This window comes from Spermophilus citellus, assembly GCF_964194105.1.
Source record: "Spermophilus citellus genome assembly, chromosome: 2".
Taxonomy (NCBI): Eukaryota; Metazoa; Chordata; class Mammalia; order Rodentia; family Sciuridae; genus Spermophilus; species Spermophilus citellus.
Window position 1 is genome coordinate 243300185 of NC_138183.1, and position 72089 is coordinate 243372273.

General features: G+C 38.7%; 4 protein-coding genes across 4 annotated transcripts; 1 reads left to right on the forward strand and 3 right to left on the reverse strand.

Moving 5' to 3' along the window:
- Positions 1-9448: 9448 nt before the first annotated feature.
- On the forward strand, positions 9449-10393 carry LOC308641165 (olfactory receptor 9Q2; the record flags this gene model as incomplete). The annotated part of the gene is made up of 1 exon (XM_081279475.1): positions 9449-10393. One exon carries the CDS (start codon positions 9449-9451, stop codon positions 10391-10393), a length of 945 nt encoding a protein of 314 aa, XP_081135601.1.
- A 7798-nt stretch (positions 10394-18191) lies between these two features.
- LOC308634987 (olfactory receptor 1S1-like) lies at positions 18192-19115 on the reverse strand (the record flags this gene model as incomplete). The annotated part of the gene is given in 3 exon segments (XM_081269236.1): positions 18192-18221; positions 18223-18674; positions 18677-19115. Coding segments are annotated over 3 exon segments (921 nt in total).
- A 17226-nt stretch (positions 19116-36341) lies between these two features.
- Positions 36342-37301, reverse strand: OR10Q1 (olfactory receptor family 10 subfamily Q member 1; the record flags this gene model as incomplete). The annotated part of the gene is made up of 1 exon (XM_081279465.1): positions 36342-37301. The coding sequence occupies one exon, from the start codon at positions 37299-37301 to the stop codon at positions 36342-36344; it is 960 nt and encodes a 319-aa protein (XP_081135591.1).
- A 17557-nt stretch (positions 37302-54858) lies between these two features.
- LOC308634991 (olfactory receptor 10W1-like) lies at positions 54859-55799 on the reverse strand (the record flags this gene model as incomplete). The annotated part of the gene is given in 2 exon segments (XM_081269246.1): positions 54859-55385; positions 55388-55799. Coding segments are annotated over 2 exon segments (939 nt in total).
- Between the last annotated feature and the right edge of the window lie 16290 nt (positions 55800-72089).

Below are 72089 nucleotides of genomic sequence, written 5' to 3' on the forward strand. Positions count from 1 at the left end.
CCAGTCATGTTGCAGACCTGAGAAGCCACTTGGTGAATTTTTACTATTCCCACTGCCCATAATGGTATCACATGCATGGGCTCTGTGTTCTCAGAGCTTCGGTTCACAGGGAGGCAGAGCATTGCTGCATTCCCTGGAGGGGTGGTGGGGAGGCATCCCAGCCTGTCCTGCTTCTCTGTATGCTGCACCACCTCAGGCTGCACCCAAAGCCTCCTAAAGGGTATTGGTTCTTGATCTTCACTTCTCCAACCACAGGTACCTTGCCTCAGTCAGTTTCCAGTTGCACGGGAAACTGACTCAGTCCCATCTACTCATTTTTTGCTCATTTTCTTTGATTGTTCATTTCCCAAACTCAAACTCCTTCTCTCCCTGCCACCTGGAATACCGAATAAACAAGATCCCGGTTGAACAAACGATGTGCAGAATTCTGGGAGGTGGAGGATGATGGTATCTGAGAAACAGATGATTCAAAACTCAGCTCCACAGAATAGTAACAGGATTTCAAAGTGGAAGAAGCAGATTTTATGAAAGGTGGAAGATTCAGAGAACACAGCCCCAGGGATACTCAATTTGAGATCACATAGTAAAATAAAACACATAGAAATCTTCGAAGACATTATGTTTCTCTTTAGAGGAAAGAATATTTTAAAACAAATATTATAATTTTTATAAGAAACATTTTAAATTTTAATAGAGTTTTGTCTGAGTATTGATGCTTAGGCTGCAAATGCATAGCTCCATTAAAGGGCGTGATTAATATATAATTCAAGTGTCCGTGTGTTACAGTGGTAGACAACCTTAAGCAAGAAGTTGGAGATCTTGAGTTAGTCATAGGAATTTCCCTTCTTGTTATGGTTTTTCATGAAATGTCCCCAAGAAGCTCATGTGTGAGACAATGCAAGAAAACTTAGAGGTGAAATTATTGGGTTAGGAGAGCGTTAACCTCATCAAAGTGATAATCCTGATAGGAATTAACGTGGTGGTGACTGCAGGCAGGTAGGGTGTGGCTGGAGGGGGTGGGTCACTGGGGATGTGCCCTTTGGTGTTTATATTTTGTCTGTGGTGAGGAGAGCTCTTTCTCCTCGTTGGTGGCGATGTCCTGAGCTGCTTTCTTATGCCACGTTCATCCGCCATTATGTTCTGCCTCACCTTGGGCCCAGAGCAAATGAAACTGGCGGTCTATGGACTGAGAACTCTGATGCTGTGAGCATCAAAACAAACATTTCCTCCTTTAATTGTTCTCGTCAGGTCTTTTGGTCACAGCAGTGTAAAAGTTGACCCAAACACTCTTGCTTTAAAAAGGCAATATTGAGTCTGGAAAAAAAGCAGTACACTGAAGAGTTATTTGCTCCCTTAGAATCTACCAGAAGGCAGGGGGTACATGATGAATGGAAAGGGAGTACCAAGAGAATGACTTGTCAGGTCCAAGGATACATTTCACTGCCTCCTTCTGGTTAAATTATAAGCAGGAACTTGAAGACTTCTATTCAAGATCAAAGGGTTAAGTGAGAAGGTTGTAGGAACTTATGAAACTCCAAGTTGTAGGTAAGACTCCATTTACTTTTTTTTTTTTACTACGAAAAGAGCTTAGCAAAAGTTGAAAAATGCATTCTATTTATGTATGAAAGGGGACATGAGGCTCAGTTAGGAATAAATTAAGAGTAGTTGATAATAGGGAGGTCAGTGGGTTGTTGCTTCTGTATGGTGTTAGTATTTCTGTCCAACTTTCTGCACATTGTGATGAATTTATTTAAACAATCTGTGATTTTTTTTATTCAGTTATTTTGATTCTAAAAGTTCTGCTTTAATAGAAAACGCATGATTTCTGATAACTCATTAAAAACCTGCTTTTGGATTACAAATAGAATCATAACAGGGTCCAGCAATACCAGTTCTGGGTATACATTTAATAGAATTGAAATCATCATCTCCAACATCTTTCCACCCCTGTCCCCATGTTCATTGCAGCCAAGAGGTAGAGGCAATACAAATGTCCATTGATAGATGAATGGATAAAGAAAAGGTGATATATATGTACAAGGGATACTATTCAGCCCATGAAAAAAGGAAATCCTACCATTTGTGACAACATGGATGAACATAGAGGACAATATGCTCAATGATTTAAGCAAGCCACGGAAAGACAAATACTGCAGAACTCTGCTTACGTGAAGTATTGAACCTGGTCACACTCATAGAAGAAGAGAGTAGGATGGTGGTTCCTAGGGTCAGGAGGAAAGGGGGAATTATTTTATGGGTATAATTACAGTAAGACAAATAAGCAAGACAAATAAGTTCTAGAGATCTGTTGTACAACATAGTACCTACAGCTAACGATATGATAGTTATATTAAGAAGAAAGAAGAAAGGTCTTATCTTAAATGTTCTTAACACAAGAAATCAACCACTCAACCAGCAAAAACAAAACAAAATACAACACAACAATAACAATAACAACAAACAACCCAGAATACAACAAAAAAAGAAAATCCAAAAAAGAACATGAGAAAAAATTTGCACCTTGATTGTAGTATTATGAGTATATTTATATGTCCAAACTCAGTAAAATGTTTACATCAAGTAAATGCAATGTTTTTGTGTACCTGTTATAACTCAATAAAGTTTAAATTCTGCTTTTGGATATACATGCTTAGGGAAAACTAGGCCATTCAGATCAGGAAACACCATCTACTGGGAAGTTTTGAATGTGGCTATAATATCTAAAAGGAGACGAAAAAGATCATCTGATGTGAAAGCATGGAAATCCAGCTCAATGAGGGGATGAGGGACATGGTGCCGCACCTGCACCCTGCCTGTCTCATGCCTGGCCCTCGTGTGGCTCCTCACACCACCTTCCTCAGGTATTTGCCAAGGAGAGCTTCACTTTTAGGTTACGGTCCTTTGGAAGCTGTCAAAGAAGGGGTTTGTTGGTGTCAGGTAGGGTCTTAGAAGACCCTCCCACCATTTTTCACCCACACATGAATGAGATGTTCTGAGGACCGCAGTGGAAGAAAAAAGGCCACGGTCCTTGAAGGGAAGTGCAAATCAGCAGATTTTATTTTATTTTGGTGGCAGAAGATGTGAGCAATGTGACATGATTCTGAGGTGCCAAGAAAGGGCCTAGTTCCTTTTTAAATTCCTTTTTTTTCCCCCAAATCCTTTGCTTGAAATTTGCCTGTTTGACCTTTCCTGGAGAACGCAGGATATGGTGGAAAGAGGGCTGAGTGATGACCGCTACCAACCAGCTGTGTGTCCTTCCACAAAGGAATCCGCTAGTTCTGTATTTAATTTTCTCCGTCTGCAAAATAAGGCAGAAAGTTGAATAAGGGAATTCTAAGGATCCTTCTGTGGCCTGAGAGTTCATATATCTATTGGGGATTTTTATTTCACCAGCACTGGGGCTCAGACCTATGTGATAGGCAAACACTCCCACTGAGCTACATCCCCAGCCCTCTGTTTGGGCTTTAACTTTGATGACATTTAAGTTACTTGAGAAGGGACCCTTTTGCCAGCCACAAAAGGACTGTCTCAGAACTCTTTCCAGGGATGGGTTTGGATGGGGAGAGAACATTTGAGAACCAGGCAATTAAGTCCAGGAATGGGGGCCAAGTCTCAGGAAGGAATGTCCAGAGACAAAATTTCTACACGCTTTATTCACTCTAGAAGGTCAAGCAGAAAACTTAAAGAAACCCCCAAGCAGCAGCGGTCTTTCCAATGCCTTGTTGATGGCAGATAGGATGTGAATGTGAACTTTTAAAGCACCTTCAGTTCTGCCACCTGTCGCCTCTCTCAATCTCTGTGGGATTCCTAAAGTACAGGGCAGTGGCAATTGCTCTGACCCTCCCTGCCATTTTGTGGCGAAGATCTATTCTTTTGAGTTCTCAGAGCAGCATCTTTCTAATCTTGGAAATGCCCCTTCCTTAATTCTAACCAAGTGGTTCACAGGAGTACTTCCATCTCCCTGTAAATACCATCCTTCTAGTCTTCACTGACTGGCCAACATGGGCCAATCCCTGTCTTCCATTTCTTGGCCTTCTGCCATCCGAAAGGATTTTTTTTTTTTGGTTTTAATTTTGCACTATAACAACTGGTTTTCATCTTCTTTGTGGTATGTAAAGTATGGGAACAACCAGAGGGATTTTCCCCCTCCCTAATTTGTGCAAGAAGTAGGTTTAGGAAGAAAATAAAGCTGATATTCAAGAGAAAATCACAGACAAAAGAGAAATTGCTCAATTCAGGAGTTGCTGGTCTCAGTTGTACCCCAGGCTTAGCTGCATCCTGGCCCATCCTCTAAATGATGTTGAGAAATTTCTGGTGTACACTTGAAGAATTCAGGATATTCCGGTAAATTCTGTGTGTTCAAGTTATACTAGGTTCTGGGCTTCTGTCATTTGCAACTAAGATCTCATTAAGAAACCCAAGGGCTATAGGTCATTCTCCCTCATGGTCTCATTCTCCAGGCCCATAAAGTGAAGGTTTGGACTGGATTCCTGAGTTCCTTCTGACTCCACCCTTCTGTGAGGTTCAGATGTGGAGACTCTGAGAAAACTTTGAGAAACCTTATAATGAAACAATTGAAGAAACTCCTCTTGGGACTATTTGCCTCTGGGAGTGTTTTGGGGCTAGGGGGCAGATATGCATAGAATTGCATCAAGATGAATTAACATGATTATCTGGTCATCTTTATTTGGGACATCTTCTTTGTTTGTGAGCAATAAGGGCCCATTGGGTAAAGTGCTGGATTATCAGTCATGGATGACAATCAACTTAATTGAGCCAACCACTAACAATCTTCCTATTTGGTGGCCTGGAACAGTTTGCCTGTGAATGGGAAAGCCTGGGTCATTTGACCTCTAATATTCCTATTAGTTCTAATAGCTGTGAGAGACTATAAAAATCCTGCAGTTCTAGAATATGTAAAGCTAAAGCAGGAATACCAATAATGAATTGAGAGAGAAGTTTTTGTGACAGGATAAGTCCTTCCAAAATCCTTCCAATGCAAATTTATTGGTACTAGGTGTTCCTCAGCCTTAAATTGGCATGAGATCCACCCAAGTGTGGATGGGGCAAGATAGTGACCATGGATCAGAGAGTGAGAATTGAAGATATATCCTTCTTATATCCTTCCTAGTATCCCCTCCAAGTCACAAGTCACAACTTCTGGGCTCCAGGGAACAGATATCCACTTGGAGCAAATCTTCTTTTTGGAAGAAGAGAGGGTTATTCTTTGCAACCAACTCAGATCAGGTCTTGGCCTTGTCTGATCTACTATGTCTAGCAAGGTGAGATTGCATGTGAATAGGTGGGTCTGAGTCCTTGCCATCAGCAGTGGCTGTGGTGATAGTCTGCAGAATAGAGCAGGGACCCAGGAAAGTACCCAAGAATTTCCTATCACTATCTACTCACCTGTAGCTTCATGCCATCTCTAAGCCAAGACCCTTTCTTTCCAAAAGTCTAGAAGGAAAATACAGACATGCAAGAATCCCTCAACCATTTCCAATTGTGGAATTTAGAGACCATTTTGTGAGTGTTTGCAGTATGGTATAGGAGTTAAGAGTGCTCATTCTGAGCCGGACTGCAGGATTCAAACCTTTGCCTCTTTCTGTGGGAATATTGCGTATCCACTTAAGCACTCATCTCTTATAAATGGGAGTAATAATAGTATGCAAGTCATGGGATCACTGTGTGGATTAAATGAGCTAGTGTATCAACCAATCAATCCATCCATCAATCATCTATTTTAGAAGAGTGAAGAGGCGTGCTATATAGATAGTAAGCAGTTAAAATAGTCTTTGCTATTATTATCTTGTTGGATTTTCCTTCAAAATTTGGTTCAGAGTTGTAGGTTTTAGGAAAAAATAATCTAAACTTCTTTTACTTTACTTTTATGGGTCCTAATACAATGTGTGAAAATATGACGAGAACTCATTTTGGAGGTTCATTTTCTAGAGCCGGCCACAGGGTGGCTGAATCAGCTTAATAATCATTTTAGTTTGCTTTTATATTAAGCCATTTAAGTTCATTTCATTTAACAGACAAATGATAAGTGCATTTGTTTATGTGTATGATGTGATGTTTTGATCAAAATGAACATTGTGGAAAGATGCAATCTACCTAATTAAGTAAGTTGAATTCATTCAACTTAATTCAATGCTTCCCGAAAGCAGGGTTTCAATGGCCTCTGCAGCCTGGGGAAGGGTTGTTCATGAAGTAGAACTGAGGGACTTAGCCATGGGACCCACTTCCTGATGGAAGAGAACACCTTTCTTAAAGGGCAAGGTGGTGTCACTTCCATAGCTCCTGGGGGATCTGTCTGGAAAAGTGTTCTTCCCCCAGACGCTGTTTCTTAGAATAATTGCTGCTTTGCTGCTTGGCATTGGGACAGTTTCTGAGCTTCTTTAGAGCTTTACTAAAGAGCATCCGTCCTTAGGAACTCTGGTTTTGTGGGATGCTAATAAAAAAGAAGTTCTGTGACTAAATAATATAGAGAAATCATGGTTTAGATAAAGTTGATGAGGTTTCTTAATTATAGGACTTTACCTATCTTCAAATGTGCTGTAATTCAATGACTCTCCATATAGGAATATAGCATAATGCGGTTTCCAAGCTCCAGATGTCCCAAGACACCTGGTGGTATGCAGGAGCCTTCTGTTAGTAGTTCTAAACCTTGCTTCACATTGCAATCACCAGGGAATGATGTCGGGCTCTTATACTCAGATACTCTGATTTAATTATTCAGGGGTACAACTGGGGCCTTGGGATTTTATTATTATTTTTAATTAAAAAGAATTTTTTTGGTACCAGGGATTGAACCCACAGGCACCTAACTACTGAGCCAGATCCCCAGCCCTTTCTATTTTTTATTTTGAGACAGGGTCTCACTAAGTTGCTGAGGGCCTCCCTAAATTGCTGAGGCTGGCTTTGAGTTTCAATCCTCCTGCCTCAGACTCCTGAGCTGCTGGGATTACAGGAACATGCCACTGCACCTGGCTGTGCCTTGGGATTTTAGAAACTCCCCAGGAGATTCTTATATGCAGCATAGCTTGAGAATTACTTCCCTGAAGTCGTCTTGTGTTGAGCAACTTCCGGATGGGCTTAGTTGACAGAGTGTTGGCCTGCTTTGAATTATTGTTTTGCCACCAAGAACCTCCTGGTTATCTCTGTATCTAGGTTTTAAAATTTTTTCATAAGACAGAAAAACATCAAAACTCTCTCAGTTCTCCTACAAGGAAGGAAGACATCACTGGGACTTTGGAGCAATCAGGCTCTTCAAGAACATGTCTTTATTATTTTCATTTGGTTTATGGCACAGGGTTCCTTTGCAGCCTGGGGAAGGGGTAGCAGAAGGTCAAGTGGGGCAAGAGCTCCCCAAAATGCTCCTCTAGGCACTGTCTCTAGATAGAGTTTTTGAGGATTAATTCTATCAGGTCGCCTGGGGTGCCCATTAACAATGTAGCTTCCTGCTCCCCATGAAAGATGCACTGTCCCCAAACCCATCATGTGGGACACTGGTGCTCACATGGTGGACAGATTCCCTGGGTAGCTCTTATGCATCCTGAGGTTTCAGAACCAGAGCCCTGATGCAGAACGTGGTCACCATCAAGTGTGTTCTGTTTCTCTGAAGGAAGTCTGTTCACAGCTCACTCGCACCTGCCTCTGTCACCTGCCATCTTGTGACGACCCACTTGCACCATCCTCTGCTTCTGCCACATATCAATGTTCAGTCACCAGTTCCAGCTGGTCCCGGTGATGGAGAGCAAAAGTGCATGCTACTGAGATATAGGAAGGCTCTAAGGACAAAGCAGGAAGGAGGCAAGACTAGAAATGAGCCCCATCAGACCCTGCTGAGGGATGGCAAGACACGGGAGGGGGCTTTGGGAGTTTGAAATGAAAGAGAAATCTTCAAAGGTGTTAGAGCCCTTGTTAGGAAGTCACGAAATCACCTTCCCCTGGAGAGTCACCTCAGGAACCAATTAGAGGTACCATGCTGGGGCGGTGAATATAAGAAGCGCCAGCAGCAGGGGTGAGGGCTGGAGAGGAAGCAGGGGGAGAAAGGCTGGTCTCCTAGCTCTGCTGACTTGGGATTGGTCTGCAAAACCTCCCAAGAAATGCTAGTGTCAGAGATGTATTGCTTTGTCAAGGGTGAGAAGAGAGATTCCAAGAAGTGAGAACAGGGGATAGAGGTACTAGAAATGACCCCATGTCTATCAGGTTCCTGTGACTGTGGACACAGGCTGCACCATTGCTTACTGAAAGGGAACACAGGCAAGGTAATTAAGCCCAGGGGGGAAATGTGACTTGCCCAGGGTTTCACACTTGATGTGGATGAACCAGAACCCAAGTGTCCTCTGGATTCCCAGGTTACAGGCAGAGGAAACAGCAAACAGAGGATGAAGACACCTGCAAAGTGGAATTTGGGTAAGGACAGTTCAAGCCCAGTTGATGGCCTATAGGGCCAACTTCTTGTCTTTGTTATATCCCTTTTGGGTGAGCTCAGCATTGCCCTGACTGCTGGTGCCCAAGCTATTCAAACATGACCAAGGTGCTCCTGACAGCCTTGTGCTAGAACTCCATCAAGGACCTCCAAATCTATTAACCCAGACTCCCATCCAGTAGCACTCCGACAACATCAGACTGCAAAAGCATTTCTGCTTCCTCCTGATTTCAAATTTGTATGCTGTTTATTATCAAGTTTCTTCCTTTATTAGAGTCTTTGGGAATAACTGAAAAATGCGTCTGGAGCTTTTTTAGGTGCCTAAAGGAGTTCATGTTTGCTGTTGTTTCCAGGGTTAATGCTATGTGTGTATATATTTATATAAAGCCTCAGTAAACCAGCCAGCTCTAATGAGGATAACAGCTGTTTGTTAAACATTCATGTTTGTAAACTGAGAATAGATTTATCCCTATAAGCAGAGCCCGTTGCTGATTGCTAATGAATGTTTTTTTTTTTTTTTTGGTTTGTGCTCTTTTGTTCATAGAATATTAATTTTCCTTCCTTAAAGTTTTCACTTAAAATTGTAAATAGCCAACATATATCCATAGAATGCTTTTCACTTTTCAATGTGCATTTACATCTGTTTTAATTTATGCATTAGCTCCTAAGCAGGGCAGATACTACCATCACCTTTTGGCAGAGGAAGAAATTGAGGTCGAGAGAGGTTAAGTGCCTTGATAACATCAAACAGCTAATTGGAAAGCGAGTTGCAAATACAAGATCTGACTTGTAACCTAGAGAATCACTTGCTTTCCATTCCCACTATAACAGAACCATTCATCACTTGTTATATTACCGCAAATTCTAAACTTGCTCCTATCACCCTGAGATGGCAAAGCGTGTTGAAGTCAAATGACGACATGTCAGACACTCAATTTAAGCTTTATTACTTGAAATGACTTGAACTTCTCTGGAGGGGTCCCCTCCTCTGGCTCCTGGTGAAGCGATACATGGATGGCTGAGGTGAATCACACCTTGGTGACTGAGTTCTTCCTCGTGGCCTTCACTGAGCACCCCGAGTGGGGGCTTCCCCTCTACCTGGTATTTTTGAGCTTCTATCTCACCACTCTGCTGGGGAACGCTGGGATGATCCTCCTGATCCGCAAAGACCGCCGACTCCACACTCCCATGTACTTCTTCCTCAGCCACCTTGCCTTCGTGGACATCTGCTACTCCTCTGTCATCGTCCCTCAGATGCTGGCGGTGCTGTGGGAACACGGCCTGGCCATCTCCCAAGCTCGCTGTGCCGCTCAGTTCTTCCTCTTCACCTTCTTTGCTTCCATTGACTGTTACCTCCTGGCCATCATGGCCTACGACCGCTATGTGGCCGTGTGCCAACCGCTGCTCTACGTCACCATCATGACCGAGAAGGCACGCGTGGGCTTGGTAGCCGGGGCTTATGTGGCCGGTTTTGCCAGTGGCTTCATTCGAACAGTGACAGCCTTCACTCTCTCCTTCTGCGGGAACAATGAGATTGACTTCATTTTCTGTGACCTCCCTCCTCTGCTAAAACTCACTTGTGGGGACAGCTACACCCAGGAAGTGGTGATTGTCGTGTTCGCCGTTTTCGTGATGCCTGCCTGCATCCTGGTCATCTTGGTGTCCTACCTGTTTATCATCGTGGCCGTCATGAGGATGCGCTCGGCTGGAGGCCGGGCCAAGACCTTCTCCACCTGCACCTCCCACCTCACTGCTGTCGCTCTCTTCTTTGGAACCCTCATCTTCATGTATCTGAGGGATAATTCAGGCCAGTCCTCAGAGGGCGACAGGGTGGTGTCTGTGCTCTACACGGTGGTCACTCCAATGCTGAACCCCCTCATCTATAGCCTGAGGAATAAGGAGGTCAAGGAGGCAGTTATGAAATTCTTGAGCAGATCAAAGGTTTCCAGAAGGCCCTAGCCAGACCCCTGTGAAATATGTCATTTCTCAAATGTCACCTTCTCAGGAAGGCTTTCCTGCACTATTCTAGTAGAAATCGCACCTAATTACACTCTGACTTATTATTCTATGTAATGTTTGTCATAATTGGACATACTAGATGTTTTATGTGTTTGATATTGTCTGACACTCACCACTGGAAAGTAATTGACATGAGACAAACATGTTTTCATACCCAGGGCTTAGCAAAGAATGGAGCACATAAAAAGCCCTCAATAAATATTTGTTGAATGAATGAAGCTTCAGTGTCTACCTTCAAATTCCATCTTCTTCAGTCCTTAGTTTCTTATCTGCCCCATGGGTTTACTTACTTAATAAGTCTTTGTTTTTTTTGAGCATCTTATGCATGAATGGGTAGGGACCATGTTTGTCTTTATTCACTAATATCTGCTGGCCCCAGTACATTCCCTGGGACAGAAGTACATAATGAATTAGGAGAAAATATTTGGAAAAATCATGAAGCTGTCTACAAAGGAAACTTCTGTTTTATTCAAAGGGATTTTCCAAATCCCATTATTTCTTCTCCTTTTGTTTTCCTTCTTTCTCTGTGGCTTGAAATGATAATAATAAAAACTGTAATAATATTAATATATAGCAACTAACGTTTATTCGATATTACCTTCCAGAAATAATAGGAGATTTGCTACAGGAATTACCTTATTTAATTTGTAAGATACCCTTATAAGGCACACTCTCTTATTATTCCTGCTTTACAGGTGGACGGAGCACTTAAGCTTACAGAGGTTGAGCTGTTTTCCCAAGGTCAGCAAGCAAATGTTAGAGTGCCACTTTCACCCAGCCAGAGTCCGAGCTCTTAATTGCCATACCTCCTGTCTCTAGCTGTGATCTACTACCTGCTCTAAATCACTCAGCCCAGAATTTATTGTTATTGTACTTTTCTTTTTCCTTTTATCTGGTGGAGAAAAGGTAAAAGTCCAATCTCTGGAAGTAGAAGGAGGTTGGCATCATTCATTTTATAGCCCAAGTGCTAGTGCTGTGTAATGTGACTGAGTGTGTGTGTGTGTGTGTGCACGCTCGCACGTGCACATATAGTTGTGCATGAGAAAGTGAGGTGCACAGATTAAACAAATGGCAGCTTTCAAACTCTAAAAGGTAAAGATATAGGGGGAAAAAACTGTGCAGGTGGCCACAACATTGGAGTTCACCTGTCAGCTTTCGTGTCTTTGCATCAAACACCTAAAAACTGCTGAATGGGGTGAAAACAATCCAACTTTTGGCCTTGTTTCAAATATCAACTGCTATGTAAGTGTTCCCTCAACACACTGGCTTCCTGTGAGTGTTAGATGTGTTTATGTTGTAGAAAAGTCTTTGAATTTGGCATCATTGTATCCAGTTTATTACTTCTTAGCTGTAAGGCTTCAGATTAGTTTTTGCCTTTCAACCTGCTTCTCATCTGTGAAATTCTACTTACAGAGCACTTACCCTGCGTGGGCTTTCCATATATCATTTATTCTTAAAACCAACTGGGTGCTTGTGGAGTAGGAGTGTGCTGATTAAGCTCTATAACCATCCATACATGTTACTAAAATGTTTGTCCAGGTTCCAGAACACAAAGAGCTGATCTGTGAGGCTTTTTATTTCAGAACTGTCTGGGATAGTCCCTCCTGGTCCCTTGAGCTTTGGAGGTAGACACTTCTACAAGTAGAGAGTTCACTAATAATTTTTAAACTTAACTCTTAAGTTAATGCATCCTAAGCACATGCAAGGCACTATGCTAAAAGCTTTACATGAATCATTGATTTTAGTCCTAGCAACTGTAATGGAAAATAATTATTATTGACTCCACTTAGCAAAAGAAAAAAAACCCCACTAAGACCAGAAAGGTAATGTGACTGAACTGACTGAACTGAAAGTATGTAGCAAGAAAGTGGCAGACAATGAAGGTTCTGCTCTGAGGCCTTTTACTCCAAAGTGCCTCCTCTTAACTGATATCTGCCTGCCCTGCCCTTTCTTTCTCCAAGGCCCCACATTCTTGAGATTTTCTTCAGAGTTGTCCGGGTTTCAGTTGCACTCTTGTTCTCAATGTTCTGTCACTGTGGGCTGCAGTGGGGACATTTTTGAGACTGACATAAATGCAAAGTTCATGAAACTTACCTAGACACCTCCCATGGGACAATGTGGAAGGTCTGGGGGTATTTTCAGCTCCCTCAGAAAGAGCAGGATTGGTTCAGCTGAACTATGCCTACCAAAGCCTTCCCAGAAAGACCTGTTCTGTCAAAGCTTTTTTCCAATAAACAGCTAATCAATATGGTGCCACCATGCAGTCACCAACCTTGCCTTCAAATCTTCTTTTTTGGGCTTAAGGAATCATTGAAGGAATTGAGATTACTTTCCAAATATGATCATTGCTATTTCTTAGTATTTAATACTATGTACAAATATGGAATTGAATATTTATGTATATATAATTCATTATTTTTGGTTCTATGATCATCAACATAAGATATATTTGAAGGATGTGTCTAAAATCCTTTCTGATTTGCTGACTTAAAAAATGACTTTGTTGAGGTTTAATTGACATGCAATAAATTGTATATTTAAACAATTTACCATTTGATATGTTTTAACAAATGAATATGTTCATAAAACTCTCACCATAATCAAGATAATGAATGTATACATCACCCTTAAAAGTTTTCTTATGCCCTACTGTACTTCATCCCTTGTGGCCTTTCCTACTACTCTTTCTTCACATCCCAGAAAAACACTCATCTGCTTTTTGCCATAATACATGAATTTGAATTTCTTAGAAAATTGTGTAAATTTTGTAGAAAAGGAATAATGTATGTTTTTTTCAACTAGCATGATTATTTCAAGAATCATTAACATTGTTGCATATGTCAACAATTTACTTCTTATTGCTCAGTATTATTACATCATACGCTATACCATGTTTGTTTATCTATATATCTGTTTATGGACTTTTGGGTCATTTCCGGTTTTTGGCTATTATAAATTGTCAATGGAAAACCTTTGACTAGAGATTTACTTTCCCCTCTCTTAAGTATATACCTAGGGGTAGAACGGTTGGGTCATAAAGTAGATGCATGTATAACTTTCTAGGAATCTGCTGAAATTGTTTTCCAAAGTAGTCGTATCGCTTAACATTTGCATCAACAATGCTCACAGTGCATAAGAATTCCACTTACTCCAAATTCTCATGGACACTTGGCATGCCTAGACCTTTCTTAAAAATCATATTAAGAAAAGATAACAGAAAATCTACCCCTAAATCAATTTTAGAAAAAAAGGGGGGGGAGGGGAACCAAAAAGTGGGGGAGGAGAATTCCATGAAAATAGAAGGGTGATCAGTGGAGCAGAGAAAGGGGATTGATAGGGGAGAAGGAGGGATGGGAAAAGTTCCCTCATGGGATCAAGGACCCCACCAAAGAAGACAGTGGAAGCGAATTGCTGGGATAATTCAGGTCCCCAAAGCAGAGCTCTCTGAACTGGCTCCTGGGCACATTGCAAGCTGTCTCCTTCCTCTATGGTAGTGAGTGCACATTTTCCTTTCATCAACCGTCTTTTGGATGGTGGAGTCATTGAATAAGAGGTTAAGTGTCTTTTCATACCTGTTGGGCATTTGTGATCTTCTTTGGAGAAATGTCTGTTGCCCACTTATAAACATTTGATGTAAATATTTAAGTGACAAAGATGGTATGCATTCAAGGTGACAGTGGGATGACTTTCACTGAGTTCTCTTTGCATATCTGCCCCAAATTAGTTGTTCATGTATGTGGAGACCTATTTCTGGACTCTATATACCATTCCAATTATCTCTCTGTTTTTGTACCATACCACATGTTGAATACTAATGTATCTCAATTTCAATTAGTGCTAGTCCTTAAACTTCACTATTCTCATGGTCATTTCAGGTATTCTATGCCCTTTGAACTTTCGTATAAATTTTAAAACCAGTCTTTCAATCTTTACAAAAAATGGGCTGGGGATGTGGCTTAAGCGGTAATGCGCTCTCCTGGCATGCCCGGGGCCCTGGGTTCGATCCTCAGCACTACATAAAAAATAAAATAAAGATGTTGTGTCCACCAAAAACTGAAAAATAAATATTAAAAAATTCTATCTCTCTTTTTTCTCTCTCTCTCTCAAAAAATCTTTACAAAAAATAAGTTTATTGAAATTTTGATTGGAATTGCAATGTTGAATAGAAGTGTGTATGTGTGTGTGGGGGGGCGGGTATAAATTCCTGTTCCTGATCTTAGAGGAAAACTTTCAGTTTTTCAGCATTCATTATGAGGATTTCTCATCAGGTTAAGGGAGTTATGTTTGATTTCTAGTTTGTTGAGAGTTTTTTTTTTTGAATATCAGAAATGGATTTTTGGATTTTTTTCATAAGATTTTATGCATCCATGAGATATCCTTTTGTTTTTTAAATTTTTGTTTGTTAATATATTGAATACACTGTTTGCTTTTGGAATGTATATTCATTCATGTATTTCTGGATAATCTATACTTGGTCAATAGTGTATTATTCTCTTTATTATGAGAGAAAAATAGAAGATATTTTCTATCATTCTTGAGTAGTTAAAAAGGCCATACATAATATTGCCTAAAGCTGTATGCTAATTTAATTCCATTTATTTATTTAAAAAAATTCTGATTGACACATTATTGCACACATTTGTACAGTGTGATATTTCCATGGATGTATACAATATGTATATCAAATCAAGGTAATTAAATTTTCTATTTCCTTATCACTACTTTGTGTTTTGAGACTGCAAGCTCCTCTCTTCTGGTAATTCATAAAATATATAATAGGTTATTGTCAATTATAAAAGAGGTTTGTGTTCTGAGTTATTGACAGTCCTTTGTTAAAAGGAGAATAGAGCAAATGCAAGGAAGACATGTGAGATGTTTGTATCTCCTTACAAATCTGTCTGCAGAAGTCAGTGTCATTTTGATTTCAATGCTGAGGTTGAAAGATAGCTAGGGATGATGGCAAATTAGAAAGTATTTGTAACAGTGGATCTGAAACAGTTTTTCTCTTCTTGGAAAAATTCATTTGTCTTTCTGGGCATTATGTTATTCTGTTCTTAAAGATCAGAGTCTTCCAGGGCTTTATCAGAATCTTTCTTTCTAGTCACAGGTGATTTCATTCAGCCGTATGTACCAAGCAGTCCTTCTATAAATATTTAATATAAAATTCCTTGCCATGCCATGACCTACAAGACTCCACCTGGATGGGTTCCTAGCCACCTGCATGGCTGTCTCTACTCCCTTCTCCTCCTCATTCTGCCCTAGGGCTATCTGCTGCCTGTCCCTTGAGAAGCAACCCTGTCCCTATGTAGGTATCTTTTAAATTCACTCTTCCCTTGTCTTGAAAGTGTCTCCAGATCTTCTCTTGGCTCACTCCTTTGTTTTATTCAGTTTTCTGCTCAAATGCCTAGTGGAGGTGTCCCCCAACTCCTAATCCTCCCTACCTAAAACATGCCTTCCACCCTATTTCATTATCTTCCCCCAACCCTGCTTACTTCTTTCTGCCTTGTTTTATAGTCATCATTTATTCATTTACAAGCTCACTGTCTCCTGAACTATGAGGTAAGAGTCAAGAAAGCAGAGACACTGCCCCCATTTCCTTCTGACTCCCACAAGTACTCAAAAATTTTTCTTAGTGAGTATATGTAAGCTTTTTATACATTAGATTTTAGAGATCACTCAATATCCAAATATATAGATTTTTTTGGTCTTTATAGGCATCCATCTTACATTTTCATTACAGTTAGATGGCAGAGGTTTCTCTTAATTTATTGATCAAATCACAAATTGGCTATTCTCAGGCATGGCTAGAGCAAGAATACTATACCATTCATTTGACTGTGATGTGCAAAAATCTTATGCTTCCTTAATGACATGAATTACTGGCCAAACATTGCCTTTGCTTAGCAATGTAAAATTATTTTTAATCTTTCTCTGGTTTGGTAGTGCTTGAGGTCATGCATGGTGAGACATTTATTCTCTTAGTCCTGAGGTTAGACTCAGAGACTGGTAAACAGAAGGTTCTCAATAGATGTTTGTTGACGATGACAAATTGGGGTCTAAGGATTATGCAAGCATCTAGATACAAATATAGACTTCTCCTCTGTGAAGATTTGTCAAGGTCCTCATAAGAGTTTGTGACTCTCTCTTCTTTCCCAGTTATCTTCTATGTTCTAATCCTAATTCTAATTCATGTTCTTGAGCAAGCTCCCAATTTGCATGAGTCTATATCTGGCCAAATCAGCTTTCCTGTTCCTTACTCCCTGCCTTCCAGTCTCCTGTGGAACCTCAAATCCAAAGGCAATAGACAGAACAGGTCATAGGGACAGAGACCAATTTAACCCAAATCTCTTGGGGGTAGCCCTCTGTGTTTTCCAAACATGAGTGCCTGATTCCTTCTCTAGAGAGGCTGGGTCAGCATGTGCAGGGTGGGTTTTGGGATGAAAGTAGTAAAACATGGCTGGTAGCATTTCTTTTAACATTGGAGAAGACTGAACGTTTGAACCTTGGTCAAAGCCTTCTTGCAACTAATCTTTATAATTGATGAGTAATCTGTATTTGCTGAGATGCAGTTGCACCAGCAAATGAGCATCAGTCACACACCTCTGAGGGTTTTTTGTGATTAACAGAGTATAATGCCTAAGGAGCTCTAGGCTTAATATTTTCCAGAACTGTGATGGCTCATATCAGTGCTCTCTCTTGACCGTTCATGGAACAACTGGGATATTTAAAAAGCATGCCTAGGGGTCAGGAGATCTCCACTGAACTGCTTTATGTGACTGTCCTGATTATTTTCTTAAAATTCAGTAAAATTGACTCAGGGGGAGTTAAAAAGCCTGAATCCACACTACTGCATCTGGACCAAGGAAAAAAGGCATTGTAGGATCTAAAGATGTGAATTTTGGAAAAAATTTTCCCCAGTAACTCTGATGCACAAGCAGCCTAGACCAATCACCTTATTTTGTAGATAAGAAAATAGGCTCAAGAAGGTGAACTGGCATGCTTTAAGGTTAATAGCAACTTGGGGACAGAGTCAGGACCATCACTGATAACTTCTGTATATACACTTCCATGGTTTTCTATGGAAATAATTGAAGTCATCTGGAATCACATTTTTCAAAATGTATTCTGTGCAACACTAGTTCCACAAACCACCCTGAGATGAATTAGTTTCTGTATTATGAATCAGTTCAGTTTTGAGAAGTGCTGCATACCACTTTACCCTTTAAATTAATATTAGTTGAAAACTCAGAGAAGTTCGCTAGTTCATAACATTTTGCCTCACTTAACTCAGAGTTGCCCCAAATTATTTGAAAGTGGGAATATTCCTTTTTTACAACTATTAAACACCTCACGGAATAGAACTTTGGCAAACACACTTTGGGGAAAAACTACCTAGAGAACACATTAAATAAATGATTAATAGTAACTGGCTTCAAAGCTGCAAAAACTAGACTCTAGGCATTACATGTACCAACTAGTGTCTAAGTTATTAAAATTTTACACTAGAGTTTGTAGATTGCAATCAAGATGTGTGTTGTTGTTGGGACAACAATCTGTATGTGGGGGTGAAGGATCTTGTTTTCAAGATCAGAACTATGTGGGAAATCACCAACCCTTCAGAGTTTGGAATAGGAGGCAGCTATCTGGAAGTTCATCAAAAGTTGAACCATCCCATCTCTGTCACAAACTCTGGGCTCAATCATCCATCTGGCCATGAAGATCAAAGGAATTTAGATGCTCATGGTATCAAAGGAAGTAACCTTTTTTTAATGGATGAGCTTCCTCAGAGTTCCTTTCATATCCTTGTTCCTCAGGCTATAGATGAAGGGGTTCATCATGGGTATCACCACAGTGAACAGGACTGCCCCAATCTTGTCTGTGTCCTCAGGGTGAGTGGACGAAGGGAAAAAGTAAACCCCCACAATGGTCCCATAGAAGAGCAGTACCACGGTCAGGTGAGAGCTGCAGGTGGAGAAGGCTTTCCACTTCCCCCCTGCGGATGAGATTCTCAGGACAGCCCTGACGATGCAGGCGTAGGAAAAGAAGATGAGGGCAAAGGGGAAGCTGATAACCGATAAGCCCACGATAAATAACACAAGCTCGTTGATCATGGTGTCTGTGCAGGACAGTTTGAGCAGAGGGGCCAAGTCACAGAAGAAGTGTGGGAGAGCGTTGCTGTCACAGAAGACCAGTCGAGTGAGCAGAAGGGTGTGTGTCAGGGGATGACAGTGAGCAAAACACAGAGCCTGGAATGCATGATGGTCGTGTAGGTCAGAGGGTGGCAGATAGCCGCAAAGCGGTCGTAGGCCATGACCCCCAGGAGGAAATTGTCAGTGACGACAAACACGATGGAGAAGTACACCTGTGTGATGCAGCTCTCATAGGAGATGGATTGACTCTTGGTCTGAATATTCATCAGCATTTTGGGGACTGAGGTGGAAGTGGAGGAGATGTCGGCAAAGGATAGGTTGGCCAGGAACAGATACATGGGGGTGTGTAGATGTGAATCCAAGCCAACGGCCAGGATGATGAGTCCATTCCCAAGCACAATGACCAGGTACATACCCAGGAAAAGCACAAACAGGAGATTCTGCTGCTCAGCTTTGTTGGAGAGTCCCAGGAGGATGAATTCAGATATGGTGGTGTGGTTTCCTTGATGCATAGTTCTGTTATCCTGAAGAATGGGACACAAAGTCTTCATACCCCCATAAGAAATAACAAAATGGTACCCCTTAGCCATTTCAGTGAGTGGGGGCACCTCCTCTAAACTGAAGGAGAATGAAGTTCTTTCTACTTAGTAGAAGGGCTACTTAATAAGAAACTATCTCAGCAGGGCAGAGACTTAGGAAATACCTCAAGAAAAAGACAGCACATGGTAGATAATTTCAATTAACATGTTTTAAACTCTAACGGGATTCTGAATATGACTTTTCTAGGTAGCTCTGACTATTTCTTAAATCTCCCAAACTGAGGACCACAGTTGAAGCGCACCCCATGTTGCAAAGATGCGAAATACCTCTATAGGAATTACTTAAGAATGAACAAACTCATCCAAAGGTTGTTTCCACTGTTCACTTCATCCTTTCAATCTAAGGAGATAGCATTTTGAAAGGTTAAGAATTCAGGGAAGGAGAAGCAACCGATCATGAGAATCCTTATATAGGCATACTGTGTGTGACCGCTCCTTCTCACCAGTTAGGGGAGGACTCCGAAAGAACTGCTCTTGGGGAATGAATGTAAGAAGGGATGACCAGAACTCTGCTTCACTGGCACCTTAGTTTAGGTGATCCATGAGAATTTAGAGGATTCATGTGAACTTTCAGACTTGTAGCTCTCCCTTCTAAACGTGGAAGCTCACTGGATCAGCTTACTATAGCAGGGCAGAGTGAAAAATTGGGGTTAGTAGGAAAACCATGCACCCCCACTTCACAGGAATCTGTGAAGTGAATGATACAGGGGGTCATTGGAACTCAAGCCACTCTGTTGGGATTCCAACCAAGAACCAGCGTGCTAGGTGGAGGTGGCTGTGGCAGGACGACACCAGAGACAGCTCTCTTATGAAAGGGATGAAGGTGAAAAGTTATTGCCCTTCTCGGGGAACTGCATAATGAAGTAGTCTGAAAAGGACACCTTGGAAGAACCCAAAAATGGTCTCATGAAGAAACATGTCTGACACATGGGAGGCACCAACGGCTGGGTGTGTTATGGCAATAGACTTGGACCAGCCCACCTTTTCCCCCCACTCTCATTTGTCCTTCCTGGCTCTATAAAGCTGAAAAAGAAAAGAAAGGAAGACCAAGCAACCACAATTACAATGACAATGGCAGCCATGTGATGGGGATGTGGGGTTAAAGAACATGGGAAGAACAGCTACCTCTGGTTTGTAGATCTCCAAGCTGTACATCAGATGTGAGCTGCGGAGAGAGGACCCTGGCTTTGAAGTGGATGTAAAATGAAAGGATTAAATTGGGCCAGGCTTGGCTGGGCTTGGCTTTTTAATACCTGGCAGTAGGTCTTCAGTGCCAAAGTAAAAGTCATTGTTAAACCATAAGTGACCCAGAAAACTGCCAGGACTCACGTGGTATCACCGAAGACTGGGAAGGGAGTGTGGATTAGTGACTTACTGGAAAGGATATCAGTGTGAGAACCAAGTGGGGGTTGATTACCATCTTTCTACTCTCCTTATATAGTCACTCTCTCATTTTTCCTCTTTCTTCTCTTGTCTCCCAAGCCCTTTGTCTCTCAAAGGTTTTCTTTTTTTTTTTTTATTCCCATGGAGTGGTCAGGAAACAGTGAATCTCCACCTCTGGGATTCTGGAAAACTGAAGGTCAATGGAGCTTTGAGGTCTCTTTGCTTCTGAGAAGCCTGGCTTACAAATCAAACAGGGGAGGGGAGGTTCCATGACAAAACTAAAATGAGAGAAGGGACCATCAGGGATCTGTGCCTAAGATACAGACTGGTCTTAGAGGGTCTTGTGGTTCCAGGTCTTGGGCTGGATTGGGCTTCACTAGAAAGGGGGCTTGTGTGTTTTTGAGTGTTGATCTCCAATCTCTCCTTCCTGTTCCCCCTCTCCCAGCCACACATTGTTCTGAGTCCTTGAAGTGACCAGCTGGTTAAGTAAGACCAGTTGCTAAATTTTTAAAAGATTCACCTCTGAATGTCGGTAAGATCTCAGGAAGTTACAGGAGTCTGGACTCAGAAGCTTTCTTGTAGCAGATGGGGCCTGGGGGCAGCTGTCATGCACTTCACAGAGCTGCTGAGTTCTTGCTCTGAGCGTCAGCGTTAATGGAGTCGTGGTGTTGGGCTCATGGGGGACATTGAGTTCCTTCTGAGTCCTTTGGGATAACATCCCTGAAGTGTTTCCCTAGAGACAAATATTCACATCCTGCCCTTGATGAGGTGAATGGGGACTAGACAGGCAGCTCTGCTTTTCCTGTCTGTTTTTGTTCCTTTGTGTGATTTCCTACTTGTAATGTGGCTGGATATTGCTCTTCAGAGCAAGCCAATTACTGACTTGTGTGAGTCTCATGTTCCTGGGGAGATGATAGCATCTCAAAAGTCCCTTTTCTGTTTTCTCTCTAGAGCCTGCTGGAGGGGACACTTAGTAAACACTGGAGAACTGGTTTGCGTTCTTTTGCTAGTGACTTTGACTCCAAAGAGATGCCATCCCCCATGGAAGGGTGTAGACCATGACCTCTAAGCACTCCAGTGGTTGTCAACATTAGAAGGGAGTCCGAGACCCAGTAAGCAAAGAAAATGGATGTGTGCTAATAATATTGAAAAGAAACATTGAAATCATATTTAGTGGTTCAAAATACATTGGGAAATCCGAAAAAAAAAGACCCCAAATGGACAGGAATGAAAGAAGCTGCACAGCTGGAGATACAGCCCCAATGAATACTTCTCTTCTTCTAATATATACATGGGCCTCAAAACATGGTGCAGTTATTTCTCACTCAAACCAAGAGCACGTATTCTCTTCTAAATAGCAAGCAACTCAACATGGTTTCATGACATGGATTGAATAACATATATTCATGACTAATATTTAAAATAATAAGGTAATGGGGAAGAAACTAAAGGCAAGTTATTCTTTCTTTCTATCTGTGCATCAACTCTTCCCGCATAAAATTCTTCTTCTCTTCTGGACTATCTGTCTATTTATCTATCTACTATCTACATGTCTAGTCGCAGGAAGGAAATGTGGGTGGAGTTAGTATCTTTTGTTGGCAATTGGTCCATGAGGGATATTTATCAGTCACTTCTCTTACTGTTTTAAGATGGACCTTCTAGAAAGCAGAGCCCAAGGCAAGAATTTAAGTCTTTGTATTTTATTGAAAGGAAAAACCTCAGAGAGGTTAGGAGGAGGAATACAGTCATCTGAGGCTATGGTAAAGGCAATAAATTGTAACACAATGCATTACTCCAAGAATCATTGTTTACAACAGGCATGGAAGAGCCAGAGAAGGTTATTCCTCAGATATGTTCACTCAGAGTGTATTTGTTATAGAAGGAGAAGTCACAGCCCGGAGCGGTCTACAGAGAGGAGATAGGAAGGCATCTTTATATGGTTTTTCCTTCTCATCTCCTGTCTTCCAGTAGCTAAGGTCCACTCCATATCTTGAGCTTCCACCTTGCATTCTCTGGCCACTTGGTAGCCACACAAGAAGTTAGGAACCTTGCTCCATAATATACGTCTCTCACTCCCAGTCTAGGAGAGAAGGGGAATTTTGTGCGGGAAGAGTTGATGCACAGGCTCAATGTCACTGGCTCAGAGAACTTGGGAAGAGGAAGCAGGCTTTGAGAGGTGGGTGGTGTTGTTAGAAAGAGGAGGGACATGTGGTGTGCAATGCACTTCAACTCTCACGCTACCTGGATTGGCTCATGCTGTCCCATCGACAGTACAGTGTGGTGACTCCATTTTCTTAGGAGAATGAAAATATTTGAATGGGGGGGAAAGAACTCTCAGGCAATACAGAGAAATGTTCCTTAATATTTTATTTATTATTGCTCAGATACTACCTTAGGAGCCTTTGTAGACTTTTATCCTGGATTCTTTTCACAACCTCACCCCCATGACATTAAATACTTTGGGGAAACATTTTTTTTTCAGATGGCATTGAGATTTGGAGAGAAACACATTATGACAATATCTAAGATTTTTTTCTCCCCTGTGGGACTAAATTTGGGCCATGTGGATGTGAACTTGTTCCTGTTGAGAAGGCATAGTCTAGAGTCTCTCACAAGGTGGTGCTCTGTCTTGATCAAAAATGCTGAGGCAGGAATGCTGTCCACATGCATTCCAGAGTCTTCACCTCCATGGCTGTCACCGGGGCTCTGATGGATATTCTCCACTCTGTTTTCCATCCCTCACACTTCAGCTCACAGTTTGGTTGACCAGTGTTGGTCTTTGGGAGTTGGACCTTTTCCTCTGAAGGATCTCAATTCTTATGGCCCTGATCTTGCTGGGTTTTGGTTGTGATCATTGCTTATCACAGTTTATAATTTGGAATTACTCTGGTTCAGGATTTCAGGAATGAGAAGCCACAGTTGCCTAAATTGGACTTTGGGTGTGAGAGAGAAGGGCCACTCCTGCTGTTATCCATTGGCTCCTGAATCTGTGTTTTAGCTATGAAGGATGCCATACTGCCGCAGTCTGGCTGGGCACAATTCAGGAGCCACTTGTCAAAAGAAACTAACTTTATTTTTAGAACTACAAATGCCAAACAAAACAGCTCCTCAGGAAAAAACCCTCAGAGCCCAACTGCCACCACCGGCTTCCCACAAGCCTCTCACCCCCACACAAACCTCACCACCTCCCACAATCCTCCTGCTCTTGAGGCTGATTGGCTGGGTCGTGTGGGCGGAGCCAAAGAAATCCCCCAATGAGCAGCTCCGTGGAGGAGCCAATCAGCTAGATGTTGCTGGGGCCGCTGTGAGCCAATCATCAGCTGGCAGTCTGAAGGGCAGGGAAACAGCCCAATGAACATCACCGCACAGGAGTCAATCAGCTAGATGTTGCTGGGGCTGCTGTGAGCCAATCATCAGCCGGCAGCTGGAAGTTTGCTGGCAGCTGGAAGTTTGCTGGGGCCCCTTTGGCTGTGGCTCTCAACATCTCCCCCCTCTCTGTTTAAACAACAAGCATGTGGCTTGGGGACCGTGCCTGCCTTAGGTTGTCCAATACTACATATGGTCCTTACCCGTCTTCGGATGAGCTGACCTCAGGGCGTCAGCCTCCTGTCTTAGGTTGGTACCATTGTAATTGGATCTTACCCGTCATTGACTACCGGTCCAGTATACAGCCACACCTGTGGAGAGGTCTTTGTCATGACAAGCAGAAGGGAGGAAAATACACCAAGACAACTGATGGCTCTTGTTGGAAAAATTGTACCACCAATGACATCATCAGCAAAAATACCCCAACACTACCACAAGTCGTTGCACCAACAGATAGTTCACAATGCATAGTCTAGGCAAGTCTAGGCAAGTTCTGCAAGTTCTGCACATATTCTAGGCAAGTTCTGCAAGCAGTTCAGATTGCAGAAGCTGTAGATTAGTTTTATCTTTGTCTTCACCGGCACTGGGATGAAGATAGGAATTCTGGCAATAATGGCTAAAGAAAAAATTATGTAACATTCCAGAAGGCACTAAAAGAAAACAATTTTCTTAACAATTTACATTATCTTGAAGAGAATTATTAAATATAATGAAAAGGTAAGGTGAGAATTATTAAATATAATGAAAAGGAAAGGTGAAAGTAAACAAACAGATCTGTTAACCTCCTTTTTTGTTTACATATTAAAACAATTCTTAATAGTTATTTACCCAATTTAAATTAAACCATTTAAATCACGTGAAAAAAAATATTTGGATCCATTTTTTCATGAGCGCTCCTCATATATGATATATGGACATACGTACATTCAAACATATAACACAAAACACAAGTGTGCACACATAATATAATACATATAACACATAACATAATAGTAAAGGCCTTATAACTTTTTACAGGTGAAATCTCCATTGCAATGTTTAAAAACTCTATAGTCAAAAAAAAAAAAAATAGAACTGATCAGCAAAACATTAACCTAGGTCTGTATGAGCTCAAAAAACAAAATAGAACTTCATGATATGGGAAAGGGCAATAATAAAATAGATATTGAAAAAAGCATCCTGGTTCTGTCGCAGATGTAAGGATAGCCAAATTGGAGTTTTGGATATCAGCTGTTATGGATTTGAGCCAAATCATTTTCTTTTTGGTCTGTAGAAATCGCTTTAGTTAATCTCTCTGGAATCCAAATCGGCTGCTGTTCTCCCTGTGGAAATACACAAACAGGCCCCCGACTCCAGACAATCACTGGGTCAGGACTTTAGTTAATCTCTCCAGAATCCAAATCGGCTGCTGTTCTTCCTGTGGAAACACACAAACAGACCCCCGACTCCAGACAATTACTGGGTCAGGACCTTTCCATTGTCCTGTTAGAATATCTTTCCAAAGTACCTTGGGCTTATGTACATTTTTTGGACACATATGCCTTTCTGCAGCACTAAGTCCTGATGAATCCAAATTTAAAAAGTTTAGAGTAAAAAGGGTTATTTTAAGTTTATCTTTGGGGAATATATACCCCTTCCCAATTCTGTCTTTTTGCTTTAATAAGTACATTTTAATAGTTTGATGAGCTCTTTCAACTATGCCTTGTCCCTGTGGATTGTATGGGATTCCTGTTATATGAGTAATACCAAATGATGAGCAAAATTGTTTAAAAGACGTAGAAGTATAACCAGGGGCATTATCTGTTTTTAACTGTTTTGGAATGCCCACAGTGGCAAAATTTTGTAAGCAATGAGCTATAACATATTTAGTTTTTTTCTCCGGCATGAAGGGAGCCCATCAAAAATCCAGAAGAAGTATCAACTGTAACATGCAAATATTTTAATTCTCCAAATTCTGGCAAGTGTGTGACGTCCATCTGCCAAATATGGTTAGGTATCAATCCTCTAGGATTGACTCCAAGATTAACTTGTGGTAAAAAGGTCACACAATTTTGACATTGTTTTATTATTTGTCTAGCTTGTTCCTTAGTTATTTTAAAATGCTTTTGTAAAGTATTAGCATTGACATGGAACCTTTTATGAAAATTTATAGCTTCTTCTAGTGTAGAGAAAATACGTATGTCATGTGTAGTTTTATCTGCTAAATCATTGCCCAAACTAAGGGCTCCAGGCAATCCTGTATGTGCCCTGATATGTCCTATAAAGAATGGATCTTTTCTGTCCCAGATTAAACTTTGTATAGTGGAAAACAAAGAGAAAACAGTAGAGGAAGGGGAAATCCTACCAGCATCTTCAAGGGATACTATAGCATTAACTATATACTGACTATCAGAAAATAAATTAAATACAGAATCTTTAAACATCACAAAAGCTTGTAATACTGCATTAAGCTCTACCTTTTGAGCTGATTGTTTGGGTACTAAAAATGTAAAAGTTTGATCAGGTGTAACTATTGCTGCTGTACCACTATTTGACCCATCAGTGAATATATTTGGAGCATTCATGATAGGTGTTTTTCTTGTCATTTTTGGAAAAATTACAGGATGCAATGACCAAAAAGACAATAAAGGATTAGATGGTAAGTGGTTATCAAATGAAACATTAGATTTGCACATGATTATTGCCCAAGTATTTAACTCATTAGCTAATTCATCAATTTGATTCATAGTATATGGAGTAATAATTTTATTGGGAGAAATTCCAAATACTCCCTTTGCTGTTTTTATTCCTTTGAGTATTAATTGTCCTACAGCCTCAGGATACCTAGTAAGAATAGTGTTAGGAGAATAAGATAAATGTGTCCATAATAATGGACCTTCTTGCCAAAATACTCCTGTAGGAATATTTTTTGTTGGTAGTACAATAAATAATAAAGGCAAACTTATATCAATTCTATCCAAATGCATATTTTCCATATATGTTTCAATGAATTTTAATGCCTTTCTTGCTTCAGGTGTTAACATGCGGGGTGAATTTGGATCTGATGGACCTTTTAGGATATCAAATAAAGGTCCCAATTCTCCTGTTGGAATACCTAGATGAGGCCATATCCAATTTATGTCTCCTAATAACTTTTGAAAGTCATTAAGTGATTTGAGTTGATCCACTCATATTTGAATTTTTGGTGGACGGACCATGGTTGAGGATAATAGAACTCCTAAATAATTAATTGGAAAATTTAATTGTACTTTATCTATTGCTATCTCTAGATTATAATTTTTTAATAAATTTGTAAGTGTGGCATAACATTCTAGCAATGTGTTTTTAGCTTTGTGTGCTAATAATACATCATCCATATAGTGAAATATTTGTAGTTCAGGATTTTGATTTCTAAGTGGCTGGATTACTTTGTTAACATAAATTTGACACATAGTTGGGCTGTTAGCCATCCCTTGAGGGAGTACTTTCCATTCATATCTCTGATCAGGACCTTCATGATTTAGTGCAGGGATAGTAAATGCAAAACGTGGACTATCCTCAGGATGAATTGGAATTGAAAAAAAAATAATCTTTAATATCTATAACTAAAACATACCAAGTTTTTGGCAAAGCAGACAATTGAGGAATCCCCAATTGAGCAGGTCCCATAATGACTATTTCATTATTAATGGCTCTTAAATCTTGCAATAATCTCCATTTACCAGATTTCTTCTTGATGACAAAAATGGGAGTATTATGGGGAGATACAGAAGGTTGTATATGTCCTTCCGCTAATTGTCGTTTGACCAGATCATGGGCTACTTGTATCTTTTCTTTAGTCAAGGGCCACTGAGGAACCCATACTGGTCTTTCTGATTTCCATGTAATTTTTATTGTCTCAGTGGCCCTTTGTGAAAATCCAACCCATGTCTGTATGTTCCTTGATCTATTTGTATTGGTGCTGCTATACCTTGTTCTTGTTTTTCTAATCTTTTTCCTTTCCTAAAACCTTGTCTAGCCATAATAGTGGGTGCATTTTGATTGGTGTTATTTGTTAATGTCAAACCTAATTGATCTAAGACATCTCGTCCCCATAAATTTACGGGAAGATGATCCAATACATAGGGCTGTATAGTTCCTTCACATCCTTCAGGATCCTTCCAATCTAATACCATTGCGCTTCTATCGGGATTAGTTGCCACTCCTAGGCCTCGAAGCGTTTGAGTGGCTTGTTGTAATGGCCAATGTTTTGGCCATTCTTGACGAGAGATGATGCTAAGGTCTGCACCTGTATCCAGTAGCCCATTAAATTCATGTCCTTGAATATTTAGTTTTAGCATGGGGTGAGAATCTAAATTTAAAGAAAGCATAGCCCAATCTACACCTGTGGAGCCTAATCCCTTGGAACCTCTTTCTACAGCATGACTGGAAAATTTATCATGTAGGCTTGGTATTATTAGTAACTGTGCTATTCTATCTCCTGGTGAAATTATTGATATACCCTTTGGAGAACTGGCTATAATTTTTATTTCACCTTCATAATCGGGATCAATTACCCCTGGACTTATTAAAAGTCCTTTTAGAGTAGAAGAACTGCGTCCCAATAATAAGCCTACTGTTCCTTTCGGAAGAGGTCCTTTTACCCCTGTGGGAATGATTTGAACTCCCATCTCTGGAGTTAGTACTGATCTGGTGGAGGCGCAGATGTCCAACCCTGTGCTCCCTCTGGTTTGTCTGATGAGGGATCTGATGGACAATGTGTCCTGGTCACTACCCTGATGGGGTTGCTGGGTTCCTCCAGTGCTCCGTATATTTGTGGTTTGGGGCCCCGGAGCATTGGGGCCCTCTGTCCATTTTTTGGCAACAGAGCCCAATGCCTTTGTCCACGATATTGTGGATAAACACCTTGTCCTTGTTCGTTTTTTGATAATGGAGTACCCTCTATGGTGGTTTGAGAATGGCATTCATTAGCCCAATGTCTCCCTCTACGGCATCGTGGGCAAATACCCGGTATTCTACTCCTTTGATACCTAGTTTTGTTAAACCCTCCTCCTATGGGGCAATTCCTTTTAAAATGTCCTGTTTGTTGACAATTGTAGCATGTTCTTGGCCTGGTATATAAAGCCTGTTTTACTGCAGCTGCCACAATTTGCCCTTGTTCATTAATGTCTCTGGCATCTAAAGCCTGTTTTACTGCAGCTGCCATGACTTGCTCTTGTTCATTAATGTCTCTACATAATTTAATATATGTGTTTAAATCTTCCTGTTTCCATGGTCTAATGATATCTCTGCACCAATGATTCGCTTGGTCATAAGCTAGTTGTTTTATTAATGGCATTGCTTGTTCTGTATTCCCAAAAACTCTGGTAGCTGTTTGAATAAGCCTATCTACAAATTCAGCGTAAGGTTCATTAGCTCCTTGTATTATCTTAGATAATTGACCTTGTAAACCTCCATGTCCTTGTAAAGTCTTCCATGCCTTAACTGCATCTACAGCAATTTGTGAGTATACGCCAGGATCATATGCAATTTGTTGCTGCCGATCCTCATAAGGTCCCTTTCCTAACAACATATCTAGATTTCTCTGAGAATAACCAGCTGCTGCATTTCGCCTAGCCGTCTCCTTGCAAAATTCCTCATTGGCAACCTTCCATAATAGGTATTGTCCTCCATTTAGCACAGTTTTACAAATATTAGCCCAATCTGCTGGCGTCATGTTTAAGTTGGTAATGGATTCGACCAAGCTTACAGTGAAGGGTGCTTGAGGACCATAGGTTGTTACAGCCTCTTTTAGCTCCTTCACTGTTTTGAAATTTAAACCCTGGTAAATTCGCTGCCCTCCTACCTCAAATACAGTGCATACTTGAGATCCTGTCTCAGGATCCCAACTATCAACTGCGGGTGTTGGGAGTCTCCTAGCATATGGAGGTGGTGCTGTTGATTGGACACTTATGTCCTCTGGTGATAGAATGCTGTTAGTAGCAGTCTCCTGTAGAGGTGGTGCTGATGGTTGGACACTTACGCTCTCTGATAGAAAGGTATTATTAGCAGTCTCCTGTTGTAACTTTTCCCCGATGGCTTTTTCTGCTCTAAACTTCCTTCCTCTGTCTCACTAGCTCGAAAGACCTTCTCTTTTACTTGAATCTTTTCCTCTTTCTGACTAATTTGAGAGACCTTCTCTTTTACTTGAATCAATATGTCTTCTCCTTCCTCTACCTTTGTCTGAATTGAAGGCTTTGGACTAAGCAAACCAGATACCAACGCCCACAATGTCAATGTGCCAACTGGCAGAGTCCCTGGGTTGTTCTTTTCTATTATTTTTAAATCTTCACCATGATGGTTCCATTGTGATATATCTAACAACTCCTCCTTAAAAAGCCATGGGCTACATTTTTGTATTGTATCAACGTATGCCCTGACTGCTCTTGATTTTACTGGGATGCCTCCTTCCTCTAACAATTTACTTAACAGTCTTTCAGTTTGTTTTTTTACTAATTTCTGATCCCGTATTTCTACTATAATACAATCCAACAAGATAACACCAAACAAAACCGAGACAGAATGAAATAAAAATGGAACCATACAAAATCATTATATGAACCTTTCTATCCTCCTGAAATGTCCATCCGTCCTTTCTTCCTATCTGTTCCTCAGACCCAAATAGTTTTTCCTCAGATGTGAGCGGTTTTTCTTCCGTCTCACTCATCTCCAGGGACAGGCAAGTTAAAACAAAAATGAAGCAAAACAAAAGAGGAAACTTAGAATGGCTACCCATCCTCTCGCCCTGCCCTCAGGGGCGAGCAGTTTACTTACCCTCAGTCGCTCCCCATGCGAGCCACCAAATGCCGCAGTCTGGCTGGGCACAATTCAGGAGCCACTTGTCAAAAGAAACTAACTTTATTTTTAGAACTACAAATGCCAAACAAAACAGCTCCTCAGGAAAAAACCCTCAGAGCCCAACTGCCACCACCGGCTTCCCACAAGCTTCTCACCCCCACACAAACCTCACCACCTCCCACAATCCTCCTGCTCTTGAGGCTGATTGGCTGGGTCATGTGGGCGGAGCCAAAGAAGTCCTCCAATGAGCAGCTCCGTGGAGGAGCCAATCAGCTAGATGTTGCTGGGGCCGCTGTGAGCCAATCATCAGCTGGCAGTCTGAAGGGCAGGGAAACAGCCCAATGAACATCACCGCAGAGGAGCCAATCAGCTAGATGTTGCTGGGGCCGCTGTGAGCCAATCATCAGCTGGCAGTCTGAAGGGCAGGGAAACAGCCCAATGAACATCACCGCAGAGGAGCCAATCAGCTAGATGTTGCTGGGGCCACTGTGAGCCAATCATCAGCTGGCAGCTGGAAGTTTGCTGGCAGCTGGAAGTTTGCTGGGGCCCCTTTGGCTGTGGCTCTCAACACCATACTGCTTATCTGAGGTTGGCTCGAAGAATATGCACAATCCAGAAGGACACTACCCAACTCACAAGATATTGCTTCCTGCTTGGTACCTTAGATGGTTTAATTAGTTGCTCCATTGTTCTATCAAATGGATTATGTGATAGGAGGATGAATTCTGTGGTCATGAGTTCATTGCTACACCATCTTTGGCCTAAAAAAGGAATCCCTTGGTCCCAGGCAGTTTGTGTGAGATGTTCTTATAATGACAGTTTAGACATTCTGTGTATGCTTGTATTGTGCTGGCAGAATCCTGTAGACAGGATTGGCAAACCCACATCTAGCTGTGCTGGAATGTATATGTCAACTTAGCTAAGGTAGGGAAATGATTTCTCCATAGCCCTCTTCCTTGTGCTATTTTAGGAATAGAATTAGCCAAAGGAAGAACTTTAAAAAAATTTTAAGGATGAAGTTCAGCAGAAATCATTACTCTCAAGAGGTCATATTTTAGAGCATCACATGGTGATAGACAAGGGATGAAGTTGCCCAGCAGGGCCAGGTTGTTGCTACTCTCCTGTGCTCTGTATTCAGCACATCTTCCTGGTCTTCCTGGGAGACAGCACCTATGGAGAGTGGGAAAGGGTTGGGGATGCAGAACATTCCAAGTGCAGGCAGAAAGAGGGTGTATTGTCTGCAAAGAATTTAACACAGCAACAAAAATAACAAAAAGACAGCCTACCTTTCATTATCACCTTGTGCCTGCAATGCTAACACTGTCAGTGCTGAGCTTAACAGGGAAGAGCACACTCTTTGCTCCCTGTCCTTAGGATCCCCCTTCTGCCCCTTTCTGTATGTCTCTGAGGATAACTTTCCACAAGAGTAGACCTAGATGTACCTCGTTTTTTATGATGGCATAATGCACGATTTCTTTATTCTCATATTAAAGGGTTATCAGATTGCTTCTAACTTTTCCACTTACAAATAATGGAGAACTGAAATAGTTCTAGATATTTTTATGCACTTCTGCAGATATTTCTTTAGGATAGATACTTAAAAGTAACACAACCAGAGACTGGGGATGTAGGAGTAGAGGGGGAGTAGAGAAGTTATCAATGGGTCTTAAACTGCAGTCAGACAGGAATAAGAAACTCTGGGCTGCTATTGCACAGTAGGGTGGCTGTAGATAATAATTATGTACTGTATATCTCAAAAAGCTAGAAGGAAGAATCTTGAATGTTTTCACCATAAAGATATAGGAAAAGATATATATACTTAACTAAATATTACATAATGTATATACATTATCAAACTATTACATACTATTCCATTAGTATGTATACTCTACATTTTTACATATCAGTTAAAAAACAAAAATAAAAAAGTCATAAAAGGTCATGCACAAGTAAATATATTTTTTAAAGTAAAATTTAATAGATATTGCCAAACTTCTCTCCAAAAATATGGTATAGAATCTACATTTACAATAGTTGCGAGCCTCTGTTTCTCCACATCTTTATGCATATCAGATATAAGCTTGTTTAATCAGATTGGCTAAAATACTTACCCATAAATCTTTCTAATTTATTTCATTATGTGCAAGCTTGTGAGTACATATATTTTGTTTATGGCTCATTCATATTTTATTTTCTGTAGATTACTTGTTATCTTTTCACTGTTGTTTCCTATTAGTTTATGCTTTATATTGATTTATAAATGATTTTATATTATGAGTGGAAATCCTTTGTTTTTTATATATATATGGTACATTTATCTTCTCAGTCATGTTTATAATTCAGTTTTAAAACATAATATCTTTCTCATAATAATTCAATTTTTTACATAATCAGAGCTCTCAGTTTTCCCTGTTGTGGAAACTGCTCTCTATGGAATGAAGTTAACTTTCTAATGAAGTTAAAAAGCATTCTTAAAATTGTTGTAACTTTCTTGTCATTATGAAAGTTATTTGTAATTTGTTTAATAATTATAAATGTTAGGTTTATCAGCATATACCAAACACATTAGACTATAATGAGTAGTCAAACATGGAATACTCATCTTAGGCATTTTAGGTAGTATTTAAAACACAGACATTCCAATACCCCAGAAAGATTAACAGCATGAAGCATGACACAGATCACACATCAAAATGTTAATTCAAGGACTTATTTGCTTCCAAAACATGTTGTTTCTTAGAACACCACTCACAGGGTTTACACAAAATAAACATACACATATGTATGTATATATATAATATTATATATACATATACTGTATGTATATATATTTTTTGCTTTCAAAACTTGTTGTTTTTTAGAACACCACTCATGGAGTTCACACAAAATCATATATATGTTAAGAGAAATGAGCTAGGCACAGAAAGACAAATAACACAAGGTATCATATATGTGAAGGATAAAAAACATCAAATTCATAGAGACAGAGGCTGGGAAGTAGCTGGATTGAAGAAATATTGGCCAAAGGATGAAAAATTTCAGTTAGACAGGAGGAATAAGTTCAAGAGATGTATATCAAGATGACTACAGTAATAACAATATACTGTATATTTGGAAATTGATAAGAAAATCAATTTCAAGTGTTGCTAAAAAAGGGTAACTGAGGCAATGCATATGTTAAGTAGCTTATGTAATTGTTCCACAACTGTAGCTATATCAAAACCATGTTGCCTATACCACGAATGTGCAAAATTTATTAATTAAAAATAAATAAAAGAAGCATAAAAGGAGCAAAGAAAAGAGGGGCTTTATTCTATTTATCTCAAATTTATGCAGGAAGGTAGCTGGGAGAGCCCACTAATTCAAGTTGAAAGGATTAAGCAACCCCTAAGGGCCTTCTTTGCTATAGAGTATTATTTCATCCTCTTCTTTTTGAGTTCCAAGTTAATTTCCTGTATGATTTGTTACATTAAACAGAGAATGAAAGGAAGCATGAAAATACAGTTGCAAACTTCTCTTTTGATGGTATTTCAGACAATGCCTGACACAATGTGTACAAATATAATTGATGCCTTATGTTCTGATCTGACTTGGCCTGGATAGGCTGATAAGCAGCCTGTCGACCAGGGAGTTTTATTCTTCTCCTGCAGCATTTACTTGGAAGCAAAAGCATTTCTAATATATTTTCAAATCTATGGCTGTCCCCAGAATAAGTAACACTTTGTAGTTCTTCTCCTTATCCCCATGTGAAATCAGCTTAAAAATTAAATGCATCAAAAGCAGTTTTGAAGGAAAAAAGGAGCCCCAAGAAACAGTCCTAAACTAGGAAAAACACAAAAATGGCTTCAAGCTGTGATGATGGGAGGTCTGCATGCCAAATCAATCTATATGAACCTCCAATTTCTTTTAAAAAATTTTATTGGTCCGATTATAAGAACACAGGCTTGCTTCAGAAAATGTGGAAAATACATCAAGAACTAAAGAAGCAAATTTTTAAAAAGCATCATACAAGGCACAGATAATGACTATTAACTTTTTGGTGTATTTCTATTTAATATTACACACCTATATTTTTACAAAAGTGGGCTTCTCGTGCTGGGAATGTAGCTTAGAGATAGATCACTTACCCAGCAAGCACAAAGCCTGGGTTCAATACCCAGCACTGCCAAAAATGAACAAAGAAAATTAGGTTCCTATGGTAAATACAGGTTTGAATCTTAATTTTGTCATTTATACATATAATGATAAAACTTGCCCTGAATTATTAAATATTATTCTAAATATACTTGTAAGTCTGCTTCATTTTTGTATATAATATTATAAATTTTGTAGTTCTTAATTGCTTTCCATTTTATAGATTTTAATTGCTTTTTATTTGATATTTATGTAAGCAGCAGCCTTATATTTTGGATTTTGTTTGACTGAAAATTTACTGAGATGATGTTTTTAGAGTACAACCTTGCATGAAATCAAAGGATTAAAAACTTTTCAAGACCTTTGTCATACTTAATCATATGGCATTCAGAAAATTTATACCAACTTCTTAGGTGAGTTTTTAATACTTGCAAGCAGATACTCTCACTTTCTTCCAGGTCTGGTTCACTGGAATCAGCTGTTGGGGCTGGACCCTCCCATAGCTGTTTCGGAAGATATAATTCCTGGGAGGAGTTGTCCCCAGAGCCCTCTTCACCTTGTTGTTCCTCAGGGTGTGCATGAGAAAGTGGAGCAGGATGTCTGCTGTGAACACCAGAGAGGGATGTGGATTCTACTTGAGCGTTTATGTGGAACTGGGTCACAGGTACCTGAAGATCGTGGTTCCACTCGAGAGTTCTGAAGTGGGAGGAACAGTAGCGCCACCTGCTGAGTAGATCTATGAGCAGCAGCCATTATGAAGGTGTGAAGAAGGCAGAGCGCAAAAGGCCTGCGTGAGAACCACCAGTAGGGGGCGCTCACGCAGGCCGTGCTGCCAATCATCAGCGGTTGTCCTTAATACCCTCCTAAGGCTGGGAATCTGAGGTGCTTAGTCAATGAAAACTAATTCTGTGGTTGATCTGTCCCCGTCCTAGCGTGGCAAAATGAAAGAAAATGAAGACAACCAGTTGGGATGTATGGAATGAATGAAATTCATACATTAAATAAGCTACGATTTACCATTACCTTTAACACAGTAAAACACATTTGAATAAAATGTGTCTTTATGAATTTTTCTTACTTAAGATACCTTTCACGGGATAAAATCAATATCATTATCTCCTCAGGAGGATGCGTCTACAGGTACCAATCTTTATTCACTGCAGGAGGGTTCCTGATACAGTAATTACTTGGGTGGCTGAGAATCTTTAAAGTAGAACGAAGTAGAGGTCCTACATTGGAAGAAATTCGGTTCAGAAATCCAATCTTATTGAAAGCACTTTAAAAAAAAATGAGTGTAGGTTTTGGAAATAAGGCACAACAACAAAAACAACAACAAAAATTCAAACACCGAGTTTGGGAAAGTAAACATTTTTAATTCAATTTGTCATTTAGAGTTGATTGACATACAACTGACAGATGCCCACCCCAACCCCTAGGCCTTCAGTTGGACTCAGAGGCTGCTTTACTGACGATGGCATTCCTCAGAGCACCTTTCACATCCTTGTTCCTAAGGGTATAAATCAAAGGGTTGAGTAAGGGGGTAACAAAGGTGTAGACCAGGGCGATCTGGCGGTCCTCGTCCTCCGAGGTGCTGGACCGCGGCCGCAGGTAGACCAGGCTGCAACAGCCGTACTGCAGCAGGACCACGGTGAGGTGCGAGGAGCAGGTGGAGAAGGCGCGGCGCCGGCCCTCGGCTGAACGGATGCGCAGGATGGCGGAGGCGATGAACACGTAGGAGACACAGATGAGCAGGAAGGGGACGGTCAGCACCAGGATGCCCACGACGTAGAGCACGGCCTGGTGCACGCGGATGTCGGCACAGGCCAGGCGCAGCACCGGGGGCACGTCGCAGAGGAAGTGGTTGATCTCCCGGCGGCGCCCACAGAAGGGCAGGGTGAAGATCAGGGCGGTGAGCTGCAGCGAGAGGACGAGGGCCAGGCCCACGGAGCCCACCACCATCTGGACGCACAGCTTGTGGGTCATGATGAGGGTGTAGTGCAGCGGGTGGCAGATGGCCACGAACCGATCGTAGGCCATGACTGCCAAGAGAAAGCAGTCGGTGCTGCCCAGGGTGACGAAGAAGAACATCTGGGCCCCGCAGCCGGCTAAGGAGATGGGCTTCTGGGCCCCCAAAATGTTAGAGAGCATCAAGGGCACCACCACAGAGGTGTAGCAGATTTCCAGGGAGGACAGAGTGGACAGGAAGAAATACATGGGGGTGCGGAGCGAGCTGTGTGTGCACACGACGCAGACGATGGCTGTGTTGCCGCAGAGGATCAGCAAGTAGAGGAGGAGGAAGAGGAGGAAGAGCAGGACCCGGAGCGCAGGGACAGCCGTGAACACGCGGAACACGAACTCGGCGGGGCCGGACTGGTTGAGCCCAGGGCTCCAAGCCAACATGCCCTCGGCCAAAGGAACCCAGGGCAAGTGGCGAACGCTGGTTGGTTGAGTGGCTTCACGGCCTGCACACAACAGGGATTTAAATCTGAGTTTTGACTTGGAATTACCTATTTACTTAATTGGTTTCCAACCATGATGCTCGGGAATGAATTCATGACAGGGGTCTGGCATGTTTTTCCTTGGAAATTTTTATGAATGGGATAGACACTCCTCTGTGGAAGATCCTGGTGAGGAGACATGGAGATATTTCTGGTGAAATGTCTTAGAACAAAACAAAACAAAATGTTCTGGTATTTTAAATCCAATTGACAGAGAGTTAGCATTGAATTAATTACATAGTTGTAGATATTTTTATAATTAGATAAATGAGTGCTTCACATTTTGGTAAGCATTCTTATTGAAATACAAAATGTACACAGAGGAGTTCCCAGATCCTACATATACGACTTTTTTTTTTTTGCACAGTAAATATACCACTATACCATTACGAAGGTTAAAAAATAGGAACAATTCCAAGAACCTACAAGCAACCTTCCTTATCTCCTCACAAAAGTAATGAGGGTTGCCTTTTATCACAGCTTAGATTAACTATGTCTCAATTTACATGTGTAAGGATAAAGCATGGATTTTATTGTAACTGGTTCAACACCTTGTCTTCAGAGGTTATTCTTGTTGTTCTGTGTAACAATACTCTTCTTTCCATTACTTAATGAAAGAACATACCCATTATAGTAGGTTATTCATGAGTTGTTCCTTTATACTCAGTTGTTTTGCCTCCAAATAAAACTAGGCAAACATCTTTTATTCCAATCCTTTCTGATACATACTCATCTTTTATTCCAATTCTTTCTGATATATGCTCTTCATACACTTCCTCTTATTTAAAAATTTTCTTTAAATTTCCAACCAGGAACCTAATAAACTTTTGGTCTTGGACAAATTTGAATGACAAAATACTGAACAGCCAAGTTAAAATTAAATTGCAGCTTTCTGAGATAAGAAAAAGATGGTAAGAAACCTACAAATGCAATAGAAGGATTGAATTATGCGTTAGGACAATCAGGAGGATAAGAAAGGGTTTTATAAGCATCTGGGAATGGGGAAAAATGCCTATAAATTAAGCACTTTCAGATTGGACTACAACTTTATTTTTAATAATAAAAAAGATCTAAGAGACAACAGAGCGCTGTCTACAAGAGTTTAAAGAAAAACAAATTGTGAAAGAACAGGCTTTAGTGATTTATGTTCAAAAGCAGCAGAAAGACTTTTCCAGATTTACAAGGGCTTAGGAAACATATCCTAGCAAATACAATTAAAACAACCCCTTGACAAAGCCTCTGGGTTGCTGAGTGATTAATCAGAACATATAATTCAAGACTGGGAAAGTTGTAATGTAAAATAATATGCTTTGAAAAAAAATCACATAGTAAATAATATATTTAACATTAAGAGTTCAATGCAAACAAATAAAAAATTGCCAAGAATAATTATTTAAAATATACATAATATAATTTTTTAAAGGTAAATAAATTATGCATATTTAAAACTATAATTTGTATAATTAGGTAATTGATAGAGAGGGATAAGAGAAATAAAAGTATGCTAATGTCCTCAACCTATATAAAGAAGGATTCCAGAGGTATTTCATTTAGCTGTGACCAACGAGAGAAGTATTTACCCAAACGTGTATTTCTGAATAATCATAAATAATGTAAAACTCAGCATACTCATTTTAAACAGTCAGATGATTCTTAAAAAGTAAATATAGCACAGAGCAAAAAGTTGAAAATGAAGGAAAATGTGAGCAAGCATATAAAGTAGCTTCAAATAAGCTGAGAAAAGTAAATATTTCAGTTATGAAAATAAGTTTAAATGGGGCTTATATTCTATTAAAGACAGACTGTCACATTCACACATGAAAAAGTCCAACCCAGTGTAAGCATGGTGATATAGAAAGACTAGCATTGCTTTTGTTTGTCTTTATGTCTTCTGATCTAACCAATGCAGTTGAACAAAAGAGGTGCAGAGGATTTGACTATACAATAGGATTGATTGAAAAAAGCAAGATCAATAAGATATTTATTCTTTTGATTAGCCCCCAAATACAATGTAGTAGAGGGTCTTTCAACTCTTCACTTAACTGATGTGACAAATCAACTCAGGTTCCTCATTCCCTCTGTATGACATAAGACATGTTTTCAACGATGTACCGAACACCAGGGGCCTTAGCTCCCTCTGCAGCAGCTCTGAGGATTCCCACATCCACACATCGATTTGTACATCCACCAGCAAGCTTCATTTTCCTCAAAACTGTTCATATCATGCATACTAATTTCTAAAGTCATAAAAATTTATTAAATGCTATAAAAATCAAATAATGAAAACTATCATTTGAATGTTTGGGAAATACTTTAACTAGTATAAGCTGCTAAAAATGGCTATGGGATAAGATGTGAGACAGACCACTATAAAAAGTTAGGAGGGGAAAATGAGAAAAGTTTGTATAATTTTATATTCACATTGGACATGAGTCTAATTTTCAATTCCGTGTTCAAAAAGTTAAAACTGGAATTAGTACTTGATTGTTGTAAGAAAGGCTTTGACTTCATGTAACGTAAAACTAATAGTAAATTTCTTGGCATTAGATCAAAAAGTTGATGAGCAAATGCCTATTTAAATGGTTTCAGTTAATTTACTTTTAGTTTTATGATTCCACTAAAAATAATTATCTTTAATTTTAAATTAAAAATGCATACCTAGTAACGATGGGTGCTGCTGGGTCAATGGGATAGAGATCTTTCTGTTGATGACTGAAACTTTTCTGTATTTACAAATTTTGTCATGAACATATACAATTTTGCAGTTATGTAGTGACTTAAAAATCTTCCTTCAACATTTGTTATTTCAACAAAATATTAGGAAGGAAGGAAGACCAGCGGGGTGTCAATGGCTTAGGGTTTTTGTTTTCAGTTAAATTTGGGTTTGAACCCAGTCCCCTCTCTTGTTAATATGGTTTTCATATTGACCATGTTATTTGGCCCCTTAATGTATATAGGAGACTTGAATATGGAGCATTATAAGGAATTTAGAAAGATTAAATGTTTCAGAAGTATAATGTTCCTGAGACATAACAGTGTCTGGTGGATATATCTGCTCCTCTGCCTCTTTTCTCAGGATGGTGTAATTTCCTTGGATTCTTACCCTTTAATCCTTATCTTTTCTGGAATAAGGAATGAGGCTTCTCTAGAGCTACATCCTCTTAAGTCTTCCAGTTGCTCTGTGGATCCTTGAATAATAAGAGAAACAGTAAAAGAAAAGGAAGAAGAATAAACAAAATAGAAGAGAGATTTCAGCCAAACAATTGTCATTATATGTTATCAAAACCAAGTAAATTAGAACTTGACTCAAGAAAACATTTAAAATGATCCAGTCTTACTAAGACATGAGCATCAAATGAGCAATGTTGCACCTGAAGAGAAACAGTCAAAATCTTTTGTGCAAAACATACCTAATCTGTGGTTCAAGCAAAATGTGGGTTTAGGAGCCTGAAGTTTGCCAGGACAAGATGTGACAAGGTGATATAGCAAAGAAAAAGGACATGTATTCAAGATAAGGCTGTCACATTAAAAACATACAAATTATATTTGAAAATAAATGTTTTCCTCTCATTTTAAAGGGGTTTGGCCTACTCTAATGATTTCATCTCATTCAAACTATTCCTGGAACTCCTTTGGAAATTATTTTCTTTTTTAAAAAAAATTGTTTTTAGATTTAAGTGGACACACTATCTTTATTTTACCTTTATGTGGTGCTGAGGATCGAACCCAGTGCCTCATGCATGTCAGGTGAGCATTCTACCCCAGCCCTGGAAATAATTTTCTTAAACAGATTAGTTGTGACACATGTTCACATTGGGACGATACATTAGCCATTTTTTCTTAACAACAAAACATTGAGACACAGTGAGATGAAACACAGTGAAGGAACTGGTTATTGTATTTGGTACTACAGGATTTGCCCCAAACGAAAATAGGAGTTGGCGAAGCTAATATTACTGTGCAGAAGAAACATACAGCTAATTAAATGTAGGAATAAGTGTCATTTCTATTAGGTTCATCAGATGTACCTGATTATATGGTAGTCTTTGTGAAACTTTACTTATTGTTGAAATTAACTGGAATCAATCCATTCCACCATTCAAATTCAACTCTTTTGAGCATCACATTCAAGTATTCTGTCCATTGGCATGAACGGATGATCTGATCATTTAAACATTTCATCTGGCTAATAATGGGCAAGAAGTTGATTGCCTCTAAAAGTCCTTAATAGAAATCTGCACTGAGACAACTATTTATTTCATGTCTACAAGAACTTAGTATAAATATTTTTTTTTTCTATTCTGGACTTTCATCATTCTACCCCACTTCCCTGCTGGTTTTTTTTCTAGATATAAGGTATTCAAAATTTAATTTCCTTATCACCTAACAGTCCATGCAAATCTATAGGCTTCTTTCATCATTATCAATGTTCTACTGTTCTCCTCAAAGTTATTCTCAAAGAACCTTCCAATCCTTCCAGCCTCACTGTGCACAGAGTACACTTGATTTCTGCTGTTCCTATGGCTTATTTGGGAGTTGATGCTTAAAACACTCAACACTTGGCAATACCAGTTTGATTAACATTTTAGTCTGGGTTATATTTAAGCTCCACAAGGCCAAGAATATTTGTTTTGTTTACTCCCATATCCCCATCATAATTATTTTACTTACACTAAATGGAATTAATTTGTTCTTACATCTCGCATCCTTTAAACTTCCTTTTAAAATCAATGTTCAGTGGCTCCTTCTACAAATCAATTTTGCTTTAATTACTTAAGGCCCCCGAAGATTGGTACTTTTCTCTGTCCAATGGTTGTTTATATTCATTTGCTACATGAAATAAAGGAGAACTTGGATTCAGCTTACCAAAGGACAGTAGAAAGCACAGCAATTAAACTATTGATGTATTTTCTAACCAATAAATTTGACGATGCTGGGAAACTCCCCTATGTAGCAGTCTTTCCTCAGCGGCTGAGAGGCATTGTTGCAATGTATAATATATGCAAACTGCGAATACATAAACACTGTACCTAAGAAACCCAGAACACTCTCGAAAATGTCAGGCTGTGATGGAGTGATAGAAAAGCAGGTCAAAATGGGCTTACTTATAGAATATATGTAAAATTGAGGCTCTACATCTGGGAACTATAAAGAAATGCAATACATCTATTTCTGTCTTTTTATATCCTTCATGCAAAAACTGATGTCCCCAGAGATTAAGCCTTATTCAAAAGCAAATGGAAGTTTCCAGGCCAGAATGCACATTCTGTTGGATTAATTACAGAGGGTGGGGTTCACATACATGCCTTCAATATGCCCCTCTTTTCATTTACATTTATGGGTATGCAATTTAGTTAAGAGAGTGTAAGAGCTGGGCAGATGATTCTGTTAGTGCAGCTGAAACAAATGTTCAAACTCAGTGTGACATTATGCACACAGATGAGGGAGGCAGCATTCTTTGTTGGGCAATTCGAGAGCTATTCAAAACATTTCCAGCCCCAAATTATGTCTGTTAATGGCAATGACTACTGTACCATGCCCAAGTTAATGACACCTTCAGGAGACATTTGGTCTCCCAACAAGAGTGTGAGTTCTGGATCTGCCATCTCCTAACGGATCTCTAGGAATCTCAGGTTTTGATTTAGAAAGAACACCATAGGTTACTGTGGAGAGTTACTGTACGATTATCATTAAGGTGCATTATTAGGTGCACTGTCCTGTGACAGGTATTTTATTATTCTCCTTATTGCGGTTTCTGCCCTAGTTCTACTGGACCACGTTGTTTCTTGCCCTGGTCTCTGTTGCTCTGGAGTCTTTGCATCATTCACTCTTTCCACCTTGGACACCCTTCTCCTCTGAAGTTCCTAGCTATATCCTGCTCCTCTTTCTGAGCTCAGTCACATGTCATCTTTCCCTGACCTTCATATTTCCCCAACTCCAGTGGTAAACACTCCTTCAACATACTTCCAGAAGACCTCCTCCTCATTGCAACTCCAAGGTCACTACTCTTATGAATAAAGAATGAAGCAGGAAAACATTAGCATCTGTCATTAACTCAAGTCTTGTGCTCAGCTATGCTGACAGATTTAAAAGAATTAAAAGACTAGATTGCCAACTACAGCTTCACAGGAGGACACATGAATGGAAAAAATTCAAACAATTGAGGAACTAACCCTTAAACTGTTTTCTTTAAAATAGGGACTCTTTATCATGCCCCAGAAATGAAAGTTTTTGTGGTCAATTGGAAAAGATTCACATTTCTTAGAGATTCACCATGCTTAATAGCATGAGAGTATTTTGTGAGGCTCTGATACAAAGCAATCAGTTTAATTTTATTTCAAAACTTTTTACCATGGAATGTATTATTTTCACACACAACTATTTAACTTATGATTTCATAGATGGTTCTTTGAAAAATAAAAATAGTTTTATGTCATTCTCTTTAGGATGATCCTGTGGAAAGAATTTAGGAAGAAAAGGCAGAAAACCTGAATTTGATCCTGGCTTATCAGGTATGTGACACTGGACAGTCCACTGTTTATCAAAACTACCTTTTCTGGATCTGATAAAGTGAATGGTAAAACCTACTTTAATAATCCATTGGTTGTCCACAATTAAAGGTTGATATTTATGATGATTCTCAGTGTAAAGCATTATAGAAATTTATTTATTTTTATTCTTAGAATGAAAATAAAAATCAAATCAATCAGATAAGCTTAGACTTTCAAAACGCTCCCGTGCCACTTTGAAATTTCCTTCATTCTGTTAGCCACCTAAGGAAATTCACTAAAGAACAAATTAACTTTTCTGGAACATGTCGAGTTCCTGCCATAGATGATGGAGGAGCTCACCCAGAGAGAACTTATCTGTCTTCTTCTCACAGGGCAAAATGGAATGAAAGCCCACGACCTCATGTTGGGCAGCATCTCCTGGAAATGAAAAGTGGAGAGTATGGGATACCTTCTTAACATCCAGATGACCAGGGGCCAGTGTCCTCTGTGGGCTGATGCTCAGGAGAGAAGGCATTGAAAAATTTGTGATTGTGTTGCAAAGGCCGACAAGGACATCCTTACAAAAAGTGATGCCGGGGAACAGTCCAAATCTCAGCCCTGACTGAGAAGACTTGTGTTCCCCTTAACAATAAAAAATGGATTCTGATATATTTACTCAGAGTCCTGTCCTGTCTGATCTCATCAGGTTATTAACTGTCCTTTATAAAATTCTTTAAAATTAATGAGTCCCTAAAGAGGAGTGATTTCCCCAGTGGTTCTTCTTAAATTGAATTCAACTAGAGAAAATATTTGAAAAAAATTTCCATAGTCTATGAGCTAAGGCAAGGGTTAAGGGATGACCCTTCTGTGTGGTCAACGTAGATGATTATTGCCTGGGGATTCCACACAGCCCTCCTTCTTCCTTTCCCACACCCAACAGGGACCTACCAATGATATATTCCATAAAGAACACTCTGTGAGAGGAGCTGAATGCAGATGTGCATTCAGTGAGAGCACGTGATACACACGTTCCTCACTCACTTGACACCACCCAGGCAGCTGGAGGTCCAGAGGCCAGTCTGTGGCTCTGTGGTGTGGCAGCTGCAGGCCACAGACTGGTATGGAAGCTTTCGAAGGGCTTCCTCCTCTGAGAGGAGGCGCTGGATTGCATGGACTCCTTGATTCCTTCTAGCTGTAAAGTGCTCGAACTCTGTTTCTTTCTTTCTTTCCACCTCCCTCTACCCCTTATATGCTGAAAATAATGTACTTTCTCCTCATTGTTGCCCTTAATGTTTAGCCATGTTCAGCTTCCCAGTCTCATGATCATTACCGCCAATACATCTTTATTCAATGGGTAACAAATATTTATTGAATTCCTACTATAAACCAGGTTCTATTCTCAATGTTTGGATTATAGCAGAGGACAAAATAGAGATTTTTTTCCCCTCATAGAAAAATTACATTTTTTTGGAGGGGGGTAAGGAAGACAGACAATAAGTAATAAACAAGAATAAGAATATTTAACATTGTGCTAGGTGGGATGAGAGTTAAGAAAAACAATGGGATAGGGTAAGGGCACCGGGGATAGGGGTGAGGGTGATGTAATAACTAGACAGGTACCATGGACTACCTTAAGTCAAATGTCTAGGGAAGGTCTCTCTCAGGCAATAGGTAGACCATGAACTGAGAGTTTTCCATTCAAGAAAGGGGAAAGAACATGAGATAATAGCATGTGAAGAGGTCTCTTTTGAACCGAAGTACACAGTCCAATGTATCCATCAAGGTTCAGAATTCCTAAAATCACCTGAGTGAATCAGCTTGCCCTTGGCATTCATGGAGGTGTCAATCCAGTGTCGATGCTGGTTCTAGGACACACACAACTGTGTGTGCATATAGAAGCTACATTCAGACTTGTTTTCCTTTTATCTGGATTCTAAGTTTCTTGAGTCTAGTTAAATTATTCATAATATATTCAATATGTATAATCAAAAATGTTCCAGGGTATTGCAAATATGACTTGATATGAACTGAAGTCACCTGAAACCTGCTGTGATTGGAAATTTGGAAAAGGATAATGGCTAATCTAAGGGCTGATATTTTTTCCACCAATTCGTCTATGCCAGGCACTTTTGATTCTCTTCAATATATTCAAAGCCATGGCACCAAATGGGGTCACTTTTAGTTGTAAGTAAAGACAGAAGAAAAGGATCAAAGAACCCTGGGGCGCATCAATATTTGGTTATCAGGAGGAAAATGAGAATTCAGCCTTGGGGAGAGAGACAAAATGGAACCGAGGAAAGAAAACAAAAACATGGTATGATATATATGTATATACATATATATCATAGATATTAAAATTGCTACTGTAGTGCATCCAATTAACATAATGTATCATCTCACATATTTATCTCCCTCTTTTTGTGGCAAGAGCACCTAAAATCTGCTTATTTAAGAGGCGTCCCAAATACAGTACAATTTTACTAACTACATGAGAGGAAGGCTTAAATACCATCTATGCTTATGATTTCTAAATGTATGTTTGTTGTCACAGTATTTCTGAACTCCTGATCTAGATATCCAGGAAGATATTTCAAATGCAATATATCCAAAATATAATTTATATAATTTTCTCCACTACATTTGATTTTCTTGCAGACTTTCCCATTTTAGTAAATTACATCTCATTATTTCCCTTAACTTAGGCTAAATTTTTTGGAGTCTTCTTTGGCACCTCTCTTGGATTTCCACTCCACATGCAGTCCATATAAAATTCTACTGGCTTTACCTTTAAAATACACTCAAAATATAATTATTTACCTAGTTTGCTATGCTAGATGCCTAAAAAACCCCTGAATCTCCTTTTATCCAAACTAGTATTCTTTGCACAGAGACCCATTTATTAAAAATGCAAGTCTGATAATACTGCTACTCTGCTCTAATCTCTTCAGTGGCTTTGCATCTTGCTAAGAATGAAATCCAAGCCCTTATTATGTCCTATAATTCCCACCATGACCTTGACTTCAGGTAACTTCTAACATCCTCTCCTGCATACCACCTTCTGTGCTCTATCCTTCACTTAGTGCCTGAAGTAACACACTTCCTTGACGTCCTGTGAAGAGCAAGACAGAACAGTGTGGATGATTAAGTGCATGGACTCAGGTACCAATTGCCTGGGTTTGATCCTGGACTATATCTCTTACTAGTTTGGTTACCTTAGACAACTCTCTAACCTCTTTGTGCATTAGTTCTCTTATTTGTAAGTTGGGGATAATCATGGTATCCTTTTCAAAACTTGGAAAGGATAAAAACAATTCAAACCATGTAAGCTATCGATAGGTGTTAGCTATGGCCATCACCATCATCACCACCATCATAAACATCATCAACATTATCATCATTAGTTGCCATGACTACCAACATGTCACCACATCATACCGTCATAACAACCTTTTAAATTTTTTTATTTGTTCTAGTTAGTTATATATGACAGTAGAATGCAGTTTGAGACATAATACTTAGATGGAGCATCATCAGCATGATCTGTCACCACACCATCATCTTTCTTCTCCTCCTCCACAACTGAACACAAGGACACTTTCATCTTCAGGAATTTGCACTTGCTTCTGGCTCTGTCTGAGAAGCTCTTCTGACAGGTCTCCATATGCCTTGCTTTTGTACAACCTTCAAGTCTTTATTTAATGTTGCCTCCTTCAAGAAGGCTTTCTTGTGACTTTATAAAATAACACTCCTATAACTCTTATTTTATTCTTCTTATCTTGCCATGTTTTCTTTGTATCATATAGTAGCAACTATGTTTTGTTATTAGTTGCTATCTCTTTTATTTTCTGCATCTGGGGCTTTGTTTATTTTGCCATTGTATTTATCTTATTTGAAACAATGTGTGTTTTTAGAGGTGAAAATCCCTTGCATTAAGTGTTTATTTGAATATTTAATGAGTTCTACTGGTCTCTTAAATTATCTTATATGTACAGAGTCCTATATCTCTGGCTATATTCTAAGTAACTCCTCAATTTTAGTTTTAATTTACTGATTCTTATTTCAAGTTTTTTTGTCAAATGTTTATGCCATCTATTAAGAATTTTAAGAATGCAATTAATTTTTATATCCAGTTTTTTATTTGTCCTTTTCCATATTGTTCTACTTCTTTTTTTTCAGTGAGGTTTTTTTTTAAATTTTTTAAATTATTAGTTGTTCAAAACATTGCAAAGCTCTTGACATATCATATTTCATACATTTGATTCAAGCAGATTATGAACTCCCAGTTTTTACCCTGTATACATATTGCAGATTCATATCGGTTCCACATCCACTTTTTTACATACTGCCATACTAGTGTCTGTTGTATTCTGCTGCCCTTCCTATCCTCTACTATACTCCCTTCCCTCCCCTCCACTCTCCTCCCATCTTCTCTCTCTACCCCATCTACTGTAATTCATTTCTCTCTCTTGTTTTTTTCCCTTTCCCCTCACTTCCTCTTGTATGTAATTTTGTATAACAATGAGGGTCTCCTTCCTTTACCATGCAATTTCCCTTCTCTCCCTTTCCCTCCCCCCTCTTGACCCTGTTTAATGGTGATCTTCTTCTCATGCTCTTCCTCCCTATTCTGTTCTTAGTTGCTCTCCTTATATCAAAGATGACATTTGGCATTTGTTTTTTAGGGATTGGCTACCTTCACTTAGCATAATCTGCTCTAATGCCATCCATTTCCCTGCAAATTCCATGATTTTGTCATTTTTTAGTGCTGCGAAATACTCCATGGTGTATAAATGCCACATTTTGTTTATCCATTCATCTATTGAAGGGCATATAAGCTGGTTCCACAGTCTAGCTATTGTGAATTGTGCTGCTATGAACATCGATGTAGCAGTATCCCTATAGTATGCTCTTTTAAGGTCTTCAGGGAATAGTCCGAGAAGAGCAATAGCTGGATCAAATGGTGGTTCCAGTCCCAGCTTTCCCAGGAATCTCCATACTGCTTTCCAAATTGGCTGCACCAATTTGCAGTTCCACCAGCAATGTACAAGTGTACCCTTTTCCCCACATCCTCGCCAGCACTTGTTGTTGTTTGACTTCATAATGGCTGCCAATCTTACTGGAGTGAGATGGTATCTTAGGGTGGTTTTGATTTGCATTTCTCTGACTGCTAGAGATGGTGAGCATTTTTTCATATTGTTCTACTTCTAATTCACAATTACAGTTATTATTTCACAGACTCCTGTTCTTGTTATATAGTTGTTATTTGATCCTCTATTTTGTTTTTACAAATTTATTATAATTTGTAATCTTATTTTTTACCTGCTGAAACTTATTTTCACATTATTACCATTTCTTTGCTTTGGTTTGTTGTGAAATATTGAGACTCTTGTGGCAATGGGTTTCTATGAATATTTTGTGACTTTTATCTGGTTGCTCATATAATTCAGGAGGGTTTTTGTTTGTTTTGTTTTTGAGCTATCATCTTACTTGAGTTGTTTTACTCTTGCCTTAACCCGTATTCCTGAGGTCCACAGTTTAGAACATAATTTATAGTAAGGAATGATGTTTACTCTGGGAATATGTTGGTTTAAGGTCCCAAGCAACTTTGTGGCTTGGCTTAGTTACTGTTTATGTGAATGCCATGCCTTTTAAGGGAATATATATTGTTAATGGATCCAAATATTCTTTATTCTGAGCACCATCTAGATCTTAATTTAGTGCACGTAGTCTCATTCCTATACTCCATAAATGTCTTTGGTTATTTCCAATTTTGAATGCCAACATTGTTTTCCTATTTCTGTACATACACACCATCCTCCCATCAAGGATACAGTTTATCTGCTCTTCACTCATCTTGAACATTGTGACTTGCCTGAACCAATGAGATAAGCAGAAGTGAAGCCTAGGATTTGTTAACATAGGCCTTAGAAGTTTGTAGCTTCCAGTTTCAATCTCCATATCCATGTGGCGTATAAAGAAGTTTGTGCTGGATTATTGAATGACAAAATAACAAAAATGGAGCAAAAAAAGGAGAGAGCAGCCCCAACAATGTCCAAGACTGGTAAGTGAAGTCATCTTGGACATTTCAGCCCTGGCCAAATTCCCATCTGAATGCAACTGTGTGTCTTTGAAAACAGAAGGCCCAGTCAGCTGAGTCCAGCCCAACCAGAGAGCCACAGAAAGAATAATACTTATAGTTTTAAACCACTAAATTTGGGAATAGTTTTTTTTTTTGGCAACAATCAATTCATAGATGAGTCACTTAAGGTCACTAGCACGGACGTCCCAACTTGCCACATTGTCTCAGCTTCTGTCTCCACTAACAGACATGAGATTTCATTGCTTCATGTTTGTGAACAACATATATTCTTAATATAGTTTAAAATATTTTTAGCTATTATACTTTATTTAATGTACATATTTTATAAATTATTTCCATGTGTTTTGGGGGTAACCTAAAGCACAGTTCCTTTAATGTTATTCTATTCATTTCTACTAAAATGTTTCAACCTGAAATACTATTCTCCTACCTTAAATCATATTAAATGGCTTACATTTTTGGCAAGTCTCACAGAAAGGAGTTCTCTCAGTTAAGCTTACCTTTTTATGTTACACTTAAAATACTCAAGACTTAACATGGTGTAAGAACTAAAATCTATTTGAAGAAATCAGCAGAAAATTCCAAGGGAACATATTTACACAAGCCAAGAAAAGGCCTGGAAGAAACTTTGATAACCCAACCTGCACAGCATCTTCTTTCCAATTTTCTTCGTTTATTTTTCTTCTTCATACCATAATAGCAGAAATAATAATGATGCTGTATGTTCATAGGGTTTAATGTAAGAGAGACATTATTTAATCTTTAATTGACCTAATCAGACAGGTGTAGTGTCATCTCCATTTGATTTCCAATAAAACTGAAACACAGAGAATATATGTGAATGTTTTTCCTTTTTCTTTTTTTGATACTGGGGATTTAACTTAGGGACACTTTACTACAGAGCCCCATCCCCTGTTGCCTGGCCCCTCCCATTTTAAAGTTTTATTTTGAGATAAGGTCTCATTAAGTTGCTTGACCATCTCACTAAGTTTTTGAGGCTAGACTGGAACTTGCAATCCGCCTGTGTCATTCTCTGGAGTTGCTGGGATTACAGATATCACCATTGCACCTGGTGTGAATTTCTTTTGTCACAAAGATACAGAGAAGGAGACTCATTAAGCTAAGTGAAATAAGCCTAACTCAGAAAGCAAAGGATCCTGTTTTCTCTTATGTGGAAGCTAGAGAGATAGAGAGGGGGGAAAAAGTGTGTGTGTGTGTGTGTGTGTGTGAGACAGAGAGAGAGAGAGAGAGAGAGAGAGAGAGAGAGAGAGAGAGAGAGAGAATCTTGTGAAAACAGAAAAGAGACCAGTAGTTTGGAGGAAGAGGAGCAGGAGAAGGGAGGGAAGAAGGAAAGGAAAGGAAAGGAGAGGTACTGGGGAATGAAACTGACCAAATTATATCGTTCTATTGTGTGCATGTATGAATATGTAACTATGATTCCCACTAATATTGTATAATTATACTATGCCAATAAAAATGTACTTGAATGGGAAACTAGAATATAGTAAGATAAAAGGGCATGAAAGTCACTTTTATTTCTTCTAGAAAATATAGCTTGCTTGGAGAGTATCCTGAGATACAGAGTATAAACCAAGCCCAGAGATGCACAAAGTAGGGCCATAACATGTGACACTCTGACATGAACCTGGGATGCCAAAGAGCCACATTATGAGGTACAGCAGGATCCCCAACTAACCTGTTTACTTAGGATGCCATCTTTCAAATTCTGGGAATAACAGTTGAGCCAAAGGACATTCTCAGCCTGTTAAGATTCTGAGAGATGCTGAAATTAGGAGACACACTGTCAGGAAAATGTATGCTGGAGAGAAAGCCGAGGATGTGGCTGGACAAACTTTAAAAAAAATGATATTTATTTATTTATTTATTTGACTCTATCTATCTATCTATCTATCTATCTATCTATCTATCTATCTATCTATTTAGTTAGACATTTCAGGATATGTACAGTAGAATCCATCTTGACATAATTATAAAAATATGGACTATGTCCTATTCTAATTCAGACCCCCACATCTCCCCTCTCCTAACCCCCTACTCCTTTCCCTCTACTCTAATGATTGCTGCCAGTAAATGAACAATCTTTTTTGATAAAAGTGTTTTGGAAGGATCAACAGATCAGATTTTTCATTCTCACAGAGGGTCCTTGAAGACGTTACGTGCATTAACTCATGAATCCCCAAAACCACCTCAGAAGACACTAGGAATAGAGATAGGATTGACCAGGAAATCTATATGGAGGATCCCCTGGAATAGTAAATAATATGAGCAGAAAATATGACAGTTTGTATTGAAAGGGAGAGAGGAAAAAAAAAAGAAATGAAATGGAGTTGCCAGACTCCCCAAATTCTACAAATTAGGAAGAGGCTGAAAAAACTACTGAGATGAAAACCTACTACCCTCCATGGAAAAGGAAAGATGAGCCTGGAGACGGAGCCAGGGACCTAAAGAATGACTTCTTGGACTTTCGAGGAAATCTTGGGTCTAGAAGGCAGAACTTCAGGTCCAGGTGGTGAAGAGAAGATCCACACTGGATTATTCTTGGGTCTTGAAAATGAATGCAGCTTATCCTGTTTGATGATCAAAATTGCCTCAGAGCATTTTTTAAAAAACTTTTTTTTACATCCATCCTCTTTTTTGTGTGTGTGGAGTAGGAAGGTCTGTAACCATTATCCTATGCATGCTTCAACATCAGATTATCTTCTTTTATAGTTTGCAAGTCTGCAGATGGAGAAGACTTTTGTCCCAGGAAAACTCATATTACTAGTGTCACCTAGGCCTTAATTTATGTGGCTTAGATGATGAGATTAGGGACACTTGACTGATGATATTTAGATGAGATTTTGGACCCTGATTGACGCTCTAAAGGAATGAATTTTTTTAAGATTTTGGAATAAAGTGAATGTATTTAATTGGGATGTGTAATTAAATACCTTGAACCTCCTCCCTAATTAGTTTCATAGTAATATGGTTGGAAAGCAAAGATGAACAAAAAATATTTTATAGTCACAAAGGTAAAACAAGAATATCAATGATTTTTCAACAGAAACAATGGGAACCAGAAGATGATGGAATGACATTTTTTAAAAGATTAAAGAAAAAGGCATTCCTAGAATTTTATATAAAGTAAAAATAAGCTTACAGTTAAATTTAAAGAAATGCAGAAAACTACCCAAAACATGTTAAAAACTATTAACTGTTTATAAAAAAATAATAATATAAATAAGATAACAGCACAAATATGGAAGGGCAGAAAATGGTATTATAATTTTGAGAGTTTCTTCATATTTACTGTATTGGTATTATAATAACTCATGGTAGGTTGTGAAAAGAATATGACACAATATAATACAATAGATAGAGCTAGAAAGATAAGAGCAGACATAACAATCCTTTAAAAATTCAAAGTATTGGAAAGGAGGAATGAAAAGAGCCAAGAGCAGAAGTGATGGATGAGGAGCATATGGGAATATGGCATATACACATTCCCATCGTACATCGTAACAAGGAAAAGGATGAACTATATGCTTTTTTTCTTTTTCTTTTTTATTGGTGCACTGTGATTATACAAAATTGTGAGATTCACTGTGACATATTAGTAGATGTACATAACATAATTTTGGTAAATTTTGTTTCTCAGATCATAGCCAGCAATAAAAAAGAGTACTTCTTAATGGCAAAATGGCTAATTCATCAGTGAGATATATCAATGCTGAGCAAATTTATATCTAATAACAGAACTTCAAAACACAGGAAAGAAAAATGACCAAAACCAAAGGGAGAGACTGATACATGCAAAATTATAATTGTGGATTTTAAACCAGTTTTTCCAGTAACTAATAACATAAATAGACAGAAATACATGATACTATTGAAAATTAAGACCATATTATTAGCTGGCATAACATTATTGACGTCCCTCAAGAATGTATGTTACATACTTTTTATACACACCCACACACACATACATACATACACACACATATATTTCTGGCACACAGTAAGCACTTAATGTTAATTATGTTTAACAACTATTCTTTGAAAACAAATATAAGGCTGAATCATATTCCTTTATACAGTAACATTTAATCACTTCTTTATCATGAAAATGAACTGTTAACATATTTTCATTCTTACATAGAATACCATAATAAGCAATTTTGTTCTACTTGTTCTCTGTTGATCCCTAACTACGAAGGTCTTTCTGTGCCCTTCCTGTGCCCCAATAAGCTGATACCTGTGGCCAGAGTCACCCATGTGAGAGAGAGAAGGTTTTGAGCAGAAAGAGGTTGTGGTATTTCTCTCTCTGCTCTCTCCATTCCTGACCATAGTTTTGTCCATAGTGGCTTTTTTCTCTCTAAAGTCACAGTTCTTCCTGGTGGTTTCCCTCCCCCCATGCATCAGCTCTCACTGGTGTCTGATAACACTGAGACTTAAGTTTGCCTTTGGAGTCTAGGAGTGACAATGACTTCCTGCTATTGCTGGTGTGAAAGTCCCTGTTGGTTTCCTTATCCATAACTGCTGGAGACAATTCCATTCTTGAATTTCTTAAAAAAGTTAAAACCCATGGAATGAGCTGTCTCTTTCTAGCTGCACCCTCTCATACTTGTTAGTTTGTATGATGTAATGTTCATTTGCTTTATTTATTTACTAGAAGAGCAATTATTGAGTCAAATGGTAGAAATCTTTTAAAGGTCTTCGGCACTTAGTTTTATGTTATATAAACAGTTTTTATATAATTTATGTGAATTTAAAAAATTTCCTTGAACATCAGCTGAGAGAAATCCAGCCGTATAGGCATATTGACGCTTTGGAACCGAACCCTGGTCTGATAGGCCATACCCTCCCCTGTCCTAGACTTTCAGGGAGCCACAGTTCCTAGTAAGCACTTTCCAAATGGCCCCTTTCATCTCGCTGTTCCTCAGAGTGTAGATGAGGGGGTTGAGCATTGGGGTGCCCAGTGCGTAGACGAGTGAGATGAACTGATCTTGCTGGGGGTGGTAGCTGGAGCGGGGGTGCAGGTACATGAAGGCACAGCAGCCATACTGCAGCAGCACCACAGTGAGGTGGGAGGAGCAGGTGGAGAAGGCCCTGTGGCGGCCAGCTGCAGAGTGCATCTTGAGCACAGTGGCCGCTATGAAGGCGTAGGAGGTGGCGATGAGGAAGAAAGGCACGGCAATGGCCAGTGTGGCTGCCACCAGCACTGACAGCTCGTGGAAGTGGCTGTTGGCACACACCAGTTGCATGACGGGTGGCACATCACAAAAGAAGTGCTGAATACCTCGAGCGTGGCAGAATGGCAGAGAGAAGATGAAGGCCACCAGTTGTAAGGACAGGAACAAGCCGGTGACCACAGATGCCACCACCAGGCGGACACAATCAGAGTCATGATGAGAGGGTACTGCAAGGGGTGACAAATGGCGACATATCTGTCATAGGCCATGGCAGCCAAGACGAAGCAGTCTGCACTGCCAAGTGCAATGAAGAAGGCCATCTGAGTGGCGCAGCCCAGGAGGGTGATGGTCTTCTCTGACTGCAGGGTGTTGGCCAGGATGTGGGGCACCACCACAGCAGTGTAGCACATTTCTACCCCTGAGAGGCTGCCCAGGAAATAGTACATGGGCACATGGAGGCGGGCTTCAGCCTGGATGGACACCACAATGAGGACATTCCCGGTGATGATAAGTGCATAAGCCATGCTGACCCCCAGGAAGGACAGGACTCGCAGCTCTGGGCAGGAGGGGTAGGCCAGGAACACAAACTGCATCATCACCGAGTGGTTCCCCCAGGTCATTGAGCTACAGCTTGCTCTCTGAGGTCACAGGACAGAAGGAAGGATCAGACTGGTTCCCCCAGGTCCTTGAGCTACAGCTTGCTCTCTGAGGTCACAGGACAGAAGGAAGGGTCAGACAGGTGATGTATCATCACCCCGGTGATGTGTTTGCACTCTGAGCCGTGAAGGTAATTTCCAAGGCTGGAAGTGAAAACAAGAAGGATCAGGACTAATTCTTGGTTTTTGCCCACTCTTATGAAATCCTTCCATAGAAGTATCTGCACTTCAATTTCTAACTGCCCAGAGCTGGGTCCAATTATGTGAGAGAATATGAAGAAAATTGAAAGGGAGCAGAACTAAATAACTACTGTTTCAACTGCCAAATTTTAATATTTTTTTGTTATTTAATGTGTCTTTGAAAAAAAAATCTCTATCCTGAATTACTACTTGCAGTAGAAATCATTCATATAAACCCAAGTCAGTGTCACAAACATGGGGACTAGTGTCAGAAATATCTAAAACATCTGGAATCTGACTAGCTCTCTGTTCTCCAAGCTAAAGATAGGTGTCTCTTTCAATTCATCTCCTTTCCTTTTCCAAATTCAATAATACATTAGATTATTTCTCATGTCATTTACATATTACACATTTTGCTACAGTTGTGTAGGGGGACCACATCAGTGCAAAGAAATCTCTGAAATTAGATGATTTGTTTGAATAATTACATCTCCAGGATCCATGATGCGAGGCCATAGATAATCGCTCTGAATTTTGGGATTTTTAAATTTTAAAATAAAAAATGAAGTTAATATTTATACTTATTTCAAAGCATTGTTAATGTAAACAAGATGATAACGTCAGTTGTGTATCACAATGCCTCATCCATAGTATTGAAAACTTAATAAAAGATAGCCATCATTCCCTATTATATAGTTGACGCCATGACAGTATCAATGGCCATGCATGGTGGTTCATACTTGAAAGCCAGCAGCTTGGGAGGCTGAGGCAGGAAGATTGCAAGTTCAAAGCCAGTCTTAGCAACATAGTGAGGTCCTAAGCATCACAGTGAGACCCAGTTTCTAAATGAAGTATAAAAAATGATTGTGGATGTGACTCAGTGGTGAAACACTCTTGGGTTCAATTCCAGGTACCAAAATAGCAACAACAAACAAACAAAACCACCTTCCGTGTCCTGGCTTCCTTCCATCAGTGTTGGAAGACACAATTCTTTGACAGCTCCTTCCTGTCATCAACTGAATCCTCCTCCTAGCAATTTCTACATATTCAATGTGTTCTAAACATTGTGGCCATTTCTGCATTGAACCCTGCATGGACTACAGAGCTCTTAATCTGCAGCCCTGCACTGTCTTTCTAATTTCCTTTTACTATTTCTTATGGCATGTGTTGATTTATGTCATAATTAAAGCTCTGGAAAAGGTCTCATTTTAAATATCTTTCTTAAATTGTGCACATGGGACAGATCACATTTAAACAGTTTGGAGAGATGAAATAGTGGAGCCAATGATTCCAAGAGCATGAAAGTTATATCAACATGTCATCAACTTGTAATTCCATGTTGTTTGTGAGCATGATGTGCAGGACAGAAGTGAGAGAAGGGCACTCAGCATCATGCCCAGAGATCTCCATGGATCTCAGTGCATCTAGGAGATCTCCACTTACACACTGTGGTTTTCCTTCTTCCCTCTCTGGGTAGCCCAGCCCCAGTGGGCAAGACTGTAACGAGAGAGATGGTCTCTGTCTCCGATTTCATGTTGGAAATCCAGACAGTGTAGGCTGAAAGAGTGCAGCAATTATCTAGTTGGTTTTATGTGAAAAAGGGAAATAGTGGATTTGGCATTAAATAAGCCCAAGCTGCATGCTCAGCCTACTATTAATAGCATAATCCCCTGGGCCAATCATCTCACGTTAATTTCTATTTCTTCATGTTTAAAAGATGTGAATAATAACACTTACCTAATGGTGCTGTGGTGATATTAAAGGAGATAAAGTATTTAGAACACTTGGCTTGATGTATGAAGCCTATTAAGTTGCATAATACATGTTTTCTTGTCTCCCTTCCTTATGTCTGCTATAGGTTTGATATTAATAATATCTGCTTCATTAATATTATCTGCTTCCTGGTGGAGGATTATGTGAAGTACCATATGAGTCCAGGGCCTTTATAAACATTTTAGTTTTACCCAAATTTACATTATTCATCCACATTTACATCATTCAACTCCACAACATTTCTTCAAGATCAGCTATCAACATTTTAGTCAGAATATTTGGGCTTCCCAGTGAATTTCAGGTTTCAAAATCTAGTTGACAGAAAAAGACTTTCTTTTACCTTCAAGGTGAGAAGAGAGAGGAATCTGCTGAACCACGTTTCTCAGTTATGCTCATAGAAGACAGGCCCTAGCATGCTATCTTTGTGCTCTGGTGGATCAAGAAGGAAGGAAAATTATCCTGGAGAGACTCCCCAGTGGAAATGAGTTCATGTTCACTCCCAAGTAAAAGGCAGAAGGAGTACATTGCTGTGTCATCTAGGATCTTGTCTCATGAATTCCATCTCCCAGAGGAAGGTGGTATTGAGGTTATGAACCTCCTCCCCTGTTACCAGATAATGAGTTCAACCCAGAACTGTCTGTTCACTTGGGACCTTTGATGTATAAAATTTCTGGAGTATGGTTATCTAAATAATGACCAGTATCACAACCTGTAGGAACATTCTCTGTGCCTGAAATAATTTCCGGAGACATATGACATATATAGACTATGATGAATTGTGCCTCTTGTTTCAGAGAGATCACTCCCACCCAATCATCCTAGCTTGGCTTACCCCATCTCAAACTATTAGTGTTCTGGGAAATGGAGACTACATTTATATATTGCCTTCCATCCCTGGGGCTCAGCATAGTGCCATGTGACGAATAGTGCCTCAGTCAATATCTACCAAATATTTTACTTTTTCCAGGGTATCTTCTGTTAAGTTTTCATAGAGCAGAAAAACTCCCAAAGGTCTTAGCAATTGGATTCATTGCTTTGAAAAAGTGATGATTGGTCAATAGTATTTAAATGTTTATGTGACTGTGTATATACACACATACACACACACACAATGTTCTATTTATTGAAGGGAATTCCTATTAGAGTGATTAATATAGTTTTTTGGGTGTGTGTGTGTGTCTGTGTGTGTGTGTGTGTGTGTGTGTTGGTAGGACAATCAGATTCCAATAATTGGCAGGGTTGAAAAGACTGATATGTTCAAAGACTTCTGCAGCATATATTAGAGCCAAAAAAGGAGGAAAGAGAGGGTGGAAGAGGTTGGAAGTAAACTATAATTTTGGTATATGTCAAGCATTAGAGTTATTACAAGAGCTAAGTCTTTTAAAAAAATTTAATGTGTTTTCATTAGTGCATCATAATTATAACTAATGGTGGTGCTCACAGTGACATACTTGTATATACATATCACATAGTTTGCTCCATTTCTTTTTTTTTCTTTGCAAGATTTATTACAATAAGTCTGCTCCATTTATTTTCCCAGTTTTTTCCCTCTTTCTCCCTCTACCTGATGTGCTTCCACTTCTTGACTGGCCTCCCTTCTGTTTATTTTTGTGTTGGTGCATTATAATTATTCCTAAAAGTTGGATTCTTTGTGATGCAGGTAAATAGCATGGTTGGATGATTTCATTCCCAAGTATCTTACACGTTCCTCTTATCCTGCCTACCTATCATCTTCTGTTTGCTTCCATTTCTTCTTCTTCCTTCTATTTTCATGAGATCCCCACATTTTTTTCTTTTTTTCCTCTAGCTTCTGCATATAAGAGAAAACATTCTATCTTTGACTTTCTGACTCTTATTTCACTTAGCACAATATTCTTCACTTTAATCTATTTACTCACAAAAGTGAAAATTTTATTATATCATTATAGTTTTATTTTTATATAAAACTCCATTGTGTGTATGTACCACACTTTCTTTATCCACTCATCTGTTGAAGGACACCCAGGCTGGTTACATAATTTTTCTATTATGAATCACACTGCTGTAAACATTGGCATGCATATATCATTATAGTATGCTGATTTTAGTTCTTTTGAATAAATACCAGACAACATGTCATAAGGTGATTCCGTTCCTCGTCTATTGAGGAATACTAATTTGCATAGTGTCTGTACTAATTTGCATTCCCAGAAACAATGTGTAAGTATACCTTTCTCCCCAAATCATAACACTTATTCTTGATGGTAGCCATTTTAACTGGAGTGAGATGAAATCTGTAGTTTTGATTTGAATTTCTCTGATTACTAAGAATGTTGAACATTTTTCATATATTTCTCGACTATTTGCATTTCTTTTTTTTAGAAATATCTGTTTAGTTCACTTTCTTATTGTTGATTGGTTTAATTTTTTAAAATTTCTGGTATTAATTTTTTTGTTCCTTGTATATTCTGAATGTTAATCCTCTGTCAGAAGAATAGCTAGCAAAGATTTTTCTCCCATTCTGTGGGTTCTCTCTTCTTGCTCTCAGTTATTTCCTTCACTGTATGGAAGCATTTTAATTTAATGCCATCCTATATAATAATCCTTGACTTTATTTTATTTTTATTAGGAGTCTTATTGAGGAAGTCAGTGCCCACACTTGTATGTTAAAGTGTTGACCCTTTGTTTTCTCCTGGCAGTTGCATAGTTTCTGATCTAATTCCTGGGTATTTGATCCAATTTGAGTAGACTTCTGTTCATTGTTATAGATTGGAATCTAGTGTCATTCTTTTATAGAAGAATATTCTGTTTTCCCAGCACCATTTTTTAAAAAAATCTACCTTTTTTCAATGTATGTCTTTAGCAACCTTATCAAGGATGAGATGATTTTTTTTGGTGTGGGTTTGTCTCTATTTCTATTCTATTTCATTATCCTTTATGCCAATTTTATGCCAACACCATGCTGTTTTTATTACTATAGCTCTGTAGTAAAATTTGAGGTTGGGTATTGTGTGTGATAATCCAGCCTTTTTCTTATTGCTCAGAATTGCTTTGGCTAAAGGACCTGAACAGACACTTCTCAGAAGAGGATATAAAATCAATCAACAAATATATGAAAAAATGTTCATCATCTCTAGCAATTAGAGAAATGCAAATCGAAACCACTTTAAGATATCATCTCACTCCATTCAGAATGGCAGCCATTATGAATAAAAACAACAATAAGTTGGTGAGGATGTGGGGAAAAAGGTACACTCATACATTGCTGGTGAGACTGCAAATTGGTGTATCCAATATGGAAAGCAGTATGGAGATTCCTTGGAAATCTGGAAATGGAACCACCATTTGACCCATCTATCCCTCTCCTCAGTCTATACCCAAAGGACTTAAAATCAGCATACTACAGGGACACAGCCACATCAATGTTTATAGCAGCACAATTCACAATAGCTAAACTGTGAAACCAACCTAGATGCCCTTCAGTAGATGAATGGATACAAAAATGTGGCATCTATACACAATGAAATATTATTCAGCAATAAAAGAGAATAAAATTAAAGACATTTTGTAGGCAAATGGATGGCGTTGGAGAAGATAATGCTAAGTGAAGTTAGCCAATACCAAAAAAAAACAAATGCCGAATGTTTTCTCTGATATGAGAAGGCTGATTCATAGTGGGGTAGGGAGGGGGAGCATGGGAGGAATAGACAAACTCTAGATAGGGCAGAGGGGTGGGAGGGAAGGGAAGGAAGCGGGGGTTAGCAAGGATGGTGGCATGTGATGGACATCATTATTCAAAGTACATGTATGAAGACACGAATTGGTGTGAATATACTTTGTATACAACCAGAGATATGAAAAATTGTGCTGTATATGTGTAATAAGAATAGTAATGCATTCTGCTGTCATTTATTTTTTAAAAAATCAAAAAAACTCTTGAAAGGCAAATAAATAAATAAATAAAGTAATTGCTTTGGCTCTTCTGGGTCTTTTATTTTTCCATATGAATTTTAGGGCTTTTTTAAAATAATTTTGTGAAAAATTTCCTTGATATTTTGATTGGAGATTGCATTGAATCTTTAGATTGTTTTTGGTGAAAAGATCATTTTAATAATAATAATTCTGTTTATTCAAAAAGATAGGGGATGTCTTCCCATCTTTTATTGTCTTCTTCAATTTCTTTCTTCAATACTCTATAATTTTCATTTCTCTTTCTTGATTAGATTTATTCCTAGGTTTTATATTTTTGGTGGGCTGTGTTGAATAACACTGTTGTCCTTATTTCTTTCTCATCATGTTCATTATTGTTATGTAGAAAAGCTATTGATATCTGCATGCTGTTCTTGTTTCCTGCTAATTTGCTGAATTTTAAAATCATTTATAAAAGTCTTCTCATAGAGATTTTTGGGTCTAGTGAGTCTAGAACCATATTATCTGCAAACAGAGATAAGTCAACTTCTTTCTGTGTATTCTTATTGTAATGTCCTTCTCTTGCCTAATATCTCTGGCTAGTTTCAAGCACTATATTGAATAGAAGAAGTGAGAGTGCACATACTTCTCCTGTGCCTGATTTTGGAGGAAGTACTTTGTTTTTCTCCATTCAATGTTATTTTGGCTTTGTGTTTGCCATATACAGCCTTTTTTTTTTTTTGAGTTAAATTCCTTCTACCTCTCGTTTCTTTAGTGTGTTAAACATGAATGTCTGCCAAATTTTGTGGATAGCATTTTCTGCAGATCTTAATATAATATGGTTTTGTCCTTTGTTCTGTTTATGAGGTGAATTACATTTTTTTGATTCGTGTATGTTGAACCAATCTTGCATTCCTGGGATGAAATCACCTTGGTCATGGTGTACGACCTTCTTAGTTTGTGTTTGAAGGAAGATTGCTACTTTTTTATTCTAAGAATTTTAGCTTATGTGTTTATCAGATATGTTGGTATTTAGTTTCCTTTCCTTGATGCATCCTTATCTTGTTTTGATGTCAGAATAATATTGTTTACATAAAATAAATTTGGAAGTGTTTCTTCTTTTCTATTTCATGGAAAAATTTAAGGAAAATTGGCATTAGTTCTTTTCTAAAGGTCTGTTAGAATTCAGATGAGAATCTATCTGGTGCTGGGATCTTCCTTTTTGGATACCTTTTTATTACCCCTTCAACCTTATTGCTTATTATTGGTTTGCTTAGGTTTCCTATGTTGTTTTACTCAGTGTTTTCACTGCTGTGGCTAAAAGACCAGATCAGCACAATTACATGAAAAAAAAAGTTTATTTGGGGGCTCATGGTTTCAATGGTCTCAGTCCATAGAAGGCTGGCTTCATTCCCTAGGGTCCCAGGTGAGGCAGAACCTCATGGTGGAAGAGTGTGGCAGAGGGAAGCAGCTCACATGATGATCAACAGCAGAGACAGACATCTCCACTTGCCAAATACAAATATATACCCTAAATCACATACTCAATTCCCCAACTCCTCCAGCCATAGTCCATCTGCCTTCAATTACTACTCAGGCCTATCAGGTGGTTAATTCACTGATTGGGTTAAGGCTTTTACAACCCAATCACTTCTCCTCTAACCCTTACACTGTCTTACTCATGAGCTTCTGGGGGATACCTCACATCCAAACTACAGCATATGTCCTCTTGGTTCAATTTTTATAGGTCATATGTGTAGAAATTTGCCAATATCTTCTAGATATTCCAATTTTTTGAAATGTAGTTTTCAAAATTGTCACAAAAGAGTCTCTGAATTTTAGAAATGTCTGTGATGATATTTCCTTTTTCATCTCTAATTTTGTTGGTTTGGGCCTTCTCGGTTTTTTTTTTTTTTTGGTTAGTTTGGTTAAAGGTTTATCAATATTTTTATCTTTTCAAAGAACCAGCTCACTATCACAATTGATTCTTTTTATTCTCTATTAATTTTGGTTCTAATCTTTATTTTTTCTGTATTCTACTGTTTTTAGAACTAATTTGTTCTTGACACATTTATTGCTCAAATTTGTATTATTTGAATTTAATATGTTAATATTGCTTCTGTTTTTTTATTGTTGATTTCTAAGTTTATTTCATTATGATCTGATATGGTGCATGGAATCGTATCGAATAGTTTGTATTTGCTCAGAATTGTGTTATGTACTAAAAATGCAGTCTGTTTTGTAGAAGTTTCCTAAACCTCAGAGAAAGAGTGAATTTATTTGGTGATTGATGAAATCTGTAAATTTCTGTTAGTTTTCTTTTTGATTAATCATATTTTGTATGTCTGAAGAATCTTTAATTTATGTCTCTATAACATACTATTGGTGAGAGAGAGTTGAAATCTTACAGTATTATTATATTGAACGCTATTGTAATCTTTCTGTAGAGTAAAATTCACTTTATGTAAGTAGGTACACTGACATTTAGGGTATACATACTTACAATTGTTATATTTTCTTGTTGTATTTTTCCCTTTATCAAATGTTTAATTCAGTCCTAATCTCCTTCTCTTAGCTATGTTTCCAATTACATTTATCCAACCACTAGCTCTGGAGTATTTTTAAAAATTATTCTGCATGTAATAGTTCTTCAAGTATTTTCTTTATTGCTGGCTTAGAAATCACAAATTTTTTTATTTTATTCTTATCTAGGAAAGTTTTTCTTCTTAAATTTTTAAAGACAGTTTTTCTGGATATATAGCAATCTTGGCTATTAATTATTTTATTTCAGGGCTTATTTAATATTATTTTAAGCTCTCCTGGCTTTTAGAGTCTATGGTTATAAATTAGACCTAATTCTTATTGACATATCTCTAAATGTGACCTTTCATTTTTCCACTTGAGGATTTAAAAATTCTGTCTTTCTTCTGTATTTTAGACATTTTATTTATAATATGTTGTGGATTGAATCTTTTTTGTTCTTGTCCATTTGGGGTTGTGAATGCATTCTTTACTTGGATTTCCATCTCATACTCATGGCTTGGAAAATTCTCTATTATTTTTACTAAAAAGGGTATGTCTTCATATCTTAGCTATATCTCAGTACCCTTTTTGATGTTGAAGGTTCTCAAATTTGTTCTCTTAATGTTCCATATTTCCTGAGTATTCTGGTCATTGTTTCTTATTGTCTTTTCTTTATTGCTGACTATATTTTCAAGATTATACATCTTATCTTTCTGGCCTGTAAATCTCCTATGTTGTCTAATCTATTGGCAATGTTTTCAACTGAATTTTAAATTTGATTTTTTGAGTAATTTATTTCCAGAATTTGTATTTTTTTTAGAATATCTATCTTTTTGTTGAAATGCTGTTTCATGTTTTATATTTTCCTTCTTCATTTCTTAGACATTCTCTCAATTAATTGATCATAACTATCAACTTTTAGAATTCTTTGTCAGGATTCCCCCTCTGCAGTGTCTACGAGGTCACTTGTTGAAGTTTTGTGAACTGTTGGGGGAGTCTCATTTCCCTGCTCTCTCCTATTGCCTTTATTTATGTGCAGCTGCTGGGATGATTACCTTCTATTGTTATACAAGTAACTTTTTAGTGAGCTACTGTTTGTTAACTAAGGGCCCCAGGCTGGGCAAATACTTAAGTGCCAATAATCCTGCTCAATGTGAACCTGCTGCTCTGTCCAGACAACAGCATTGCTTTAAAAGAAGATACTAATCCCTTATAACTGTGACCACTTCAAGGTTGCCTCATAGTGTAATAAACCTTTAAAACTCTTATTTAAAATGTTCTTCAGAAGTCCCTTAATTCAACAAGAAAAAGAGAAATCTTCTTCCATAGGTTGACAAATTAGGTATGAAGAAAGTAAGACTACTATAAAGTGTTTGAAAAGGGGAAAGATAAAAAAGGATAGAAAAAAAAAGAACTAGAAAAAAGAATGAAAGAAAACAAAAGAAAAAGCAAAAATAAAATGGTATAATAGAGAGAGCAGCAAGTAATGCAAAAAGAAAAACAAAGGAGAAAAAATAAACATGAGCAAAGAGGAAAAAAATGACAGAATAATTTCAACTCATTCTTGAATACATTAAAAACAGATTGAATTGAGGAAGACAATATCAAATAAAACAGGGGAAACCTATTAGTTCAATCAACAGACTAATATCTGTGAGATCAAAATTGTCGTTAGATTGAATTCTTTGGGTTGGAGAGATTTCTTTTGGGATGCCATGATTTGAGTTTCATCAGGATTTGGGAGCTTCAGTAAATGCCAACAGATCTACGAATTTTTCTCTAAGTTTCTCTGTGTTTGGATATAGTGGATCTCACCAGCACACCTCTAATATAATCCTAGTAGGTCTCCTTGCTTCTTTGGTGTTTCTGGGTACCTACTAATTTCCTGACAGGCCAGAGGAGAAAACCCCTATTTCTCCTTGCCTTAGCAACCAGATTTTTCTCCCTGGTTGGGGATCCAGTCTTGTGTGCTCTTCTGCATAAACGCTTTCTGCATCCACAGATGTCAAATCTGATGAGGTCTTACCTGCATGGATTTTGGGGTGTGTGAGGTATGGTGCTCTAAGGCAGAGGTGGGGTGGTTCATCTGTGGTGGTTCTGGATGGCCCATTGGGGTTTAGGACTGTTGTCCCTGGTGGGATGCAGGAGTTGGTGGATCTATGTCTGGGCACACTGGTCTGTGACTGAAATCTGTGGGGGTGGGGCTCTATAGGTGCCCTCTGTGTGGAACATTTTTCTGCCAAAGTGGGAGAGACTGCAAGCTGCTGGGTTTCAGGCTGGTTTCTGGATGCCCTTGGGGAAAACCATTCACGAGCCTGCATGTAAAATGTTTTGTGGTTACCAGTAGATGTTGGACCTGTGTCTACAGATCCTCCAAGAGATGTGAGGCACTGCTGTGCATGGGAGAGTCTGTCTCCGATTGCTGAGATTCCTGCTGCTTCTGCTACAGTTGCTGGTACTCATTGTCAGCAGGACTGCAGGCCCTTGTCTGTGGGTGCTCAGTGGCTGATGGCATCTGTGAGCCACTTCTATTGTGCCTGGGGCACTGGGCATAGGGAATTCCCTGGCTCCTGTGAATCATTGAGCTCGTGAGCTTCCAGTCACTGCTGGGGATTGCTGTCAGTGATCCATGTATGGATACTTGGTGGTTGTCAGTGGTGGCGAGGTCTTTGTGTGTTAGCCTTCTAAGGGCCCTCAGGGTGCTGTTATGGCATGAGAGCCTCTTCTCCTGCTCTTGCATATCATGGGTGTCTTCCAACCTTTAGTGGGGGTTATCAGCTGACCCACCTCCATCTGCAGGCCACTGTGGATCTCTTGATGCCACTGGGACACAGGTGCCTCTGCTACATTGTTGGTTCCTAGGACTTCTATTAGTTACTGGACGCTCTTGGTCAGCCTATGTTCATGAGAGATTAGTGAAAGTGATCAACTGTAAGTTGCTCTGTTTGATGCAGGTCACTGAGCATGGGAGGTTTGCTGGATATTCTGTTCCAGTAACCAGTTTCTGGGTGCCTCCAAGTCTCAGACTGTCCACTATCATGTTTTAGAGTATATCCTCTGAAGCCCGCTCCTCTCTGGTCTCTCACTGTTTCTGTTCTGTGCTGGGAGGAGCTTAGACTCAGTGCCATCTTTTCCTCTCATAAATACTTGCAGTTTCAAACCACTAAATTTTGGAAAAGTTTGATTTTTGGTAACAATTTACTAATACAAGTGTCACTTTAGGTCACTGCCATGTATGTTCCAATTTGCCAGCAAGTCTCAGTCTTTGCTAACAGATATGAGTGTTTCCTGCTTCATGTGTATGAACAACTTAATATAGTTTAAAATACTTTTAGCCATAACTATGTTTCTTTAAAGAATATATTTTGTAAATCATTTCAATGTGGCTTTGGAATAACATGAGGCATAGTTCTTTTAATATAATTCTGTTCATTTTTACTAAAATATTTTAGTATGAAATACTATTCTCCTACCTCAAGGCATTTACATTTTTGGCAAATATCAGAGGAAAGGTATTCTCCCAGTTAAGTTTACCTTTTCATTGTTGCACCTAAAATACTCAATATGATAGACAACTAAAATCTATTTGAAGAACTCAGCAGACATTTCTATGGGAACAGATTTACAGAAGCCAAGAAATGTTTGGAACAAACTTTCATAACCTCACCTCCATAGAAGACACTCTCCAATTGTCTTCTTTTCTTTCCCTTCTCATGCAGTAAATTGTAATAATAGTAGCAACAAGGGGCTGGGGATGTGGCTCAAGCGGTAGCGCGCTCGCCTGGCATGCGTGTGGCCCGGGTTCGATCCTCAGCACCACATACCAACAAGGATGTTGTGTCTTCCGATAACTAAAAAATAAAATATTAAAATTCTCTCTCTCTCTCTCTCTCTCTCTCTCTCTCTCTTTAAAAAAAAATTCTCTCTCTCTCTCTCCCCCCCCCCCACTCTCTCTTTAAAAAAAAAAATAGTAGCAACAATATTAGCATTTCATGTTTGCAGGGTTTAATATGAGACATGAATTGTCTGACCTTTAGTTGGCTCTATCAAACACATGTATTGTCATCTCCATTTGATCACCAATCAAACTGAATCACAAAGAGTTTATGTGAATTTCTTTTGTCACACAGATATAAGGAAGCAGAGCCAGGATATGAGCCCAGGAAAGCTGACTCCAAGTGCCCCTGCTGTCCTGAAAAGCTTTTTTATTGCTTATCTGTAAACTTCATGACAACCACTTATTTATGATACAACCAACAATGGATTGTTGCTTTTAGAATGCCATTGACAAATGGATGTATGTAACTAAGAAGCTAAGTACCATTGAAAATGCTGGGTGACAAATCTCAACTCAAAGTGGATCAAGGACTTAGGCATTAGAACAGAGACCCTGCACTTAATAGAAGAAAAACTAGGCCCAAATCTACATCATGTCGGCTTAGGAACTGACTTCCTTAACAAGACTCCTAAAGCACCAAGAAGTAAAATCAAGAATCAATAGATTGGATGGAACCAAACTGAAAAACTTCTTCACAGCAAAGGAAACAATAACAAATGTGAAGAGACAGTCTACAGAATGGGAGAAAATGTTTGCCACCTGCACCTCAGATAGAGCATTAATCTCTAGGATATACAAAGAACTCAAAAAACTTACACACACACACACACACACACACACGAAACCCAAAAAACCCAATTAATAAATGTGCTAAGGAATCGAACAGACAATTCACAGAAGAAATGTGATCAGTCAATAAATATATGAAAAAATGTTCAACATCTCTAGCAGTTAGAGAAATTCAAATCAAAACCACTCTAAGATTTCCTCTCAATCCAGTCAGAATGGCAATTATCAAGAATACAAGCAATATTAAGTGTTTGTGAGGATGTAGGGAAAAAGGTACACTATAAATTGCTGATAAGAATGCAAATTGTTGCAACCATTATGAAAAGAAGTTATGGAGATTCCTCAAAAAATTTGGAATGGAACCACAATTTGACCCAAATATCCCACTCCTCCATTTATACCCGAAGGACTTAAAATCAGCATACTTCAGTGACACAGCCACATCAATGTTTATAGTAGCTCAATTCACAATTGATAAACTAGGTGCCCTTCAACAGATGAATGGATAAAGAAAATGTGGTACATATACACAGTGGAATATTATTCAGTCATAAAGAAAAACAAAATTATGGCATTTTCCAGTAAATGGTGGCTATCATGCTAAATGAAAAAAGCCAATCCCCCAAATCCAAAGGCCAAATATTCTCTCTAATCTGCACATGGTAATTCATAATAAGTAGGGGTTAGGAAAGAATAGAAATACTTTGAATTAGATAAAGGGGAATAAGTGGAAATGGGGTGGAATGGGAATAGGAAAGATAGTAGAATGAATATTGGGCATTACTATCCTACATCATGTACAACCAGAGGAATGAGAAGTTATACTTCTCATTCTCATACTCCATATATGTATAATATATCAGAATATACTCTACTATCATGCATAACTAACTAGAACAAATAAAAAATCCAAAAATAAAAATATAAATAAAATGCTGGGTTACAGAGAATATTTGAAAGGTTAAAAATCATATTCTTAAAAGCCCTGAAAAGTTGACAAGATCTCCAACTGTTAGTAGGATACAATTGAATGAAAACTGTTAATAAAGTATAATTTATAAAAAGAATGGGAGTCACTTTTATCCCTTTCAGAGAATAAAGCTTGGTTGGAGAATGTTCTGAAATAAAGAGAGTATAAACCAAGCCTCAAGCTGCACAAATTAGAGGCTAACATGTGACTCCTCAATATTAACCTGGTATGCCAAGGGGTCACATTATGAGGTAAAGTGGAGTCACCAACTAACCAGCTTTACCCAGGACATCATGGTTCAAGTTCTTTTGAGCCAAAGGAATTAGGAGATTCCTAGTCTGTTTGGATTGCAAGAGATATTAAAATTAGGAGACACACTGTCAGGAAAGTATGCTGTGGAGAGAAAGTCAAGGATGTGGCTGGAAAATCTTTTACTACAGTGTTTTGGAAGGATCAACAGATCAGATTTTTCAATCTCACAGAAGGTTCTTGAAGGCATTAGGTACATTAAATCATGGATTCCCACAACCACCTCAGCAAATTCCAGCAAGAGAGATGGGATAGTCCAGGAAATCTATGTGGAGGACACCTCTCCCAATAACGGAGTAAATATCTGTAACATACATGGAAACACTTATGAGTAAGTAATGTGAGCAGAAAACCTGATAGCTTGTATTGAAAGAGAGAGAGAAAAAAAGAAATTAAGGAAAGCTGTTAGACTCCCTAAATTCTACAAAGAAGAAAGAGGCTGATAAAATTACTCAGATGAAAACATACCATCCTCCAGGGAAAAGGAAAGATAAACTTAGAGACAGATCCAGGGACCTAGAGAGTGATTTCTTGGACTACTGAGAAAATCTTGGGTCTAAAAGGCAGAGCTTCATGTCCAGGTGGTGGAGATATGACCCACACAGGATTATTCACAGGTCTTGAAAACTTGAAATGATCTATGCTGTTTGATATCTTTGGGTATCAAAGATCCTTTGGAGCATTTTTAAAAATTCTAAATTCCCTGGAATAGGAATATCTATAACCATTTTCCTATGTCTGTCCCAGCATCACATTACCTTATTTTATAGTTTCCAAGTCTACAGATGGAGAAGAATTTTGTCCTAGGATAATTCATATTCAGAGTCTCACCTAGACCCCAATTTACATGGTTTAGATGATGAGATTAGGAATACTTAACTGATGATACTTAGATGAGATTTGGGACTCTCATTGATGCTCTAATGGAATGAATTTTTCAAGGTATTGGGGTAAAGGTGAACACATTTAACATTTGAAATATGTAATTAAATACAACAAACCCCCTCTTTATTAGTTGCATTATATGATATGGCTAGAAACCAAAGAGAAGATTAAAGTGTTACATTCACATAGGGGGAAAAAAGTGATTTCTCATCAGAAACAACGGGAACCAGAAGATGATAGAATGTCGTCTTTGAAAAGAATGAGAGAAAAGGGAATGCCTTGTACCTATCCCTAGTAAACTTTCCTTACAATCAAAGTTTAAAAATATAGGTTACTTAAAAAAATTTTAAGAATGATTAAAAACAATGATAATCTATGATGGAATTTATTTAAAAATAGTACGATAACAGCACAAACACGGAAACAAGACATAACAGCAAAACATATTTATTGAATTGGCATCCTAATAATTCATGGTAGATTGTGATAAGCATCAGTCACAAAATATAATTAAGAAGATATAACTAGAAAGTTAACAGAAGAGATAACAATAGTTTAAAAATTGAGAAAGAGGATGGAAAGGAAAAATCAAAGGGCAAAGAGGGATCAATAAGCAACACATAGAAATATATACAAATATATACACCCCAGAAACACTGAATTAAAATGAGGGACGAAATATATAATTTTCTTTTTTTATTGGTGTGTTATAATTATGCATAATAGTGGGACTCATTGGGACATATGTGCACATGTTTATAACATAATTTCATCAGTTTTATTCCCCAGGACCTCCCTTTTCCCTCCCTTCCTCTCTGCCCTTGGTCTGGTCTCTCCATCTATTTTAGTGATATACCTTGAAAATATATTTTTCTGTCTAGCTTCTACATATGAGAGAGAGGGAACACATAGCCCTTAATTTTCTGAGAATGCTCTTTACAAGAGGCATCTTATGTATGAGGAAACAGGTAGTAATCAAAGAAAAACAACAACCTTCATGTAAATACTATTCATAGAAAAGATAATATGAGTACTAACATCATAAAAAGTAGAATTCTGGACTTACAATAAAAATAACACTCCTCAATGACAAAATGGT